The sequence below is a fragment of the Peromyscus maniculatus genome, chromosome 1 (assembly GCF_049852395.1).
Source record: "Peromyscus maniculatus bairdii isolate BWxNUB_F1_BW_parent chromosome 1, HU_Pman_BW_mat_3.1, whole genome shotgun sequence".
NCBI classification, from domain to species: domain Eukaryota; kingdom Metazoa; phylum Chordata; class Mammalia; order Rodentia; family Cricetidae; genus Peromyscus; species Peromyscus maniculatus.
Genome location: NC_134852.1, coordinates 30,589,088 through 30,655,383, shown reverse-complemented (window position 1 = coordinate 30,655,383; position 66,296 = coordinate 30,589,088). Strand labels below are relative to the sequence as shown.

At 46.2% G+C, this 66,296-nt stretch overlaps 2 protein-coding genes and 1 long non-coding RNA gene across 8 annotated transcripts; 1 reads left to right on the top strand and 2 right to left on the bottom strand.

Annotated features, from left to right (window-relative positions):
* Positions 1-12,712: 12,712 nt before the first annotated feature.
* Positions 12,713-30,629, bottom strand: Znf112 (zinc finger protein 112). 3 transcript variants are annotated; one of them, XM_042271807.2, is made up of 5 exons: positions 30,552-30,629; positions 21,311-21,359; positions 17,836-17,962; positions 16,630-16,707; positions 12,713-15,648 (listed from the first exon to the last, which is right to left on the bottom strand). In XM_042271807.2, the coding sequence occupies exons 2-5, from the start codon at positions 21,323-21,325 to the stop codon at positions 13,082-13,084; spliced, it is 2,787 nt and encodes a 928-aa protein (XP_042127741.1). In that variant the 5' UTR covers positions 21,326-21,359; positions 30,552-30,629; the 3' UTR covers positions 12,713-13,081. The 3 variants fall into 3 exon arrangements, with proteins under 3 accessions (XP_042127741.1, XP_076429225.1, XP_076429233.1); XM_076573110.1 differs by having other exon boundaries at positions 20,942-21,359; positions 30,552-30,620; XM_076573118.1 differs by having other exon boundaries at positions 17,836-17,981; positions 30,552-30,606.
* Positions 29,839-39,438, top strand: LOC121827381 (uncharacterized). The gene is made up of 2 exons (XR_006069653.2): positions 29,839-30,351; positions 30,469-39,438. It is a non-coding gene; the product is annotated as an uncharacterized LOC121827381 (long non-coding RNA).
* Positions 33,584-63,344, bottom strand: Znf180 (zinc finger protein 180). Of its 4 annotated transcripts, none has more exons than XM_076573124.1 (5): positions 63,074-63,344; positions 59,591-59,671; positions 40,037-40,111; positions 38,079-38,199; positions 33,584-36,831 (listed from the first exon to the last, which is right to left on the bottom strand). In XM_076573124.1, the coding sequence occupies exons 2-5, from the start codon at positions 59,639-59,641 to the stop codon at positions 35,108-35,110; spliced, it is 1,971 nt and encodes a 656-aa protein (XP_076429239.1). In that variant the 5' UTR covers positions 59,642-59,671; positions 63,074-63,344; the 3' UTR covers positions 33,584-35,107. The 4 variants fall into 4 exon arrangements, with proteins under 4 accessions (XP_076429239.1, XP_076429237.1, XP_076429243.1 ...); XM_076573122.1 differs by having other exon boundaries at positions 38,016-38,199; positions 63,074-63,332; XM_076573128.1 differs by lacking the exons at positions 59,591-59,671; positions 63,074-63,344 and adding an exon at positions 58,863-59,562 and having other exon boundaries at positions 38,016-38,199.
* Positions 63,345-66,296: the final 2,952 nt, after the last annotated feature.

Here is a 66,296-nt window from a genome sequence, read left to right as displayed (position 1 = left end):
GGTGCTGCCACCCCTGGGCAAGTGGCCCGGGCTGTATAAAAAAAAAAAGTCTAGCATCCAGTCCTGATGGCCTTTGATCCCAGCAAGGCAGGGGCAGATCTCTGTGAATTCTGGGCCAGCCTGGTCTACAAGAGTGAGTTCCAGGACAGCTAGAGCGACATAGTGAGAGTCTGTCTCAAACAAACACCACCTAGCAATCAATCCGTGGCTAGCAAGCCTGTAAGCAGTGTTCCCTATCTGCTCCTGCTTGACTTCTTCCCCTGGGATTCCCTCAGTGATCAGCGGTGACTGGCAGGTATAATCCAAATAAACCCTTTCTTCCCCAAGGTGGTTTTGCTCAGTGTTTTATCAGAGAAACAGAAACCAAACAAGGACGGGGTGTTCTCTGCTACTTTGGGGAATGTGTTCAGTAAATTTGATAATTTAAAAGATCTTCGACTCCAGCCATTCCACTTCTCAAATTTTCCTCAGCAGACAGGAGCCGGCGACTCTTACCTGTTTCAGTGGAGAAGCCTAAGGAAGGCTGGCATCAACCAGTCCCCTGTAAACATGTATTGACAATAAACTTGAGGTGTATGAATGGGTATATATAGAACATGGCTTGCTGGAGTCACACAAAGTCAGCGAGGCAACCTCTTCATCCCTGACTGAATTATAATCCAATTGTAAATATGTAAATCCAGATTCGGCTGGCAGTGAGCTGGCCCACACATGCACTGGGGCAGGGTCAGTGGCAACTCTTCATCTGAACCAAATGCTTCCCAGTGAAGACTTACAAAGGGCCTCATCAGTGGTGGCATCTGAAAAAGGGGTGCTGTGATTGAGATTTGGGGATAGAGTGACATCTGTTACTCCCCCAAATACATTCGGGGGTCGGGTGAGACCCCCAGGAGTCTATTTATAACTTGGTGGAGACAGTTTATACCTGGAGCCCACCGTAATGATAGGTTACTTTGTGTTGCTTTAGGAGTTAATAAGAAAATGAAAACTAATTTAAAATTCAAATCAGTGTACGTGGGCTAGATGCCTCCTTGGTAAGAGTACATATTGTTCTTACAGAGGGCCCAGGTTGGGTTCCCTGCACCCACACTGGACAGGTCACAACCTCATGTAACTCTAGCTCCAGGGCATCTAGTGCCCTCTGGCCTCCTGCACACACACACACACACACACACACACACACACACAAACACAGAGAGAGAGAGAGAGAGAGAGAGAGAGAGAGAGAGAGAGAGAGAGAGAGAGAGAGAATCTTAACAAATAAATATTAAAATTAATTGGACGTTGTATGCAAAGCTCTCTCAGGGCTGGAGAGATGGCTCAATGGTTTTAAGAGCAATGGCTGCTCATCCAGCGAACCAGGGTTCAGTTCCCGGCATCTACATGGTAGCTCACACCTGTCAAGGACTCCACTCCCAGAGGATCCAATGCCCTCTTCCGGAGTCCATGGGCCGGATCGATCCAGGGCTTTCTCAGAGGCCCCATTGAAAGGACTATGGGAGTCCACAACTGACTCAGTTTCGCAGTTTGAAACTGAAGTCTATTCTGAGTCAATAGAGTTCAGGCTTGTTTGCTCCAAGGCTGTGAGAAAGTCCTGATTAGCCCACAGAGCCTCCTTGAAGGGCTGTGAGAAAGTCCTGATTAGCCCACAGGAAGGAACTATCTAGTTAGACGCAGGCTGCTGATGCCAGGCAGAGATACATTGAGATAGAAAATGAAACTGCCTGCTCCGTGACGCAAGGCAGGGTAGATGGTGGTTGAATGTCTGCACCGTGCATTGTTCCACCTCTGTCCTTCAAAACTGTGAAATAAACTCGGGGCTGTCTGGCATTGACCGGCAGACTTCTCGACTCTTTTCCTTCTTTTTTTTTTAAGATATAATTTCTTTTAATATTTTATTTATTTATTTATTTATTTATTTATTTATTTATTTATTTATTTATTTATTATGTATACACTCGCCAGAAGAGGGCACCAGATCTCATTATAGATGGTTGTGAGGCACGTGGTTGCTGGGAATTGAACTCAGGTCCTCAGGAAGAGCAGCCAGTGCTCTTAACCTCAGAGTCATCTCTCCAGCCCTCGACTCTTTTCTATCTTCTTCTGGACACCTCTACCCAGCTACCCAGCTGACTGTCAGCAGGCCCGACAAAGGACCAAAGAACCCTACTTCTGTGGGTGGGTCTGGAGCTGAGGCCTGGGCCTCCAAGGAGTCCAGGTTTCAGTTCCTGGGAACTTGCCCCCCCCCCATAGACTGCAGTCATCAGTCCGCAGACCGCTGCACACTTGGTCTGTAGTGCTCTTGGGAGACTGTGTCCCCTTGTGCAGCACTGTTCAACTAGCCTCCTGCTGACCCTGCCCCATCTCCGCCCCCGGAAACAGCATGTACTTCCTTATCCTCTTTTTGTTTGTTTGTTTGTTGTTGTTTGAGACAGGGTTTCTCTAAGTAGCCCTGGCTGTCCTGGAACTCACTCTGTAGACCAGGCTGGCCTTGAACTCACAGAGATGATGGTGGGGTATTTTTTTTTTAAGATAGGATCTCTTTCAAGCTCAGGCTGGACTAGAACGCACCGTGTACCTCGAGAGTTCCGGACCTTGTGTAGATCCTGTACCTTGGGTTCCCGACCGTCCTCCCCCCACCCATTTCCTCAAAGCCCATGCTGTCACACCGAGTTCTGCTGTGTGCTGCGTGAGTATGGAATCTAGGGGAGGTCTTTTACTGTTTTTGTAAGTTCTCAGTCTTTATCCCTCAGACACTTTTTCTTTTTCCTGTTCTCTCTCTTCCCGTTCTTGCTCTGCTTTCTACCATGAGTTTCCAACCATCCAAATATTAGACACCATTTATCCTTCTCTCAGATGCTTGTTTTCTTCACATTGTTTGGGTTTCACTTAAAAAAAAAAAAACAGGATGTCATGTAGCCCAGACTAGCCTCAGACTTGCTCTGTAGTTGATAAAAAGTCTGAACCCCTTAATCCTCTTGGCTCCACCTTTCAAGTACTGGGATTACAGGCATGCACCTCCATGCCCGGATTACTTTGGGTTATTTCTATGGACCTATAGTCAAGTTCCCTGCTACATTTTCAGCTGTGTTAAGCATGATTTTTGTAGTTGTTTGGACAGAGACTCACTCTGAAGCCCAGACTAGTCTCAAATTCATGATCTTTCTGCCTGAACCCCCAAATTGTGTGCACACCATGTCAGACTCAAAAGCATTTATATATATATATTTTACAATACCATTCAGTTCTACATATCAGCCATGGGTTCCCCTATTCTCCCCCATCCCACCCCTTACCCTTACCCCCAACCTACCCTCCATTCCCACCTCCTCCAGGACAAGTCCTCCCCCGAGGACTGCAAACAACCTGGTAGACTCAGTCCAAGGAGGTCCAGTCCCTTCCTCCCAGACTGAGCCAAGTGTCCCTGCATAAGCTCCAGGTTTCAAACAGCCAACTCATGCAATGAGCACAGGACTTGGTCCCACTGCCTAGTTGCCTCCCAAACTGATCAAGCCAATCAACTGTCTCACCTATTCAGAGGGCCTGATCCAGCTGGGGACCCCTCAACCTTTGGTTCATAGTTCATGTGTTTCCATTCATTTGGCTATTTTTTTTTCAATAATTGAGTAAAACTGAAATTTATTATAAGCCACAGTCGTCCTAGGGACCTCCATGCTATGTATATAGCCTCTATGGTTCTATGGGTTGTGGTCTGATTGTTCTTTATTTTATATCTAGAATCCACTTATGAGTGAGTACATACCATGACTGTCTTTCTGGGCTTGGGTTACCTCACTCAGGATGATTTTTTCTAGTTCCATCCATTTGCCTGCAAATTTCATGCTTTCATTGTTTTTCTCTGCTGAGTAGTACTCCATTGTGTATATGTACCACATTTTTTTCATCCATTCTTCCGTTGATGGGCATCTAGGTTGTTTCCAGGTTCTGGCTATTACAAATAGTGCTGCTATGAACATAGCTGAGCATGTATCTTTATGGTATGAATCAGCATTCCTTGGGTATATGCCCAAGAGTGGGATGGCTGGGTCTTGAGGTAGTTCGATTCCTAATTTTCTGAGAAACCGCCATACTGATTTCCACAGTGGTTGTACAAGTTTACATTCCCACCAACAGTGGAGGAGTGTTCCCTTTGCTCCACATCCTCTCCAACATTGACTGTCATTGGTGTTTTTGATTGTAGCCATTCTAACAGGTGTAAGGTGGTATCTCAGAGTTGTTTTGATTTGCATTTCTCTGATGATTAAGGATGTTGAGCATTTCTTTAAATGACTTTCAGCCATTTGTAGTTCTTGTTTTGTGAATTCTCTGTTTAGCTCTTTAGCCCATTTTTTAATTGGACTGTTCAGTACTATGATGTCTAGTTTCTTGAGTTCTTTATATATTGTGGAGATCAATCCTCTGTCAGATATGGGGTTGGTGAAGATCTTTCCCCATTCTGTTGGCTGTCCTTTTGTCTTATTGACTGTGTCTTTTGCCCTGCAAAAGCTTCTCAGTTTCGAGAGGTCCCATTTATTAATTGTTGTGCTCAGGGTCTGTGCTGTTGGTGTTTTATTTAGGAAATGGTCTCCAGTGCCAATGCGTTCAAGAGTGCTTCCTATTTTCTTTTCTATTAAGTTTAGTGTAACTGGATTTATGTTTAGGTCTTTGATCCACTTGGACTTGAGTTTTGTGCATGGTGACAGATATGGATCTATTTGTAATCTTTTACATATTGACATCCAGTTATGCCAGCACCATTTGTTGAAGATACTTTCTTTTTTCCATTGTATAGTTTTGGCTCCTTTGTCAAAAACCAGATGTTCATATGTGCATGGATTAATGTCAGGGTCTTCAATTTGATTCCATTGGTGTGTATGTCGGTTTTTATACCAGTACCAAGCTGTTTTTATTACTATAGCTCTATAGTAGAGTTTGAGGTCAGGGATGGTGATGCCTCCAAGGGTTGCTTTATCGTATAGGATTCTTTTAGCTATCCTGGGTCTTTTCTTTTTCCATATGAAGTTGAGTATTTTTCTTTCCAAGTCTGTGAAGAATTGTGTTGAGATTTTGATGGGGATTGCATTGAATCTGTAGATTGCTTTTGGTAAGATTGCCATTTTTACTATGTTAATCCTACCTATCCATGAGCATGGGAGATCCTTCCATTTTCTGATATCTTCTTCAATTTCTTTCTTTAGAGATTTAAAGTTCTTATCAAAAAGGTCCTTCACTTGTTTAGTTAGTGTTATCCCAAGGTATTTTATATTATTTGTGGCTATTGTAAAGGGTGATGTTTCTCTGAATTCTTTCTCAGCCCTTTTATCATTTGTGTATAGGAGGGCTACTGATTTTTTTGAGTTGATCTTGTATCCTGCCACTTTACTGAAGGAGTTTATCAGCTGTAGGAGTTCCCTGGTAGAGTTTTTGGGGTCACTTATGTATACTGTCATATCATCTGCAAATAGTGAAAGTTTGACTTCTTCCTTGCCAATTTGTATCCCTTTGATCTCCTTTTGTTGTCTTATTGCTCTAGCTAGAACTTCTAGTACTATATTGAATAAATATGGGGAGAGTGGACAGCCTTGTCTTGTTCCTGAATTTAATGGTATTGCTTTGAGTTTCTCTCCATTTAATTTGATGTTTGCTGTTGGCTTGCTATAAATTGCTTTTATTATGTTTAGAAATGTTCCTTGTATTCCTGATCTTTCTAAGACCTTTATCATGAAGGGGTGTTGGATTTTGTCAAAGGCTTTTTCAGCATCTAAGGAGATGATCATATGGTTTTTTTCTTTCAGTTTGTTTATATGGTGTATTACATTGACTGATTTTCATATGTTGAACCATCCTTGCATCCCTGGGATGAATCCTACTTGGTCGTGATGGATGATTGTTTTGATGTATTCTTGGATTCGGTTTGCCAATATTTTGTTGAGTATTTTTGCATCAATGTTCATGAGGGAGATTGGTCTGTAGTTCTCTTTCTTTGTTGCATCTTTGTGTGGTTTGGGTATGAGGGTAATTGTAGCCTCATAAAAAGAGTTTGGTAGTGTTCCTTCTGTTTCTATTGTGTGGAACACTTTTGAAGAGGATTGGTATTAGTTCTTCTTTGAAAGTCTGGTAGAATTCTGCACTGAAACCATCTGGTCCTGGGCTTTTTTTGGTTGGGAGACTTTTGATGACTGTTTCTATTTCTTTAGGGGTTATTGGTCTATTTAAATGGTTTATCTGGTCTTGATTTAATTTTGGTATGTGGTATTTATCCAGGAAATTGCCCATTTCTTCCTGGTTTTCCATTTTTGTGGAGTACAGGTTTTTGAAGTATGATCTGATGATTCTCTGGATTTCCTCATTGTCTGTTGTTATGTCTCCCTTTTCATTTCTGATTTTGTGAATTTGGGTGCTCTCTTTTTGCCTTTTGGTTTATTTGGCTAGGGGTTTGTCTATCTTGTTGATTTTTTCAAAGAACCAACTCTTTGTTTCATTGATTTTTTGTATTGTTCTCTTGTTTTCTATTTTGTTGATTTCAGCCCTCAATTTGATTATTTCCTGGCGTCTATTTCTCCTGGGTGAGTTTTTTTCTTTTTGTTCTAGAGCTTTCAGTTGTGCTGTTAATTCATTGGTATGGGATTGCTACATCTTCTTCATGTGTGCATTTAGAGATATGAATTTTCCTCTTAGCACTGCTTTCATAGTGTCCCATAAGTTTGGGTATGTTGTACTTTCATTTTCATTGAATTCTAGGAAATCTTTAATTTCTTTCTTTATTTCTTCCTTGACCCATTGATGTTTCAGGTGGGCATTATTCAGTTTCCATGAGTTTGTGGGTTTTCTATAATTTTTGTTGTTGTTGAGGTCTAACTTTAAGGCATGGTGGTCTGATAAGATACAGGAGGTTATTCCAATTTTTTTCTATCTGTTGAGATTTGTTTTGTGTCCAAGCATGTGGTCAATTTTTGAGAAGGTTCCATGGGGTGCTGAGAAGAAGGTATATTCTTTTGTGTTAGGATGGAATATTCTGTAGATATCTATTAGGTCCATTTGAGTCATAACATCTGTTAGGTCCTTTATTTCTTTGTTAAGTTTCAGTCTGGTAGATCTATCTTTTTGTGAGAGTGGTGTGTTAAAATCTCCCACTATTAATGTGTGGGATTTGATGTGCGTTTTAAACTTTAGTAGTGTTTCTTTTATGAATGTGGGTGCTTTTGTATTTGGAGCATACATGTTTAGAATCAAGACTTCATCTTGGTGGATTTTTCCTGTGATAAATATGTAACGTCCATCCTGATCTCTTTTGATTGATTTTAGTTTGAAGTCTATTTTATTAGATATTAGGATAGCTACACCAGCTTGTTTCTTAGGTCCATTTGCTTGGAAAGCCTGTTCCCAGCCCTTTACTCGGAGGTAGTGTCTGTCTTTGGAGTTAAGGTGTGTTTCTTGTATGCAGCAAATGGATGGGTCCTGTTTTCTTATCCATTCTGTTAGCCTGTGTCTTTTTATAGGTGAGTTGAGACCATTGATATTGATGGATATTATTGACCAGTGATTGTTAATTCCTGTTATTTTTTGTGGTTGTGTTGTGTTGTCCTTCTGTGGTGTATGTTGGTGTGGGGTTATCTATTGCTTGATTTTTCATGGATGTGTTTAGCTTCTTTGGGTTGAATTTTCCCTTCTAGTGCTTTCTGTAGGGCTGGGTTTGTGGACAGGTATTGATTAAATCTGGTTTTATCCTGGAATATTTTGTTTACTCCGCCTATGGTGATTAAGAGTTTTTCTGGGTATAATAGTCTGGGTTGGCATCCGTGGTCTCTTAATGTCTGCATGAGGTTTGTCCATGATCTTCTAGCTTTCATAGTCTGTATTGAGTAGTCTGGTGTTATTCTGATGGGTTTGCCTTTATATGTTACTTGGTCTTTTTCCTTTGTGGCTCTTAATATTTTTTCTTTGTTCTGTGTGTTTAGTGTTTTGATTATGGCAAGGGGACTTTTTTTTTTTTTGGATCCAGCCTATTCGGTGTTCTGTAAGCTTCTTGTATCTTCATAGGTATTTCTTTCTTTAGGTTAGGAAAGTTTTCTTCTATGATTTTGTTGAATATATTTTCTGTGTCTTTGAGTTGGTATTCTTCTCCTTCTTCTATCCCTATTATTCTTAGGTTTAGTCTTTTCATGGTGTCCCAAATTTCCTGGACGTTTTGTGTTACGACTTTTTTGTCTTTAGTGTTTTCTTTGACTGACAAATCTATTTTCTCTATCGTGTCTTCAGTGTCAGAGATTCTCTGTTCCATCTCTTGCAATTGGTTCGTTATGCTTGTTTCTGTAGTTCCTGTTCGTTTAGTCAGGATTTCTATTTCCAGCATTCCCTGAGCATGTGTTTTCTTTATTGTCTCAAATTCATTTTTCAGATCTTGGAATGTTTCTTTCATCTGTTTAATTGCTTTTTCTTCGCTTGATTTGATTTCTTCCCATTTTTTGTTCGTTTTTTTCTTCCATTTCTTTAAGGGAGTTTTTTTATTTCCTCTTTAATGGAGTTTTTCATTTCCTCTTTAAGGGAAGTTTTTATTTCCTCTTTAAGGGAGTTTTTCATTTCCTCTTTAAGGAAAGTTTTTATTTCCTCATTGAGGGAATGTTTTATTTCTTCTTTAAGGGCCTCTGCTGTGGGATGTTCTGTAGGTCCTGTGGGAGCCCATTCTTGGGTTCTTTGTGGCGTTACCCAGCAGGTCCGTATAGAGGATGATTAGGACCATGGGCCTGAGTGCAGGTGTTTGAGATGGTCTGCACTTGGCTGTGCTGGGGGATGGTCTGTATGTCAAGTTGCTTTGATTGGTTAATAAATAAAACCTGATCGGCCGTGGCTAGGCAGGAAAAAAGGACAGAAAGGCAGAAGGAGACGCTGCAGCCGCCGCAATGACCAGAGAGGCTGCAGCCGCCGCCATGACCAGAGATACTGCAGCCGCTGCCATGACCAGCAGCATGTGAAGACGCCAGTAAGCCACCAGCCACATGGCAAGGTATAGATGTATGGAAATGGATCAATTTAAGATAAAAGCACAGTTAGCAAGATAAGGACAGTTGGCAAGAGGCCTGCCACGGCCATACGGTTTGAAAGCAATATAAGTGTCTGTGTTTACTTGGTTGGGTCTGAGCGGCTGTGGGACTGGCGGGTGACAGAGGTTTGTCCTGACTGTGGGTGAGGCGAAAAAATCGAGCTACAGGCCTCTATCATCTTCTTAAAGTCATTTTTAGGGTTGATTTCTTCCGTTTCTTCTGTCATGGTATGTTTAGGTCTTGCAGGTGTAGAATCACTAGGTTCTGATGTTGCCATATAGGTCTTTATGTTGTTGCCTGTATTTTTGCACTGGTGTCTACTCATCTCTTCCTCTGTGCGGTGCAGGTGGTGTCTGTGTCTGAGAGTGCCTCTCTTGTTCTAATTTTTAGTCTTGGTTTAGTAGGGGTTCTTGGTTAAATTGGTGCTATTGGGCTATTTCTTCAGGGGCAGCTGATTTCAGTAGGTGAATTATATACTTATGATTCTGGTGATCTGGTTTGGTGGCTGGATAGTGCCTTCTGTGTTCCCAGGTCACGTTTTGTTCATTTGCCAACTCCTCAGCTGATCTTGTTTCTTCAGACTTCAAACTGTAGGCATCTGAATCCTCTCCCAGATGGGTTTCAGCTGAGCAGGGTAGTCTCACCAACACCTCCAAGTTGTTGGGTTTCACAGGATCAGCAGCTGGGCCCTGGGTTGTCCTCAGACGGAGTGTTCAGATTCGTTCTGGTTCCGACCCACGGAGACAGCTTCTTCCCCAGGTGTTGACGTTAGGGGCATCCCTGTTCCAAGCTGCGTCTGCTTGTGTCCGTCCCTGGGCCTGTCTACCTCTGCAGTCTGCCGCCGGGCCTGTATGTCCCTGTCAGCTGCCGCTAGGTCTGTCTGCCTCTGCGGGCCGTCACCAGGCCTGTATATCTCTGCCGGCTGCCACTGGGCCTGTATGTCCCTGTCGGCCGTCGCTGCCGGGCCTGTCTACCTCTGCGGACCGCCGCTGGGCCTGAATGTCTCTGCCGGCTGCCGCTGGGCCTGAATGTCCCTGTCGGCCGCTGCCACCGGGCCGGTCTCCCTCCGCGGGCTGCTGCCACAAGCCTACCTGCGTCTGCTTGTCTCCGCTACTGGGCCTGTCTCTCAAAAGCATTTTTAACAAGCTTTCTGTTCTGGAATCTCCCTGGTGCCTGATGTGGAATATTATTTAAGATGTGTTACATTTGTTTATGCTGTAGAATATCTGTTTAATGATGCAAAGATGTGCTGCATTCTTTCATGTTGCATTTGTTTAACTCTGTGAAGCTGTGTTACTTTGCCTATCTAAAACACCTGATTGGTCTAATAAAAAGCTGAAAAGCCAATAGCAAGCCAGGAGAAAGGATAGACGGGCTGCCAGGCAGAGAGAACAAATAGAAGGAGAAGGGGGGAGTGAGAAAAGGAGGAGGACACCGGGGCCAGCCACCCAGCTACACAGCAAGCCACGGAGTAAGAGGTAGAGAAAGACATATAAAATAGATAAAGGTAAAAGCCCAGAGGCAAAAAGTAGATGGGACAATTTAAGAAAAACTGACTAAAAACAAGCCAAACTAAGGCCCAGGCATTTATAAGTAAGAATAAGTCTCCATGTTTTTATTTGGGAGCTGGGTGGTGGGCCCCCAAAGAGTGTTAAAAAAAAAAAAAAACAACCCAAAAACTACAGTTGCTTCTATCAGCTTCCATGGAAACCTCCTATCTGTTCATGGGTGATAACATCTGCCTTTTCCTAGAGCCATGGGCATAACAGTCAAGCCAAGGCTATCCTCACACATCGAGTTTGAGGCAAGCCTGGGCTACATGTGTCCCTGATAATCCCAGAACTCGGTCTTCTCTAACTATCACTGTGATGCTTGGTCTGCTGTCTCCTAGCGAAGGATTGTCTTCCTTGCTCAAGAAGATGCTCCATAGCGTGGGGACGGCAGCAGGGATGCAAGGAGTAGTGGCTTTGCCTGGAGTTGGGTGCTCCTGCTTTGCCACAGTATCACAGTGGCACACTGAATGGACCTGGCCAGGAGATCGGCTGGAATTGGGTTACTCTCTGGCAGTCATTATCTCAAGGGAATCCTGGACCAGCTTATTTAGTGTTTTTTTTGTTTGTTTGTCTGTTTGTTTGTTTTGTTGTTGTTGTTGAGCTTACAGTCGGAGTGGGAGTGCTGGGGGACTTTTTTCAAGCGTCCCCGCTGTTTGCTGCTCTCAGCCATCCCTGTGTATATACACTTATCCCTATGTACCACCAAGGATGCTCTGCCCACAGTTTCCCTTTGCCCAGGATACCCACCATTGCTTGCACTAGGGGCAGTCCAGCTGTCTGAAGGTCCAAAGGTGTCCCGTGCTGCCTCTTCAGTCTGTTTTGACTGAGGATTAGAGAGGTTCAGCCACACACCGCTGAGACAGAGTTCTTACCTTACCATTCTGCCATCTCGTGAGCAACCTGGAGACAAGAGTTTCCATGAAGAAACCAGACGGCAGTGATGCATGCCTTTAATTCCAACACTCACACTCAGGAGGCAGAGGCAGGTAATCTCCGAGTTCAAGGCCAGCCTGGTCTACAGAGTGAGTTCGAGGACAGCCAGGGCTGTTACACAGAGAAACCTTGTCTTGAGAAACAAAAAAATAAAATATAGTAAAAGGTATTCAGGAAGGGATCCATGTGAAAGAACCTAGAAAGCAACCGAAAAGCCGGGGCCTGAGCCGGGTCCAAGGCCACCTTGCTGTGGAGTCATCTTTTTGTACCCCGTGAAGAAGTGTCACTCTGATTGGTTTAGCAAAAAGCTGAACAGCCAAATAGCTAGGCAGGATTTCTGGACACAGGGGACATGAGGAAGAAGGGCAGAGATGCCAGGAGACACGGAGGAAGCAGAAAATCAGGATGGGTGGTGTGTAGATGAGGTAAACAAGCCTCGGGGCAGCACATGGATTAATAGGAACAGGCTGATTTAAGTTATAAGAGCTAGCTAAAAGGTAAGGCTACACTATCAGTGAGCTCTCATAATTAATAATAAGTCTCCGTGTTGTGATTTGGGAGCTGGCTGGCGGGACAGAGAAAGACCGGCCACACCATCTCTCTTACTGTTGCACTGGTACACACTGACAAGTGCTGTTATCAGTCCAAATAGCTCTCAGTTTTCTGTTACTGGACTTCAGGGGATCGTGGTTGATAAAGCCACCATGAGCTTGCCTAACCTCCCCTCGGGAGTGGTGGCTGACAAAGGAAGGCACGAGGGAACGGAGAGATGACTCGGCAGTTAAGAGCACTTGCCGCTCTTCTAGAGGACCAGAGTTCGGTCCCCAGCACCACTGCCCGTAACTCCGGTTCCAGGGGATCCGTGGGCACTGCATTCATGTGCATAAACACATAGCACACACATGCACACAAGCACATGCTACCCAGCCAGCCCTAACAGTGAACCGTAAAGAGGAAGACCCATTATTTAAAGAATTCTGCACCTGTCTGCTCAGCACCGGGTGAGGGGTGCTAACCAAAGGACTGTTTTATCAGACGAGTCTATTGCTTGAGGTCCTACTTCTCAAATGATATGCATGTATTTGCGCTGCCAGAAAGACCCCTCCTAATCCACTTTAAAACAAAATGTTGTATCTTTGTGTATTTTTACTCACAGAGCAAATATCATTGAGTGACTCCTTTGAGTTAGGAAAGATCATGGTTTCATTTATTTATTTTTCTGTATGTGAGTGTTTTGCCTGCACATATGTCTGGGCATCATGGAGGTGTCAGATATCCACCACGTGGTCTTCTTCAGAAGCAGCCAGTACTTGTCACCACCGAGGCACCTCTCCAGTCATGGCCTCGCAGCCTTGGCAGTGGACAGAGTCTCTGTCATCAAGCTTACGTTCTGGTGGACCTGGACACCATACTTCTGTTAATTCCTGCTGACCTGCATGTTAGGAAGTTCTTGATCCTCTGCAACAGCTTGTTGAGGTTTTGGCAAACTCTCGGTAGAGTTCTACACCACGATGTTTCCCAACCACCACTGGCATTCCAAACACTACACTTTCGTTAACAAAACAGAGCGGCAGTTGCCAGGCCTTGGTTTCTGTGTAGGTTCTCAGAAGGATGCCTGCTCCTGCACTCTTCCCTCCTACAGAACTTCTCGCTGCTGTGGACTCTTTGATGGATCAGAAGGCCCGAGCTCCAACGGAAACCCTTCCCACAAGCGTCACACGTGTAGGGCTTCTCTCCCGTGTGGACTCGCTGGTGAGCTTGCAGATTGGACCTCTGGCTGAAGGCTTTCCCACACACCTCACACTTGTATGGCTTCTCCCCAGTGTGGACTCTGTGATGGGCCTGGAGACTGGAACACCCACCGAAGCCCTTACCGCACTGTTCACATCTGTACGGTCTTCCTCCTGTGTGGCTCCTCTGGTGTGCTTGGAGGCGGGAAGGCTCATTAAATGCCTTCGTGCACATCTCACATTTGTATGGTTTCCCCCCAACGTGGACCCTGCGGTGTGCTTCCAGGCGGGAAATCTGGCTGAAGCCCTTCCCACACGCCTCACATTTATATGGCTTCACTCTCGTGTGGATTCTCTGGTGACCCTGGAGATGTGCTCTCTGGCTGAAGCCCTTCCCACACACCCCACATATGTGCGGTCTCTCTCCAGAGTGCACGCTCTGGTGGCTCTGAAGGTACGATTTCTGACTGAAGGCCTTCCCACACAGCTCGCACTGGTAAGGCTTCTCTCCCGTGTGGACTCTCTCATGGGCCAGGAGAGTTGAGGCCTTGCTGAAGCCTTTGCCACATTCTCCACATTTATAGGGTTTTTCTCCTGTGTGAACCCGCTGATGAATTTGAAGATTAAAGCTCCAGCTGAAGCCTTTCCCACACTCCCCACACGTGTATGGTTTCTCTCCGGTGTGAACTCTCTGGTGGCCTTGAAGGTGTGAACTCCGGCTGAAGCCCTTCCCACACTCCCCACACGTGTATGGTTTCTCTCCGGTGTGAACTCTCTGGTGGCCTTGTAGGTAGGAATTCCGACTGAAGCCTTTCCCACACTCCCCACACTTGTATGGTTTCTCTCCGGTGTGAACTCTCTGGTGGCCTTGAAGGTGTGAACTCCGACTGAAGCCCTTCCCACACTCCCCACACTTGTATGGTTTCTCTCCGGTGTGAACTCTCTGGTGGCCCTGTAGGTAGGAATTCCGACTGAAGCCTTTCCCACACTCCCCACACTTGTATGGTTTCTCTCCGGTGTGGATTCTCTGGTGAACGTTAAGGACCGACCTGTGACTGAAGGCCTTCCCGCAGGTGTTGCATTTGTGAGGCTTCCGTTTCTGATGGCCTCTGGGGCTGGGACTCCAGTTACGGCCATTCCCACCCTCTTTATAAAAAGGCTTCTCTCCGATGTGAAGCTGCTGATGGCTGTGAGTACACAAATTCTGAGGGAAGCTGGTGGTGCATGTATGCTTATGTGCTTCTTCCCTGGGGTCCACTGCTGGAAAGTCCTGGAAAGGTGGGGGCGGACTGAAGTGCTTACCACACTCAGAGTTACCAAGAGTCTCTTCCACATGAACTCTGTGCTGAGTGTTGAAATCTGAGCAATGTGTGAAATCTTCTCTGGAGTCCACACCTGGATATAGCTTCTCTTCAGCATGGATTTTCTGGTTAACTTGAAGATATAAACTCTGATTAGAAACATTCCCAGTCTTCTCATGTTTGTTGGGTTCTTCCCTAATATGGGCCCTAAGATTACTATTACAGTGTAAACAGCAATCGAAAGCTTCCTCGGGGGCGCTGCCCTTCTGGGAGGTGTCGCCTGGGTGGGCACATCCACGAGTGTTAAGAGGGGCGCCGTGATGGACGTTCTCGCTGCATTGGCTCAGCCTCGGCTCTGTACACGCTCCTGGAGGGGACCGCAGGGGAGCCCTCTCAGCGGCACCTGCATCTCCTGCCTCCACACTTGGGTGAACGCGAAGAGCTGACCTGTCGGGACAACCCTCTCCACGTGGACTGCATGTACAGGGCTTCCCTCTTGAATGGAGCTGCTGGTGTGGGTGAGAGCTGTGGTCACTGCCGTCGCCACGGCCCCAGGCTCTTCCAGACTCCGTACATGGGCAGGGCTCGGGCCTCAGTTTAATCAAGTCCTGCTTAAGTGACAACGCCTTCGTGGTCTCTTCTCTGTAGCCATGGAAACTACAGCTTGTCCCCTTTCTGTGCACCCCCTCACTGTCACCGTGGTGTGAGAGCCACCCAACGCTGTCACATCTACAGAAATGATTTCTCACGGATGTTTGCTGACCTTTCCATTGGCAATTACATGACCCACTGAGACATGAGTCCCTCCAAGACTGCTGGCAAGGAAACTCTTGATTTTTCATACAAGAGTCACCATCTACAGGAGGCAACACATAGTTTCCATCTTCAGAAATCTGAACCGGGATCCCTGCGCACACGGAGCAGGGAGGATCCCCTTGGTTCCGAGACTCAGTGTTCCTCCCTGGACATCTTCTCAGCGAGTCCTGAACCCCGGGTAACACGCAGGTCTGACAGGAGGAGAGCTCTGTGGGACAAAGGGGGTTGAATTCCACATCTTCTGCACTGTGCACAGCATGTCCACCCTCGCTTCCTATGAGGATGAGAAGAATCCAGACAATGCACAAGTGAGCCCCTTATTGAGAGACACTGGTATTTAACACTTGGCTCACAGCAGGACACTGACATGTCACACTGTTTCTGTGGGTGCTTACAAAACACCCGATACATACACACAGGAGCCACAAAACCGAGGCTCTCTGGGCACCCTAAGATCTGGGTTTTCCAGCAGGCAGTGGTGGTGTACACCTTTAATCCTAGCACTTGGGAGGCAGAGGCAGGAAGATCTCTGTGAGTCTGAGGCCAGCCTGGGCTACAGAGTGAGTTCCAGGACAACCAAGGCTACACAGAGAAACCCTGTCTCAAAGAACAAATGGAAAAAAAAGATTTAGGTTTTCCTAACAAAATCTGGATATCAACTATGGCCCCATCCAAAGGTCTAGAGAACTCTAAGCATGTCACTGTGGCTTCATCACGGGCTGTTGAGTGACCCAGTGGAGAACACATAAGGGATATTCCCAGAGTGGAAAATGTCTTTTGTCTTCTGTGAGCGTGAATGTGTGTGTGTGTGTGTGTGTGTGTGTGTGTATGTGTGTGTTCTGTGTGTGTGTGGTTTCTCTCTCCTTCTGTGTATATATGTGTGTGTGGTCTTTCAATCTTTCTCTGTGTGTGTATGTGTGTTTCCTCTCTCTTTCTCTCTCTCTGTGTGTGTATATGTATGCCCAGCATCAGCATCCCACCTGGCCCAGCAGCAGCATCCCCACCTGGCCCAGCAGCAGCATCCCACCTGGCCCAGCAGCATCCCACCTGACCCAGCAGCATCCCACCTGGCCCAGCAGCAGCATTCCCACCTGACCCAGCAGCATCCCACCTGACCCAGGAGCATCCCACCTGGCCCAGCAGCAGCATCCCACCTGACCCAGCAGCATCCCCACCTGGCCCAGCAGCATGATCCCACCTGGCCCAGCAGCATCCCACCTGACCCAGCAGCATCACTCTCCACCTGAGTACCCACCTCCTTGGGTCTCCTCCATGCAAAGCTTCTCTTCCTTCTCCAGCTGGGCTATCAGATCTGGTTTGAAGGGCTGATGTGCTATGTGAAAAAGCAAAAGTTTGATGATGTCTACATTGTCAAAATTAGATAAAAAAGAGTGGGTATGGAAGTAGGTATCTGCCATACCTGCATCTGGGAGGTAGAGACAGGCAGATCAGAGGTTCAAGGTCACCCTAAGCTATATAGTAAGTTTGAGAACAATCTAACCTGGGCTATATGAGATGCTGACTCAAAAGAAATGGAAGGAAAGAAGGGAGGAAGGGAGGAAGGGAGGAAGGGAGGGAGGAAGGAAGGAAGGAAGGAAGGAAGGAAGGAAGGAAGGAAGGAAGGAAGGAAGGAAGGAAGGAATAAAAAGAACTCTAGAGCTGGAGAGATGGCTCAGTGGTACAAACACTGGCTGCTCTTGCACAGCGCTGGGGTTTGGTGGCTCACCACCACCTCTAACTCCAGTTCCAGGAACTCTGAAGCCCTCTCTGGCCTCTCTGGGCGCCTGCCCTCTACACGGCGTACACACGCACACATGGGCACACGCACACATGATAAATACGTTTTTAAAAATAACTCCTAAAGAATCAGATCAATAGTTACGGCCATGCACCCTGTAAAGCCAAACAAGCTGGAACCGCACAGCAGACGGGTTTTATGGACACCGATGTGGAAGGGCCCGACATACCCGCTCTCCTACTCTGCTTCCTGATGCTGTGATAAATGCCTTGGGGAGGAGAGGGTTTATTTCAGCCCACAGCTTGTAGTCCATCACGACAGAAAGCCAGGGCAGGACTCAAGGCAGGAACCTGGAGGCAGGAGCTGGAGCAGAGGCCATGGAGGGTGCTGCTTGCTCCCTACAGAACCCAGAGTGACCTGGCAGGGCTGGCACCACCCACCGTAGGCTGGGCATAATCATAGCAATAATGAATCAAGAAAATGCCACACAGACTTGCCCACAGGCCAACCTGATGGAAGCATTTTCTCAAGTGAGGTTTCCTCTTCCCAGATGACTCTGGCTGATGTCAAGCTGACAAAATCAAGCAGGACTCCCATACACAGCTCAACAGACAGACGATGGAGCCATGCAAAACCCCCTGTGCTCCTAGACAGCCAAGCCCAGAGACTAACCCCAGGCATCCCTGAGCTCCCAGCAGCTGGAAACCCAGACCCCATCCTCACCCACTGAGAGCAGCGTCCTGAAGTTCTCCAGCATCACGTCACGATACAGCTGCTTCTGGGCGGCGTCCAGCAGCCCCAGCTCCTCCTCGCTGAAGACCACGGCCACGTCCCTGAACGTCACCGTCTCCTGTGACAGCAAACACAGGCTATGCCCACAGAAGAGGTGGAGAAGCTGTGTAGGACTGGAGCCTCTTAGGTCGAGGCTCCTCCTCTGCTGCCTTCTACTCCGCTGGACCCTCCCACCACGAGGGCGGAAAAGAAATCCTCATATTTGTGTGTCTGTCTGTCTGTCTGTCTGTGAGTGTGAGTGTGCACGTGCATATGTCCATACCTGTGCACACGCACGTGGAGGCCAGAAGCTCACATCAGTGTCTTTCTCTCTGTCTCTGCATCTTAAGAAGTTATGACTTTATTATTTTGTGCGCACATGTGGGCGTGTGTCACGGCAAGCACATGGCCCGGCATGTATGTGGAGGGCTTCAGCCTCGCAGAAGCACAGGGCGGGGTACAGTCTCTGGATGTTTCTGCCATACTGTGTACTCCAGGCTAGCTAGGCTGCCAGCTTCCAGGCGGGTCTCCCGTTCCCTCCATAGTAGGATTGCAGAGGGGCGCCACCACATCTGGCTTTTTACACAGACTCCAAGGACTGAACTCGGGTCATCGGGGTTGTGTGGCAAGTGTTTTTATCTGCTCAGCCATCTCCCCAGCCCCTTCCACCTTGCTTCATAAGACAAAATATTCTCACTGAATCTGGAGCTCACCAATTAAGTCAATTTAGTAATAATTATTCTCTTTCCATATATTAACTATTTCTTTTAAAAATGTTATTTTTTATTTATGTGTGTGTTGGGGAGCTCATGCATACCACAGTGCATGTGTGGAGGTCAGAGGACAACTTCAGGGGGTCAGGTCTCTCCTATTATGTGGGTCCCACAGATCACACTCTGGTCCTCAACCTTGGCAGCAAGCTCCCTCACCACTGAGCCCCTCACAGGCCTTGCTCACCTTTCCTATTTGCTCTTCTATAGTATCACCGGGCAGACATGATTGCTTTCACATCCTTTTACATTGTAAACGTTTGGCATGTTGCTTTGTTATTTGGCTGCTACAGAGAAATCTTAGATGTTTATACTGCAGACCTGTTCAAGCCTGTACCTGCTCCACGGAGGTTCCGGGCATCTTGCCCTTGGCTATGGATGGAGAACTCTGCCCTCCTCTGCCCTGCCCTCCTCTGCCCTGCTCTGCCCTCCTCTGCCCTGCCCTGCTCTACCCTCCTCTGCCCTGTCCTCCTCTCCTCTGCCCTGCCCTCCTCTGTCCTGCTCTGCTCTCCTCTGCCCTGCCCTCCTCTGCCCTGCCCTCCTCTGCCCTGCCCTCCTCTGTCCTGCCCTGCTCTCCTCTGCCCTGCCCTCCTCTTCCCTCCTCTGCCCTGTCCTCCTCTGCCCTGATCTCCTCTCCTCTGTTCTCCTCTGCCCCGCTCTGCCCTGCCCTGCCCTCCTCTGCCCTGCTCTCCTCTGCCCTGCCCTCCTCTGCCCTGTCCTCCTCTGCCCTGCTCTCCTCTGCCCTGCCCTCCTCTGCCCTGCCCTCCTCTGCCCTGCTCTGCCCTCCTCTTCCCTCCTCTGCCCTGCTCTCCTCTCCTCTGCTTTCCTCTGCCCTGCTGTGCTCTGTACTCTGCTTTTTTTCCCTCTGATTTTCCACTAAACAAGGCTGACTGTCTTGACCCAGAAGGCAAAGGCCTCGGAACACTCGTCGTCCTGTGTGAACATGGATCCCTCATCCTCACGGAGGAGTGTGAAGGACCCTGCCCCACTCGGTCCTTCAGGCCTGCGAATAAGGTGATGGATGGGGAGCGACTGGCCCCGCAGTGCTGAGGATCTTTACGTTCAATTAACTCAAGGCATAAACGGTAAAAACTCCCCCCACCCCCATGTCAAAGACTGTGATGAAAGAACCTAGGGGCTCAGAGGTTCAGAGCACTGGCTGCTCTTGCAGAGGACCCAGGTTTGGTTCCCAGCAGCCACATGGCAGCCCACAACCATCTGTAACTCATTCCAGGGATCTGATGCCCTCTCTAGCTTCCAGGGACACCAGGCACACACATGTTGCACAGACATACATGCAGGCAAGATGCTCATATACAGAAAATAAAAATATACAAATCTTTTTTTTTTTTTTTTTTTTTTTTTTTTCAAGACAGGGTTTCTCTGTGTAGCTTTGCGCCTTTCCTGGAGCTCACTTGGTAACCCAGGCTGGCCTCGAACTCACAGAGATCCGCCTGCCTCTGCCTCCCGAGTGCTGGGATTAAAGGCGTGCGCCACCAACGCCCGGCGTAAAATATACAAATCTTAAAGTAAGAAGAACAAAGTAAAAAAAAAAATACAGTATCTCAGCTGTCACTTAAGGGATATCGAAGCACTGGTGTGTATGCACGTGGGTGTGTACATGTATGTATGGTATGGAAGTCGGGTTTTTGCCAAATGCCAGGTGAGTGATGTGTCCTGGGCTACATCAAAGCTGTTTTTTGAGTCAAAGTTCTCCATAGGGAAATGGATACAGTAACATCAAGCTGTGGGATGCCTCAGGAATTTGCAGCTTGTGGGTGGGGAATAACTTCATGCAAATGGTGAGATCATGGCTGGGGAACATCAGTATGTTCTGACAGCATCAGAAGTTTTTAAATTCACAGTATATGTCCAGTTCCATGCTATAGCCCAGAAAACGTAGCTTTAAATGGCCATGGAGCCGGGGGGGGGGGGGGGGGGGGGCATTGTAAGCAAGATGATGATGTGCATAATTTTTGAATTTCTGTTCTCTTTTACACATTCGTCTGCTACCTTCCATCCCTGAACCCACATGGTGGAAGCCAGGGACGTGGCTCCCAAAAGCCGCCCTCAAAGTCTGGCAGCACACCCGTGGCATGAGCGCGCACCCCTGCCCCCATGAATAAACAAATGCTTAAACAACTAAACACAGCGAGTTTTGTTACGAGCCTGACACACCCATGGTGCAGTACCTACTGCCACCCTTTACCCTGGTCCAAGAGGGGCACAGTGCACCCACTCTGAGACACCAGGGCGGTTCGAACAGGCTATGGCCCCCATAGACTCACGTGTTTGAATGCTTGGCCTGTAGTGAGTGGCACTATTAGGGGTGTGGCCCTGATGGAGTAGGTGTGGCCTTGTTGGAGGAAGTGCGTCACTGTGGAGGCGCCTTTGAGGTCTCCTATGCTCAAGCTACATCCAGTGTGGCACACAGTCTCCTGTAGCCTTGGATCGAGATGTAGAGCTCTCAGCTCCTTCTCCGGAATTATGTCTGCCTGCAGGCTGCCAGGATGATGGTAACGGACTGACCCTCTGAACCATAGGCCACCTCCAATTAAATGTGTTCCTTTGTAAGAGTTGCCAGGGTCATGGGGTCTCCTTACAGCCATAGAAGCCCTGAGACATTGAGTAAATGGCACAGATGAAAATCAGCTCACCTGCAATCTGGTCATTTCCTCTTCCTTTTTTCTAGGAAATGGTGGAGACCTGGGAAGGCAGGACAGGATGACAGACACCGTGAGAGAGGGGAAATACAACTCTGTCCAGGTGAGATCAAACTACCCCTCGCACCTCCAGACAGAGCCACATGCATGAGCTGCACAGTGAAGCCCGCGGGCCACATTCCAGGTACCCCAAGAACGCCCACGCCAGGCCGTAGGTGGGAACAGCCTTCCCAACTGTCCTTCCTGCGTACCGGACATCTCCCAGAGTGTTCACGCCCACCCCAGGAAATGCGGCGAAGGAGAGGGAAAGGGTATTGGCTCCAACTGGCATCAAGGGACGAGATGCCTGTGTTCAGAGACGGGCGCTGGGCTGGGACGGCTCAGCAGGTGAGGGTGCTTGCTGCCACGCCTGGCGACCTGAGTCTAGTCCCCAGGACCCACGGGGGGAGAACTGGCTCCCACGGGTTGTCCTCTGGCATGTGCTGTGTATGCACCCACATTGAATAAATACCAGTAATTTTTTTAAAAGGTGCGTGGTGCTAGGGTGTGCTCACTGAGTAACCATAGCTAAGTTCATTAACCTTTTAAATTTCAATTCTGTCATCTGTGAAAGCACTGCTAGAGTGCTGGCACTCAGTGTTAAGGGCTGCTGGGATTCTGTGCTCCAGAGCGGACAGCTACCGTAAGGAATCAGCGTCTCTACGTCCCCATGACTGCCCAGAAGTGAATTCTAATCTGCATCACAGAACTGCCCCTTTGCTCTAACCCCAGTGAGAGGTTAGAGTATGGCTCAGTGGTAGTGCCCCTGCCTAGAATCCCCCAGTGAGGGGCTGGGGGTGTGGCTCAGTGGTAGTGCCCCTGCCTAGACTCCCCCAGTGAGGGGCTGGGGTGTGGCTCAGTGGTAGAGCCCCTGCCTAGAATCCCCCAGTGAGGGGCTGGGGGTGTGGCTCAGTGGTAGAGCCCCTGCCTAGAATCCCCCAGTGAGGGGCTGGGGGTGTGGCTCAGTGGTAGAGCCCCTGCCTAGAATCCCCCAGTGAGGGGCTGGGGTATGGCTCAGTGGTAGAGCCCCTGCCTGGAATCCCCCAGTGAGGGGCTGGGGTGTGGCTCAGTGGTAGAGCCCCTGCCTAGAATCCCCCAGTGAGGGGCTGGGGTGTGGCTCAGTGGTAGAGCCCCTGCCTAGAATCCCCCAGTGAGGGGCTGGGGTATGGCTCAGTGGTAGAGCCCCTGCCTGGAATCCCCCAGTGAGGGGCTGGGGTGTGGCTCAGTGGTAGAGCCCCTGCCTAGAATCCCCCAGTGAGGGGCTGGGGTGTGGCTCAGTGGTAGAGCCCCTGCCTAGAATCCCCCAGTGAGGGGCTGGGGTGTGGCTCAGTGGTAGAGCCCCTGCCTAGAATCCCCCCAGTGAGGGGCTGGGGTGTGTGGCTCAGTGTTGTATAGCAGTGTCTTCCAAGACAAAATGTTCCATCCTGTAGGGACCCTCCTTAGATTGAGGATGTTCTATGAGGTTAAAAAAAAAAATTCTATTATGCAGAGAAGCTCAATAAAATTCAGGAAATAAACAACTCAAAAGCTTCAGGAAGTCCCTGAACCTGACCAGATTCAGTAGACCTCTCCCTTCCCAGACATTTATAAGCAGTAAGGAATACTTGGTGAGATCTCAACAAGCTGAGCTGCCTAGAAGAGGCTCACATCAGCTGAAGTCCCAAAAACAGAGACCAGCAGATCTGATAGAAAGAGATCCAGACCAACTGAGGCACCTGAGAAGACCCTCTCCAGCCTGTCGAGCTTCCTACAGACCATGCACTGTGCTCCAGGTTCCCATCTCTGTGAATTGTCCCCCATGCTGGGGTGGGCTTTGGTGATGCATCTGTCTTTGAGTCATTTCTGCTCCCGTAAGTGACCCCAATAAAACTCAGCAGTTCACCAAGTTGACTTTTTAGGTTGTCACTGGTTCTCTATATGGGATGAGGAGACATCTGTCATGTCTCCCCAGGAATAGCATCACACAATTTTCAATGGTAGAGGCACTACAAAGAACCCGCCAGTGGGAACTGGAGATGCAGCTCAGTATTGAATTCTACCCCCAACACAGAAAGATAAATAAACAATTAAGTGGCTGGGGATGGCTCAGTGGATAAGGGGCTTGTTGCACAACCTGAACTCAATCCTTAGCACTCATGTGAAATGCAACTCCATGGCTGTATGCTTGTGGGAGGTGGAGACGGGGGACCACTGGGGTGGCTGGCCACCAGCCTGCCTCGAGGTTCAGTGAGAGACTCTGTCTCAAGAGAATTAAGCAGTGATAGAGCAGAACACCTGATGTCCTCCTCCCCCTCCGGCTGCTGCCTCTGTACTTGCATGAGCGTTGGGCAAAACACATAGGCACGCACTACACACATACACACACACACAAATAAATATTATAATGTGAAAAGAGAAACAAGGGCACATACCAAAGTGTTAGAGATTTGCGGCTGTGCATAATAAACATCAAACATGAGTTAGCTATTGATAAGACCATTCTTGTTGCCACTGAAGTTAACAGTCCACACACTAGCCTCCATCCATCTCTGAACAGTGTCTTTATTTAGGTTAGTAATCACGAATCCATACACATCACCCTTTAGACATTCTAAAAAGTCTTTAACATCTTTTGGATGGCATGGACATCCCACCAAAACTGCCTGGGGACAGGGAGAGAGGGTGCTGAAACTGTTTCTTTCATATTCATTTTCAAAGAAGTTGAACATATTCTCATTGAGTCAAATGTCCCCGTGGCGGCATCCCTGCTGAGCTCCTGGCCTGGCTCCAGAGAGCAGCACCTAGTCCTAATCCTTCCTTTGTTCAACCACACCTTTTGTTTCTCTTACCTTTTGTTTCTCTTATTGCCCTATGTGAATCTTAAGAGTCAAGGATCAGAGAGTCCCCCAAGGATCAAAGGCCTATGCAAAACTTGGTCCAGGAAACCTGGAAAACCCAGGTACCTGAGAAATCAAGTAATTTGCACCTGGCATTTGGTCTCTGGGAGCTCCCTTTGGGTTGCTCTGAAGGTACAGAAATTAACTGGCTAAACAGTAAATAGAGAGAAATAAAATGCCCTAGATGAAGGGATAGCTCCAGTCCTTTGAGGCTGGACCCCCCTGCAGCCATGAAAGGCTATATTCATTTTTAAGATGCCTCTGAGTCTTCTTTCCACAGATCCGCGTGAACCACACAGTCGTGTGGTGACACACAGCAACAGACCGTGTTGAAGGGCACACCCATGACAAACGGCCACTACTAATTCCTTTATGCCCATCCCTGCACAAGGCAAGAGTCATGATGGGAACTCTACATGGTTCCTATTCCCTACAGTGTGTGGACTGGATAGGAGACGGACCAGAGGCCAGCATCAGAGACACCAGCAAACTCAGCCCAGCGCAAATGATCAACCTGAAGAGAATGTATGTGAGTTTCTTGGTGGAATGTTCTAGAAATGTGAATGAGGTCCAGGGGTTAGTAGTACTTTTCTGGCCTTTATATCTGTATTGGTTTTCAGTATACTTGTTGCATTGTTCACTGAGAAGAGTGCTGCAATCTCTTGGGTCTGTTGTCTTTCATTCATGCGATGTTTTGTGATTGTGCATTTGGGGTTGTCGTATCTGTCATGTCTAGCTGGCAAACTGACCCATGGTGCACTGTGGCAGGGGCCACAGCTGGCAACAGTCTGGAAGCCTCCTGTGTCTGCTGTTAATGAAACCACTCCGTGCTCCGCCTGTGTGTTGGTTCCTTCTTCGTTTGTCTACTGTGACCAGACACCTGACTTGGGAGCAGAGAAGCTGTATCTGAGCTCTGTGTCATGCAGTGTTGTTGAAAAGGCATGGTGGGGCATGCATGTGGAGATGCCTCAGGTTAGAGTGAACAGGTTGCAGTGTTCTCCTGTAGAATGACATTTGTACACTGTAAATATGTATTTCTCTCATTCTTAATAAAAAGCTGACTGGCCGATAGGTAGGCAGGATTTTGGGGGAAGAGAGAATGCTGGGAAGAAGGGTGGAGTTGGAGGAGTCGCCAGCTGCTGTGGAATAGTCCTTCTGTACACTGTGAATGTATATTACTCTCATTGGTTAATAAAAAGCTGACAGGCCGGTAGCTGGGCAGGAAGTTAGGTGGGAAAGCCAAACTGAGAATGATTGGGAAAAGGAGGGCACAGGGAAAGGAGTCAGCAGATGTAGAGGGAGAAGATGAACATGCCATGCTAATAAAGGTACTGCCACATGGCAGAGCATAAATAAAGAATATGGCTTAACTTAAAACATAAGAGCTAGTTAGTAATAAACCTGAGCTATTGGCCAAGCATTTATAATTTATAGTAAACCTCCAAGTGATCATTTGGGAGCAGGCAGTTGAGACAGGAAAACTTTCAACTATGGTTTGCCAGATACAGAGAGGAAACAGGAGGTACAAAATGAAAGAGAGGTAATGCCATGTGGCAGAATGCAGATTAATATAAATGGGTTAATTTAAGTTGTAAGAGCTAGTTAGTAATAAGCCTGAGCTATCAGCTGAACATTTACATTTAATATTAAGTTGTGTGGTTATTTGGGAGCAGCTGCCAAGACACAGAGAAACTCCACCTACAGTGTTCAGGCCCATCCACCTTGACCAATTTCCACCCGATAAATCCCCATAGCTCAAAGGTTCCACAACCTCCCAAAATAGTGCCAACAGCCAGCAACCAAGTGTTAAAACACACGAGCCAGTGGGGGACACTACTGATTCAAACCATAAATGTGTCTTTCTCTTTAATCTTTTCAAATTTTTCCTGGTTTTTGTTTTTTTTTTTCTTTCTTTCTTTCTTTGTTTGTTTGTTTTTGAGACAGGGTTTCTCTGTGTAGCCCCAGCTGCCCTGGAACTCACTCTGTAGACCAGGCTGGCCTCAAACTCAAGAGATCTACCTGCTGTTGTAGAATATTAATTTAATTGGGCAAGGATGTGTTACTTTTGTTTATGCTGAATTTGTTTAATTATGTAAAGCTGTGTTGCATTTGTTTCACCTTGCCTGTCTAAGGCACCTGATTGGTCTAATGAAGAGCTGAATGGCCAATAGCTAGGCAGGAGAGGGACAGGCAGGGCTGGGAGGCAGAGAGAATAAATAGGAGGAGGAATCTAGGCTTGGAAGGAACAAGAGAAGGAGAAGAGAATGAGGGAGAAAAGGAGGGACACGCAGGGCAAGAAGCCAGGCAGAGGCCAGCCATGGAGAAGCAGTGACAGTAGGACACACAGAGGTAAGAAAGGTAAAAAGCCCCAAGGCAAAGGTAGATAAAGAGAAACAGGTTAATTTAAGTTAAAGGAGCTAGCCAGGCTGAGCATTCATAACTAATAATAGGTCTCTGTCCATGTCATGACTTGGGAGCTGATTGGTGGCCCAAAAAGAAAAAGCCTAATACAGCCTGTCTAATCTTTTTACTTTTAACTTTTAACTGTTTTGAGTTTTGTTTGTTTGGGTTTTTTTTTTGTTTGTTTTATTTTGGCTTTAGTTTTTTTGTTGTAGGTTTTTTGTTTGTTTGGTTGGTTTGGTTTTGGTTTTTGGAGACAGGATTTCTCTGTGTAGCCCTGGCTGTCCTGGAACTCACTCTGTAGACAAGGCTGGCCTTGAACTCTGAGATCCTCCTGCTTCTGTCTCCAAAGTGTTGGGATTAAAAGCCTGTGCTTTTAATCACCACCACCTGGCTAAATTTTTAACTTAACTCTGTCCTTGTATCTAAAATGAAGTTCTTTCAGACAGCTTATACTAGACTCTTGCTTTATGTATACACACACACACACACACACACACACACACACACACACACACACACACGGTTTGGAATTCACAGAGATCTGATGGTATGTTCTAAGTCCTGGGATAAAAGGCGTGTGCCACCATGACTAGCCCCCAATCTGTAATCTTTGTAAACGATGTATTTGATTTATTAGTGTGATGGTTGGCTTTCATTATCAATTTGACACAACCTAAAATCACATGGAAACATAATCTCAATAAATGATCATCTACCTTAGTATGTGGGTGTATCTTATTTTTTTCTTAATTTTGTTTATGTATTTTTTTTAGGTATGAGTGCTCTGTCTGCACATATGCCTGCATGCCAGAAGAGGGCATCAGAAACCATTATAGATGGTTGAGAGCCCCCATGTGGGTGCTGGGAGTTGAACTCAGGACCTCTGGAAGAACAGCCAGTGCTCTTAACCTCTGAGCCATCTCTCCAGCCCACATGTGGGCATATCTTAACTGACTGGTGTGGTAAGACCCAGCCCACTGTGGGAGGCACTATTCCCTAGGCAAGGGGTTCTGAACTGGAGAAGAGCAGAGAAACTGAGCTGAGCACAAGCAAACAAGCCAGTAAGCACGCGTGCATACACTTCTTCTGCTCTTAACTCTGGGTGTGAAGCCAGCTGCTTCACGTTCCTGCTCTGACTTCTCCACACCGACGGACCCTGACTGGAACTGTAAGCTGAAATAAACTCTTCCCTTTCCATGCTGCTTTTCGTCAGAGTATTTTATCATAGCAACAGATGAAAAAGCAGAGTAAGTGGCATCCTGTGGCTACTGATGTGGCTGGATGTGGCTGGGCTCACCATTGCATTCTTCTTGTGATTTGTCCTCGCTGTCTTTATCCCTCTGACTCCATGTCTGCTTTCACATTTGTGGTTGTTTGTTATTGATTGATTTTTACCATTTCGTTCATTTTACCTCTGGCTCTAGCACCAGAATTTCTGTTTGCCTTTAGTGGTTGACCTTGAGTTGCAACAAACACAGCTAACTGTTCACAGTGTGTATTTCAGTTTGTTAAAATTAAATTTTACTTGCTTATTATGTGGCCATGTGCACACCACAGCATGTGTATGGAGGTCAGAAGGCAACTTGCAGGGGTTGGTTCTCTCCTTCCACCATGAGGGTCCTGGGTATTGAACTCAGGTTGGCAGGGTTGGCAGCAGGTGCCTTTCCCACAGGTGCCCTTTTCCAGCCATCTCAATGGTCCCACAGCATGTTTAATACTACCATTTTAAAACTGCTTGTGAAATGCAGAACCTTTTTGGGGGGTTGTATGTGCTCCACTACAGACACGAAGAATCTCTAGCTAAGAAAGGTACATTTTATGCCTTTTCTCTCTCACAGCACTAGGGGTTGCACCTAGGGCCCTGCACATGTAATTTTTTAAATTACTATTATTTTTTACTATAAGTGTTGAGGACTTCAATGTTGCACTTCATATTTTTATTTTTATTTACTACTACGTGTACGCCTGCTTGTCTATTTGCCCACAGCACGCAGTGTCCCCAGAGGTCAGTGAGTCCCCGGAAACTGAAGTTACAGTTGTGAACCACCTGTGGGTTATGGGACCTGAACCTGGGGTCCTCTGTAAGAACAGCAAGCCCTGTTTGTCACTGAGCCATCTCTCCAGCTCCAATTCCACTTAGTATTTATTTATTTGTGGGTGGGCAGGTATATGCATGTTATAGCAATTCTCTTCTTTTATCATGAGGGTCCCGGGGATCAAACTCGGACATCAGGCTTGGTGGCACCTGCCTTTACCTGCTGAGCCATCTCACCGTGCCTAGTTCACAAGACTGTAGAAATGACTGTACATCAAATTAAGAAAAATATGTAGATTGTATGGAAATAAAATTATCTATGTACATAGGATGTAATGAAAATATTTTTTTTTTTCTGTATAATGGCTGTCCTGGATCTCCCTCTGTAGCCCAGGCTGGCCTCGGACTCACAGAGATCCGCCTGCTTCTGCCTCCCGAGTGCTGGGATTAAAGGCATGGGCCACCACTGCCCAGCTATATCTTTCTTTTTTTGGTAGATTAAGTGAATTTTTATCTAAGTTTTAAAAAACAGACTTTATTTTTTCCTTAAATAGATGCAATAAAAATGAATAAATGAGAATGATGGTTCCACACCATCATTCTCTGTGAAGCTGAATTTGTTAATTTGTATAAAACCCTTACAATATTTAACATTAAATGCTTATATAACATCCTTATTGCTTATGTCCAAGTATTTCCTCACCCCTTCTAGAATTTACTCAAAAAATACTTGGGCAGCTTCATAACCAGATCTGTCCATGAGTACAAACACCATCGCCCCTGAGAAGAGAGGGTACCGAGAAGGAAGGATGCTAAATTCTACCCATGTGTATTAGTCACTTCTCTGTTGCTGTGATAAAACACCATGACTAAAGGCAGCTTGCAGAAGAAGGCGTTTATTTTGGCTTTCGGTTCCAGAGGGCTCCATAATGGTAGGGGGAGCAACAGGAGCAGGGAGCTGAGAGCTCCCGGCTTGAACCCAGAGCACACAGCAGAGACAGCAAACCAAACCGCAGCAAGATAAGACCTTACGTCCTCAGAGCCAGACCCTCCCCACCCACAACCGTCCCCGTGACCTATGTCCTCCAGCAAGGCTGCAAACAGCACACACCACCCCCAACTGTGGACCAAATATCCAAGAGGCCAGAGGCCATGGGGTCATTTCTCATTCAAGCTACTACTACACCACGTTCTCGGCTGCCCCTTCCCGCTGCGGCCTTTTTCAAACATTGGATCAGGAAGGCAAGATGCGGAGAGAAACCGGACCTCATCAACCCCGGCCCCCATAAGTCACAGTGGACACTTTAGGCAACAGCTGGGAGCGATCGTCTCAACAAAAAACCAAACTGAGTCATGAAGGATTTGGGTAAAGGGGTCAGGCTGGGGCCAGCGACCCTACAGCGGGGGCTCTGAGACCATCTGTGGGTCGCTGGAGCTTCCAGGGACCAGGGTGCTTCTCCGACATTTGGAAAGCACTAACAGCAAAACGGCCCATCTGCTGCCGCGCCAGCTGTTCTGAGCCTTGCAGGAAACTCAAAACCACTCTTGGATGGGTACCAAAGTGTTGAGGAAGAAACGGAGGCAGGGATGGAGATCGTGAACGCCACGGCTGGGGGATGGCATCGCTGACAGCGGCTAGGGAGACGGCGGGGGCGCCCACGCCCAGGAGACCCTCCATCCAGGTGAGTGACAGCCCCTGGCCTGGCCTGAGTCGGTGTGCGCAAGCGCGGCACCCTCGGGCAGCCGCGTTCAAAGCAAACTCTGCGTCCCGCCCTTCTGAGGCCGCTTTCCTTCCCCAGGATGCACGCCTGGTGGCCATCCCCCAGGGCAACCTGAAAAGTCTCGGGCAGACGCGGGAGGGGACAGCGGAGGGAGGGCTCACCTTTCTGAGAGGAACACGGGCCGGGGCCTCGCACACCTGAGGCAGAAGTGACTCCCGCACAGGCCGCCTGGACTACACTTCCCAGAATTCCCGAGGGGAGCAGGGACAACACAGAGACTCGTGCAGAGGAAGTTATCCTTGAACACCGGGGATCCCCGGACTACATTTCCCAAAATTCCCGACCGGTAGGGCGGACCTCTAAGCCTCCTACGGCGGGAGTTATCCTAGTATCCCGGGGTTGGGAGTGTTGTGGACTACATATCCCAGAATTCTCAGAGTGCTCTCGTCACTTCTCTGGAGCAGAAGTACAGCCATCAAGAAAGTAAGCTAAATATCACAATGTCGAGGTCCGGAACAACGTCTTTAGCGTCCCTGAAGACAAAAATTTTCTAACCACGAAGCTTACCCACCTTTCTGTGGGGGGCTGTGTGTTAAACAATGCCTTTCTAGAGAGCGTCAGGGACTGTGTGGGACTTCTGGGCTACAGGAAAGTCTTTCCAGCCACTGGGCTTCCTTCCCTTCGAGATCATTTGCATGGTCACCTGAGTTTGGGGATTCTTAGTCTGAAACAATTCTACCGACCGCTTCTCACCTTCAGCTCTCCAACCTTCACCCTCTTTGTAATCTTGGAAAAGGAAAACTTTCCAAAACGTGACACTCAAGTAAACTCAAGCAAAGCAAACCCAACAGAGCTGCCACCCACCCAGTCTAAGAGGTTCTCCTATAGAAAGAGCATGGAGGGACTTGGAATACAGAGAGGAGAATGTTCTGCCCAGATTAGGACCCCCAAAGAGACCACCAGAGACCAAAGATATCCAGAATGCAATAGCAAGGTTTACTTCTCAGTGCAATATGAGCTAGCAAGGAACCCTCGTCTGCAGTGCCCAGCGAGGCAGGGAGGAGAGTTCCTCTTCCTTGGGGAGGTTAGCTTTTGAAGGCAAAAACCACAAAATCCTTCAGAGAGGAGGGGGTTAGTATGGGTCCACCCTTGATTGGTCCAGTTTTCCTGAGCTTGGACTTTATCTTATTTTTTGCTCTGTCAGGAGTTTTACAGCCCATCTCCAAAATTTGGTCATCTTATCTCGGGTGAGGGGGTCGTCTCGTGGTTAGTAACCAGACAGTCTGATTTTGTACTTTTAAAACTTCTGACTTCACCCTGTCTGGGAATGGGGAACTGACTCGGTTCTGGCTATTTAAAAATGTCCCTTTCCTCAGCTCTCTGGGCCTTAGGGGGAACTGGGGTGGGGGTCTCTCAGATAAGAAAACCAAGTTATACAAAAGAAATGAATCAATAATTTTAAGTACATGCACAGGTGTGTGTGTGTGTGTGTGTGTGTGTGTGTGTGTGTGTGTGTGTGTACTCACCATGTGAGTGAGTGTAGTGCCCAAGGAAGCCAAAAGAGGGTGTCAGTTCCCCCGAAACGACTTACAGACAAGGCAAGCTTAGATCATTCTGTCAGAGGACTCTCTAGACCAGTGGTTCTCAGCCTTCATGCTTCACCCCTTTAATATTGCTCCTCATGTTGTGGTTACCTCCAACTATAAAACTGTTTTCATTGCTACTTCATAACTGTAATTTTGCTGTTATGAATTGTAATGCAAACATCTTTTTTCCCCATGACCTTAGGTGACCTCTAAGGGGTCGAGCCCCACAGGTTGAGAACCACTACTCATCCCCTGGGGAGTCGTCCCCTGGGGAGGAAATTGTACTCACAGTAACCTTTAGCAGCCAGAACTTTGGGTTTCTTTTTCCTATTTCAGGGAATTCACACATCTAAATAACAGTGCATGTTTTCACTAGGCATGCTAGGTCTTGCAAGAACTATGCTCATATAAATTAATAGAAAGCCAGACAGGCTACAGATCAGAACACTGATGATTTCAAAGTTTCAAAATTATTTGTTCCAAAGGAACTCTACTCTGGGCCTTCAGCTCAATTCTCCACCTCGTTTTAGGAACTACTTTTCTGAGCTGGGCAGCGGAGGTGCACGCCTTTAATCCCAGCACTTAGAAGGCAGAGGCAGGTGGATCTCTGAGTTTGAGGACAGCTTGGTCTACAGAGTGAGTTCCAGGACAGCTAGGGCTATAAGAAAAACTTTTTCTCAATAATAGTAATAATAATACTTTTCTGAGATCAAGGCTTCAGACACACAGTAATTTACAGGGATAAAATTCATCATTTAGGGATAAAGATCAGAACAGACACACAGAAAAAAAAAAAATCAAGGGACAGTAAGATGGCTCATTTGGGTAAAGGCACTTACCACCAAGTCCAATGACCTGAGGTTGATGAGTTGTGCTGAGAGGTGGTGGCGCACGCCTTTGATCCCAGCACTCCGGAGGCAGAGGTAGGCGGATCTCTGTGAGTTCGAGGCCAGCCTGGGCTAGTTTTCCAGGATAGCCTGGGCTAAACAGAGAAAACCTGTCTTGAAAACAAAAAATAAAAAATTAAGTTGCTGTGTAACTCCATGTGCATGTCATGTATCCCTCCACAATAAACAAACGGGATGGGGGGAGAACCACCTCAAACAGGAACTACAAAGCTTGCCTGAAAAATGCATTCCTGGGTTTTAAAATGTTTATTCACGTGTATGAGTGCTTTGCTCACATGTGCGTCTGTGCACCACATGTGGGCCTAGTACCCAGGGAGGTCAGAAAAGGGCGCTGCATCTCTGGAACTGCAGTTATGGATGGTTGTGAGGTTACAACGTGGGTGCTGAGAACTGAATCCAGCAAGAACAGTGGCTCATCTCCCCAGCCTCATTCCCTCACTCTGCAAACTCCACCACAGGATTCCAGGGGAGAGTAACACTGCCAGAGTGCTCCTTAACACTGCTCAGAAATGGAAGTGGATGAGCCCACTTCCTCTCAAACAGGGCGCTTGATAGTGGAAGTCATCCTTGCCAATGAAACACTTTCACTTTGAGCATCCCAAAGAGGGTGACTGGTGCAGGCTGAGATGAACGGAAATCTGCAAGCCCCACAGTGCATAGTTAGCCATTCTTTAAAAGCTCAAACAAGAGGGAGATCTGTTTCTTTGTTGCTTCTCATCAATTTTTATTCCTGTACCATTGGTTATAGTACAACATGCATCTCCAAAAGATGACAACATGAACAACAGTATCAAATAAATAGAACCATGATCCCTTTCCAACTTCAAGCTACACAAACATTTACCAAGGCTCTTCCAGAGATTCTCTATACTCTTGGCAAGTATTTCATTTCATATCAGTTTTGCCTTCACAGTAGAAAATCTTCACTGGTTACAGAAGTGTATAATCAAATTACAAAATAACCATCAGGGAAATTATGCAGATTGACATGGTCAAATATTGTTTCCCAATATTACATTATAAAAACAATAACCCTATGAGTCATCACCACACATTCACTACAGTCAGCATTTCACTTAGACTTTTTGGGAAAGGCCTTTGGTTTTAGATTTAGTTTATCTGAAATTCAGATCTGAGTGCTTTCTTCATGGAAAAGCAGCAACATTTATTGTTTGCAGGAGCACACACACACAAAGATCGTTTGTTTTTTCTTTTTCTTTGAGACAATCTTGCTATGTAACGCAGGCTACATTGAACTTACAATCATCTTGATTCAGCCTCACTAGTGATGGGTTTTGGGTGTGAATTTCCAAAAATCTGCAGCTCGAGGTCAGCATACATAGCAATGGTGTGGGGGCTTTGAGCGCGATGGAGCCTATTTCTTGGCTCAGATGAGCTTAGCTCAGAGGACTAGGGCCCTGGAAACTCAATGGCCACCTGTCACTCTGAGACAGTGGCTCCTGTTATCTCTGGATTGAAAGGAGTAACTAGTGAGGTTTGCAGAAGAGCAAAGAAAGCTTCGTTGAGATGGAAAAGCAGCTCCTGAAACATGACGGGAGGGTATGCCAGAGTGAGTTTACCCTTGGGCTATGACTGGAGCCTGACTGCTCAAGCCTGTGTGAGTGATGGATTGAAAAGCTCGTCTGCCTGCAGTGAACAGGCATGGGGATTCTGGGTGGGGAGATGAGGTGCGAGAACATGGCTCAGTGAGCCAGCAGCACGAAGGGGAAGACACAGGAAGTTGGGAGTGCTTCCTGATGGCCTGCGGCGCACAGCTTCTGAAGTCTGGGTGTTCTAGCACACCTTCTGAGCTACACTCACAGAGTGCCAGCTTTACAACAGAGAAGCCACGTCTCGAGGCCCAACCCAGAACTCTCAAACAAGAGGGCATCTGAACTAAGCTCATTTACTCTAATTCCAACTCCTCTGGGGCTAGCTTCTGCCTTCTCAAGTGCTTTGGGGAGCCGCTTCTACCAGTCAGCAGGCAGGCTTCTGAGACGAGCTGACGGATGACGCCTGCACAGAGCCACGCAAGAGAGCTCCTCTGCGGGCGCCTCACAGCTTTTCTTCTCCGGGGGCCACGTATCCTCACCTGTCAAACTAAAAGCCTACTCCTCTCTGCCAGCAGCACAGGGGTACTGAAAGGGTCTGTGTGCATCCTTCCCCCCGGTGTAACAGAGGCTGGACTGACAGGAGTGAACTTGAGCTCAGACTCTGAACTAGTCAGGACTTACAGGACTCCTCACTGTGTGTAGCCTGATGCCTACTGCGCTTAGAACTGCTAATAAACGCTTTCCCACACTGGCTGCATTTGTAAGGTTTCTCCCCAGTATGAGTTCGCTGGTGGACAATGAGCCGGGCACTGAGGCTGAACGTCTTCCCACACTGGTTGCACTCATAGGGCTTCTCTCCAGTGTGAGTTCTCTGATGCTGCGTGAAGCAGGAGCTCTGCCTGAAGGTCTTCCCACACTGGCTGCACTCGTAGGGCTTCTCTCCAGTGTGTGTCCTCTGATGGACGACCAGAACGTAGCTCTGACTGAAGGACTTCCCACACTGCTTACACTGATACGGCTTCTCTCCGGTGTGCGTTCTTTGATGCATGACAAGATGGGAACTGCGATTGAACGACTTCCCACACTCGCCGCACTCATACGGTTTCTCTCCTGTGTGTGTCCTCTGATGGGACACCAGCTGAGAGCTCCAGCTGAAGGACTTCCCACAGTAATTACACTCAAAAGGTTTCTCTCCCGTGTGAGTCCGCTGATGTGCAACAAGCTTATAGCTCTGACTAAAGGACTTCCCACAGTGACTGCATTCATATGGTTTCTCTCCAGAGTGAATTTTCTGATGTGCGATAAGTTTATAACTCTGGATGAATGACTTCCCACACTGAGTGCATTCGTATGGCTTCTCTCCGGTATGAGTCCTTTGATGTGCAATAAGTTTGTAGCTTTGCCTGAATGACTTCCCACACTGGTTGCATTCATAAGGCCGCTCGCCGGTATGAGTTCTTTGATGCACCACAAGAACATACCTCTGGGTAAAGGATTTCCCACACAGATTGCATCTGTATGGTTTCTCTCCGGTATGAATTCTCTGATGAGAAACGACATGTGAACTCCGGGTAAAGAACTTTCCACACAGGTTGCATTTGTAAGGCTTCTCCCCTGTATGAGTTCTTTGGTGTGCAATGAGATGTGAACTCCAACTGAAGGACTTGCCACAATACTTACATTCAAAACGTTTCTCTTCAGAATAGTTTCTCATGTTCTGAGGAAGAGATGGACCTGGGGCAGTTTTACTACATTTATACTGGCCCTCTTTAACAAGAATCCTCGGTTGTTCACTTAGGGATATGTTATGGTTCAAAACTTGCCCGTGCCCTTTAAAGCCAAAGGTTTTACCTTCTATACGAACTTTATCATGTACATTGAGGGGTGTACCACGGCCAAAAGATTGAACACGGCCATTCAATTCATAGGATTTATCTCCTTTTGGGGTCCTTGTAAACTGAGTGAGATGAATGCTCTGAGGGACATTTCCGCATTTGTCATCTTTGGAGAGATCTATAGTATCACTCATCTTCTGATGATTGTTTGCAACAGCATCGCCATGTAACTTTTTAACATGTGATGCCTGTTTATGAAAATGGTTTCTGTGAGGTATCATGGGGGATGAAAGCCGGCTAGAACTCAGGCAACTCCTGTCAAGATCGTCAGGCCTGTAGACCATGCCAGGAGTGTCAGCTCTCCCCTGGGTAAAGGCCTCTTCCTCTTGCTTTTCCTGTTGTTTCTTCAACTGTTCCTTAGGAGCAGGAACTTCTTCACAAGAAGAGAGCCAAGGATCCTCTCTTGCCAAGCCCCCCATCTTCACTCCATGGGATGTTTCTTCATCAGAGACAGTCTGCTTTGGGGTGGTTTCTTCTTCTCCATGCACAGCTGGCAAGGCTGCAAGATAGTAAAAACAAGACATCACCGCTGTAACCAAGTGCCCAGCAGTAACAAGTCTACAGCAGGAAGACTTTGGCACGTGGTTCAGAAGGTTCAATCCAAAATTAATTACTCCGCCTTAGCCTCAGGGGCTTGTGCAGAACATGATGTCAACAGGAGTGTACAGAGGATCCAATTCATAGAAGCTAGAAATCATAGATGGAGACCGGAGTACAGGTATAATCTGCAAAGGCATATGAAGGAAATGACGACTTTCTCCAAACCAGACCCCACTTTCTGGTTTCTAGAACCTTCTGATAGTGCCACCTGCTATAGACACAAACACACACACACACACACACACACACACACACACACACACACACACACACACACACATACACACACAATTATTGTTGTTGTTCTCTTTTGTTTATTCGAGACAGAGTTTCTCTGTGTAGTCTTGGATGTCCTGGAACTCACTCTGTAGACCAGGCTGGCCTCAAACTCACAGAGATCCACTTGCCTCTGCTTCTGAGAGCTGGAATTAAAGGCATGCACCACCACCACCATGCTAATAAATTATATTTTATATAAATTTCTGTTCCCAGGGTGGAGCACAGTCACCTGTATTAGAAGTTATTCAAGGCTGAAGAACTGACTACAAGAGCCTATGAATGATCAGTGTTTTCCAACTCAGGTTTCCAAATGACCGATGGTCTGCCAGTGCCCCCAGATCTCCAAGTACCCATAGCACCCTCCCCCAACACGTCAAGGTCTCCAAATGTCCCCAGGCCTTCCAATGCAACCAGGTTTTCAAAGTTTTCCCATGTTCCTCAGGCCCTGGGGATCCCCAGCCTCTCCAGTCACCAGCAATCCCCTAACACTCCCAGGAAGCAGCAGCAGGGGTGCCCCGAGGATAACAGGAAAGGCACTGTGAGCTAGAGAACACCCCAAGAGTTTCTTAGGGCTGCAGAAACAACCAATGTGCAGGAGCACCAGGTCCAGGTCTAGTGTGAGAATTCCAGAATAAATTATCCCTGCAGCATCTCCAGGAACATCAGGAAAGGCTTCTGGGGTACTCGGCCAGGGAGTCAGTGCTGCAGGTTGACCTCTGAGCTTCACCTGCACACTATGGTGTGTTCATGAGCACATAAAAGAAAGAAATGTAAAAACATCAATCTGGCTACTGAGCCTCTCACCTTCTTCATGGGAAAGGAAAGCATCAGTAGACACCTCTTCTTTGGATCTGGCTAAGTACTCACCCCACAGGTCCCCGTGGCCCTCCAGGATCACACTTCTCTCTGGGGTTCTCTGGGCATTGGGCCAGGTGCTCTGTTCCTCCTCAGTGAGGTCCACGGTCACAATCTTAAAGTCTGTGCTTTCCTGGAACAGCACACACACACTCCTGCTTAGCTGGGCATGGTTTTGTTTGTTTCTAGTGTTCATGGATGGAGGCTTTAACCACAGGGTGGTTATCCTTAGATTATCTGGAGCCAAAGCATCCCACCCAAGTCAGAAACACCTCAGAGAGGAACACTGAAAAAGTATACAAATTCTCTTCACCTTTTTATCTATCTATCTATCTATCTATCTATCTATCTATCTATCTATCTATCTATCTATCTATCTATCTATCTATCATCTATCTCTTTCAGTGTAGGAACTGTACCCAGACCCTCACACAGGATAGGCAAGCACTCTACCACTAAGCCATGTTCCCAGCCTTGACAGAAGTTATGTAAGGGCTGTTGGAGAGGTGGCTCAATGGTCAAGAGCACCTGTTGCTATTGCAGAAGACCAGGGTTCAATTCCCAGCACCCACATGGTGGCTCACAAACATCTGTAACTTAATTCCAGAGGATCTAACATCCTCTTCTGACCTCCACGGGTAAGAGGCACACATGTGGTACACATACATGTACACAAAACACTCACATACATAAAATAATCTAAGTTATTTATGTACTTTTATTATTTTATGTGAATGCATGTCTTGCCTGCTGGTGTTTATTGCACCATGTGTGTTCGGTGCCTGCAGAGGCAGGAGAGGGCATCGGGCGCCCTGGGATTAGTGTTACTCACTCTTTTGAGCAGCCATGTAGGTGCTGGGAATTGAACCTGGGTTCTCCAGAAGAGAAGCCAATGCTCTTAATCACTGGGCCATCTCTCCAGCCCCTAGATTTTTATCATTTGGTGCCATCCTGTGTCTGTATGTGACAGAGGAACGGGAGCCTTCATGTGCCGCAGAAGTATGCTGTGCTCAGAGGAGCGGTCTCAGGCTCTGGCTCATGCCCTCCATCCTGAGACAGAGTTTTATTTCCGCCATGCGCAGACCCCAGGGTAGGTGACTTGGCAGCTTTCTGGCAAATCTTCTGACTGGTTGGTTACTAGGGCTGGTGAGATGGATCAGAGAGGAAAGGCACGTACCACCAGGTCTGACAACCTTGGGGCCCACAGGAGGAATGAAAGACTCTACCTCTACAAACACGCTGTGGCCAGAGTTTTTGTGCTTACATGTCTCTCTCTCTCTCTCTCTCTCTCTCTCTCTCTCTCTCTCTCTCTCTCTCTCTCACACACACACACACACACACACACACACACACACACACACACACACACACACGAGTTTGCACAAGTACATAAATACATACACATACACCCATGCAGAAATACAGTAGTAAAACCGTGGGCCTTGTGCACGCTAACAAACACCACCACCGAGCTCCATGCCAGGCCTCAAATCTAATCCTCCAAATCTCAACTCCTCAACCTGCAGAATCCTTGCAGTTCTGCACTTTGCACCTTTCACATAACCAACTTTCCTGGAAAAGCTGCTCACTCTTATATGTGTGGAGGGGTACACACTTGTGTGAACCCTGGGTTGACCATTTTCTCATTTTATTTTTTTGAGACAGGGTCTCTCCCTGAACCTGGTGCCCACCCATTTCTCTAGACTGGCTGGCCAGCGAGTCCCATGGATCCTCCTGCCTCCACCTCCCCAGTGCCTGGATTACAAGCATTCAATGCTCAGCTTTTCAGAAATACGGGTTGGCACTGGGCCCCATGAATGTATGACAGAACCTCACCCACTTCTCACCAGCCTGGCCACTCTGGTTCCATTCCCTCTCTCTAATCCTGTCCCAGCGGCCTGTGACTTGCTTCTCCCACTCACTACCACACCCACCTCTCCAGGAAAAGGAATGGGTCCTGCCCAACTCACCTGGGACACGATGTCCAGTGACCCAGCATCTTCTCCCTCGACCTCGATGATCATCTCTTGGGGGAGAACAAAGTTCTGAGAAAACAAGCAGATGAGACAAAGGAATCCATCAGAAAACAAAGCAGAAACTGGAAACCCCACGGCGGGTCAGCAGGGTCTGACCCGCACCCAACTGACAGTCTCTGCTCTCTCCACAAAAGCTCCAGGGAGCGGGTGCAGAGAGAAGGGACGCCTCAAGGAATGAGGCCCCACATGGCACAAGACTATTATGAGTGCTTCAAGATGGCCCTGCTTGTCAGCTGAAGGAACCACATGGAGCCAAACAACTCACCTGTCCTGTCCTGTCCTGTCGGACCCTGGGCCCTGCCTAACTCCTGTATCATTCAGAAGGAAGCAAGCAATGCAGAGAGACTCTAGCAGGACCCAAGCCAGAGCATTCAGAGCGACTAACAAACAACCTTCACAGTGGAGCCAGGCATGTAACACGTGACTGTCAGCAGAGCCCTCGGGAGGCAGGAGGATCAAGAAGCTCAGGGGCCCACTCAGCAACACAGCTGGTCACAGGCCAAGCTGGTCTGTGAGACCATGCCTCTACCAAAGAGCTCCAAAGGCAGAGAAGAGGGCCCTGTTATGGTGATATTTTATTTGTACTGAAATGTGATTTGTATGTGAATAAATAAAGTTGCCCGGGGGTCAGAGCTATTAGAGCCATAGCGAAAGCTGGGCGGTGGTGGTGCACGCATTTAATCCCAGCACTTGGCAGGCAGAGCTAGGTCTCTGTGTGTTCAAGGATACAGCCAGCATTGGAGACACACGCCTTTAATCTCAATACCAACCATAGAAGACCTGGAGGTCTGTACAGACAGGCAGTGAGTAAGAGGTCATGTGGTTGGGTTTACAACCAATGAGAAGGCAGAACAGAAACTCTATAAAAAAAGACAGACACAGGAAGTAGGTCTCTTTCGGAGAGGTACAGCGACAGTGAAGGGTAAGGTTTTTAGCTCTTAGCTGTTGCTCTGACCTCTTGGCTTTCATCTCTGTATTGGCTCTGTTTCTTATTTAATAAGATGGTTAGTTACATCTACACCCTGTGGTGAAGAAGGCTGGAGTTTGCATTCCAGGACCCACCTCACAACCCAGGCTGTCCCACAAATGTTTACACCCTGCTGAGCTGGGCAGACAGGAGAACTGATAGACCCTTTGTCTCAGACTAGCCAACAAAATGCAAGCCACAGCATAGTCGGCACTTTCTCTGGGCTGCCAGCCAGCTAGCTCCCAATAAAGACACAGACTTGATTTTGAATGCTTGACCTTGGCTTAGGCTTGTCACACTAGCTTCTTTAACTTAATTTAACCTGTTTCTATTCACCTTCTATATTTTGACTCAGGGCTTTTTCCCTTTCTTTCATTCTGTACGTCCTACTTTCCTGCTTCCTCGTGTCTGGCTGGCCCCTGGTGTCTCCCTAGTGTCTCTTTCTTCCCCCAAGCCTAAATTCCTCCTCCTCCTTACTCTCCCTGACCAGAAGTCCCACCTATACCTCCTCCCTCGCTATTGGCCTTTCAGCTTTTTATTAGACCAATCAGGTGCCTTAGGCAGGCAAGATAAAGTAGCAACACATCTTTACATAATTAAACAAATGTAACACATCTTTACATGGCTGAACAAATATTCCACAACACCACAGGTTCGGGGAAAAGAATGAGACAAAGAACGGCAAAGGACGTCTGATGCAGAGGCACACCTGTGCTCATGAACTCAGACCGATACACACACCAATAAATAATCGGTTATAAAAGCAACAACAACAAAGAAACCATTGATAAGAACATACACTGTCTCAGTTAGCGCTTCTATTGCTGTGAAGAGACACCGTGACCACAGCAACTCTTATAAAGGAATTTATATTTAATTGTGATGGCTGGCTTACAGTTCAGAGGTTTAGTCCATTATCGTCATGGTGGGAAGCAAGGTGTCATGCAGTGAGACATGGTGCTAGAGAAGGAGCTGAGAGTTCTTACATCTTCACTCACAGGCAACAGGGACCATTTTCTATCAAACCACCACACACACAGTTGGGCTGGAGAATGGCTCAGCAGTCAGAGCACCGGCTGAGATCCTAGGCAGCTTCTCAGGCATCTCCTCGCCGTCTGCTTGTGATTTCGCCCTAACTGCAGGGGCCCTGGGAGGTGCTAGAGCACATAAGCTGGGGAAGTTTAACTGAAGGGTCTCCTCTACACAGCTATGGAAAGCCATCATCTGGGCCAGGTGCAGATGTCCCCATGAGGCTGCTGGGCACCCTCTCCGAGGCTCCAGGCTGAGCTCTGGTGGAAATTTTCTGAAACTAGACTCCAACTCAGCTACTCTTTCCTGGTTTCTGCTCACTTCTGTTGACTCTCAACTGGGCAGTTGAACAACATCCAGCTTCGATAACACCCTCAGGCAATCTCCTCACATGAGGGTATTTTTAACCACAGAGGACCTCAGCATAGGATAGCTCACCAAGTCACATGGCAGCCCAAGGGAGTGTGGGTCTATTTCACTCGTGCAGGAGCCAGTGCTTGCCCTGAGGACACAAGCCCCTCCCTTTCCACGGTGCACCACTGAAGCGCCACCTCCACCAGATGGCACACACCTGTCGCTTCCCCTTCATTATTTTCCTGTCTTTATCAGACCTTTGCAAACTCATGTTTTTTGTCCTGACCGCCCAGTCCCAAATACCCAGCAGCCGCCTCCCAAACTACCACACAGAGGCTTTCATTACAAATGCTCGGTTGATAGCTCAGGCTTGTCACTAGCTAACTCTTACACTTAAATTAACTCATTTCTATTAATCAATGTATTGTCACATGGCTCATGGCTTTACCTGTCCTCTAGCACATCTGGCTTCCTGGGTGGCTGGCTGGCGCCTCCCTGACTCTGCCCTCCTTCCCATCATTCTCTGTTTGGCTTTCCCACCTAACTTCCTGCCCAGCTACATGCCTGTCAGCTTTTGATTAGCCAATGAGAGTAATACATGTTCACAGTGTATAAAAGGATTGTTCCACAGCATTTCCCCCTTTTGGTCTAATTAAAAAGGAAGGTTTTATAGTAAAACTACATACAACAAAAGTTATCAAGCATGCCAGGAAGCGGTGGTGGCACACGCCTTTAATCACAGCACTCAGAAGGCAGGGGCAGGTGGATCTCTGAGTTCGAGGCCAGCCTGGTCTACAGCACAAGATCCAGGAGAGGCACCCAAGCTACACAGAGAAAGACTATCTCGAAAACACCCCCCCCAAAAAAAAGTTATAAAGCAAGAATTATAGTAACAATATCCAATCCATTTATGGTCATCTAGAGTACTAATTCTAGAAAAAGGCTTCATCTAGCTTCCTGTACATGATTTCAAGCCTGGGTCTCTATCAGGTAACTAGGAATTAAATTTTTGTACTATGGATATATATAACAAATTATGGTCCTTTAACCTCTTTGACATTTCTTGCACATGACATTGAAAATGTTTAAAATTCCTGCAGTGAACCATGATTATGTCTAACAGCAACCTTTGAAGTCTCCAAAAGGAGGATGGGGCTCCACAATGAGGACTGCACCTGGACTGTGGTGATGCCACTAAGCTGAAAACCACCACCTTACGACTACAAATTGCTTGGGACAATTTCAAGGTGGCTAGCTGAGATGGTCCAGCCTCACAGGCTACTCCAGCCACAACTTGAGACAAGCCTGCATTTTCCCATTACACAGTCTGGGCAACAAAGGATACAGCTAGCTCTCCCAGGACTTGACAATAATCCTAATGTTTTTCAAGGTCCCCTAAAGATGCCATCACCCCCAGACAAAAGGAAGTAATTTTAAGAAAACCATGCCCACATTCCCAAGAGGTCTGGTGTGCGGTTTTTGGTTGTTCAGTGGGTTATGGATATTTATCATTTGGGGGGTTGGTTACAAGTTGTAATTGGTAATGGCCAGGAAAAAAGCTGAGCAAAGGAGATTAGATTCAAGGATCTTGTTCTAAAAAGAAAAAGTGGGGGATAGAGAAATAGGCTAAAAGGTTAGATTATTGAAAATACTTTTAAAAAGCAACTACTAATCTTTAATATTTTACAATGATAAGGTTTTTTGCACATTGATACAAACTGAGGTCATTTTTACTATACTGTATTATGCTTCTAATCTTGTTTAAGACATTTTTGTATATTGATACAAATTTAAGGTTATTTTTGTTAGAACACACTGTACATACGTTTCTACTCTTGCTCAAGATATTGTACCTATACAGCTCATTCATTTAACAATGTAATGTAAATTTCTAGTCCTTGGAGTTATTATTACAAACTACTTAGGTAAAAAAGAAATGCAGGTTAGTTAGTCACCTATAGCAATCAAACTTTTAGTCATGTTAGGTATGTTTTTGGGGTCAAACAGATATATTTTAGACAGACAGGTGATCTTCAAACATTTCAGAGAACTACAAAATATGGCATTTAAGATGTTTTAATAACATAAGGTTTTGTGTGTGTAATTTTTTTTATGACAATGAGACATGTCTGCTCCTGGCAGCACCAATCTACTTTAAAGATGATGGGCATCGGAGAAACTCCACAGGGACTTTGTTACAAAAGTTAGCCACTGGGCAAGAAAGTGCCATTGAATTGACTGCTGACAGTATGATGTCCAAATTGGACAAGCAGGCTGGGTGGTGGTGGTATGTCTTTAATCCCAGCACTGGGGAGGCAGAGCCAGGTGGATCTCTGAGTTTGAGGCCAACCTGGTCTACAGAGTGAGTTCCAGGACAGGCTCCAAAGCTACTCAGAGAAACACTGTCTCAAAACAACAACAACAAATGGAACAAGCAGGACACAAAAGGACTGCTGATCCTTGCCAAGACAAGGTGGGACAGTCCTTCAAAATTCCTGCTTTACAGAAAAGTCTGTCAGATATTCTAGGCAGGCTGAAGATGAAGATGGATGCCCCATTGTTACAGAGGAACCTGACTGTACCTACTAGGTAGCCAGCTGTTTCTGTCATTTTTAGAAGTTGTTAGCTCTGTATTTCCTGTTTACTCAGGTAATATTATATCCTTCTCAGGTCTCTGATGGAGTTGAAGACTAGATAGTTATAGTTTTCTTTGTTAACAAATTCAGAAAAGAAACTCACAAAAGAACTGTCAAGTGTATAAAGTTGAGAGACATAAAAAGATAGTTTTGGGTTGGTAATGCAAGTTAGGATAGAAAGTGAATTAGGTACAATACTTTGGACTCACCAAGATAGGATAGATAATGGAGTATTTTCTCTGAATTTGTCAAATGCTAATGGACTAGACATTGTTATGCAACAATTGCCTGTATATATTTGTATATATTGTATTTATTGTATATAGTTTTTCTGTTAGTTATTTTATTTAGACAAAAAGAGGGAAATGTGTGATATTTTGTTTGTGCTCTGACAAATAAGGCTTGCTTGGAGTCAGAGGGTGGAGCTATCCAGTAGTTAACATAGAGGTCTGGAGCTCTGCACAGAGAGGAAACAGAAAGTGATATGGAGGGGCAGAGAGAAGATCTCGGCCTGTTACACGAATTCTAAATGATCTTTTAATAAAAAACCGGAGCCAGATATTGGGGTAAACGCTGAAAGATCAGTTCTGTGGGATATCGTTCTGTATGCTGTGAATATGTGTTGCTCTGATGGGTTGATAAATAAAACGCTAATTGGCTAGTAGCCAGGCAGGAAGTATATGCAGGGCAAGCAGATGAGGAGAATTCTGGGAAGATAAAGGCTGAGTCAGGAGTCACCAACCAGACATAAAGGAAGCAAGATGTCAAGGCAGAACCGAGAAAAGGTACCAAGCCACATGGTTAAACATAGATAAGAATTATGGGTTAATTTAAGTGTAAGAGCTAGTCAGTAATAAGTCTGAACTAATGGCCAAGCAGTTATAATTAATATAAGCTTCTGAATAATTATTTTATAAGTGGGCCATGGGACTTCAGGGGCCTGGCGGGACTGGAGAAACCTTCTGACTACAGATCAGAGACAAAGGAATAAGCCATAATTACTTCTCACCTCGCCAACTCCACAGATCCTCTGACTGAATACCTCTGAGTCCTCAGAGGAAAGGGTCTCTAGTTCCAGTCTCCTCATACCTTATATGCCCTTCTCTGCCCAGCCATATCACTTCCTATCTCAACCTTCCTAGTGCTGGGATTAATGGCGTGTGTGCTTCCCAAATACTGGGGTTAAAGGAGTGTGTCACCACTGCCTGGCTTTGTTTCTCTCCTACACTGGATCAATCTCATGTAGCCCAGTGTGGCCCTGAACTCAGAGATCCAGATGGATCTCTGCCTCCTGAGTGCTAGGATTAAAAGTATGTGCCACCACTGCCTGGCCTCTATGTTTAATCTAGTGGCTGGCTCTGTCCTCTGATCCTCAGGCATGCTTTATTTGATACACAATATATCACTACATCGACCCTTTTGGACAGAAGAATGGAAGAGGTAGGAAGTCACTGGTGGCTGCTCCCCTGCTTCTCTGATCTTTCAAGTTTTTATCTTAATATATGACTCCTGATTTTTATTGATAAAGATTAACTAAATTAATGCTTCAGACCTTTTCTATACCAGTAACATAACTGCCTTCATGTTACATCCAACACTGAACTCCATCATGGATTCTACATTATAAAAAATGTGGCTGAGGGCCAACAGATAGCTCAATGGATAAGGGCACATGCTGCCAGGCTTGAGAGAACTGATTCTACCAAGTTGTCCTGGCCTCCACATGTGCACAGTGAACAATCATGTATGTATGTGCGTATGCGCACATGCACGCGTGCACACACGCACACGCACACACGCACGCACGCACGCATGCACACGCACACACACACACAAATATATATGTGCTTTTCTTAAGCCAGAGACATAGAATACATTCCTAGCAAAAACAGATGATTTACCTCCTTGCAAACAACATGTGAGAGGCTTTGTCTTTCCATAACCAGTCCGTTGTTGCTGGAAAATACCCTCAACTAAGTGTTAGCGCGGAAGGTCTGAAAATTAACATAAGAGGTTGATCGTAACCCTGAAACCCTGAGGAACATCCCAAATACGGATGTATATTATGAGTTCTGAGTCAGCGGCTGTGTTATCCTGTAACAGTGCTCACGAGCATCTCGCACAATCAACAAAGGGAGAGAGATGGTAGATCAGAGCCAACACCACGCCATTGTGTGGCTTTGAAATCTTCAGCAAGTCAATGCTAAACCTTGACGTTTTCATTTCTGACTCTCCCACAGGATATTATTTAATTTTATATTATATGCATGATTCCCCGGTTTGAATTATGTGTCTAAGTGCTGATTCTTATAAAGATGACAGCACCAGTCAGCCCTGAAAACATAAATACAAGTATCATTATACAAATTAAGGTTATTCTTACAAATACATATGTATATACATATATATACATATAGACATGTAAGAACAATTAATGAAAAAAGAGGACATAAATTTGCAAGACTAAGGAGAGGCATATGGAAGGGTTTGGAGGGTGGAGAGGGAAGGGAGAAATGAGGTAATGATGGTATAATCTCAAAATGGAAAGAAATAAAAAGGAGGCATATTCTCCCTTTCCCCTTCATATCACCTGTGTTCTAAACTCCACCTTCCTCAAATGGGAATGAAGAGAGGTAAGTTCAAGTGGAGATGAATGGAAGAGTAGAAAAGAGAAGCAGGGGAGGGAATAATTACCACAAAAATACTTGAGAAAAGCTATATGTAGACCTGAATTTTACAAGTTTCCTAAATATGCATGCATTATATATTTAAATTCACATATATATGAATAAATAAATATATTCATTTATTCATTTAATCATTGTTACCCTACACAGGTACACAAGGACTAATGCTCTTCCTGGAAGTCATTGGTTCCCCAAAAAAGAAACCTCCCTCTAGTTGTTGGAAAAGGTTGTCCTGGAGACCTCCAAAATGATACAAGGTATTGCCATTGCTTTCCTTTCATTTTGATTTGATCTTGTTTCTGTTTCTCGAGACAGGGTTTCTCTGTGTAGCCCTGGCTGTCCTGGAGCTTGCTTTGTAGTCCAAGCTGGGCTTGAACTCACGAGATCTACCTGCCTCTGCCCATCTCTGTGAGTTCCAGGCCAGCTTGGTCTACAGAGCAAGATCCAGGACAGGCACCAAAATCTACACAGAGAAACCCTGTCTCAAAAAAAAAAAAAAAAAAAAAAAAAAAAGCCCCATTGCTGAAGATATCACATACTTTGTTCCATGGGGCATGGAAAAAAAAAAAATCAAGTTATTGACTAGTAAGTTTTCCCCTGTTGGCTAGCTTCCTTAGTACTATACATTTTTATGTAGGCTAATGTAGCAGAAAAATCATTAACAGTTTACCCAGCTGTGAACCCAGTAAGCTACAATAATGACTAACACGAACTAGGTAATGGTGGTGGCCGACTTTAATCCCAGCACTCAGGAGGCAGAGGCAGGTGATCTCTGAGTCCAGGCCAGCCTGGTCTAGAGAGTTCAGGACAGCCAGGGCTACACAGAGAAACCCTATCTTGAAAAACTAAAAAAATAAATAGATAGATAGATAGATAGATAGATAGATAGATAGATAGATAGATAGATAGATAGATAGATAAAATAATAATGACTACCATAGTAAAATAAGCCCACAGGTAAACAATGGCATGAGTATTATGGGGTTAACCAAATGCTTTCTTCGTGGAGTTAAAGCCCACTCCCAAGGAGGAAATGCATGCCTAGTTCTGCAAACGTGGCTAAAGGCCTGTGGTTGAGGAGCCCACATACTGTAGAGGTGAGCCTTTTACTATAACTGCTGAATAGGCATCATAACAAACTGCCTTAAATCCCAATCTCTAACCACTGATTAGTGCAGCTCTCAGCTTGTGTTTGTTTTGCACAGTGTCGAGGGTTGGTAGAGAAACTCACAACTGATGCATGTGAAGAGAATAAGTCTGCAAAGCTCAGCACTCCACCCCAGTCTCAGGGGCCACTGGTGAAGAGGAGTGAAAAGACTGGACACGCCACAGGTCAGTGAGGACTGGAGCAAACACTGTCTTCTGGACAAGACAGAGTCGCTGCACTCACGCATCACAGCAGTTCTTGCTGCGTGCGTGTGTGCGTGAGACCCACACCGCACCAAGCCAGCCGACATTCCAGCATGGCGGGCGGGCGGGGACTGGCTCGTGAGCCTTTTCCTACCTGAGAAACCATTGACAGTAAGTACCTTCTACGGGAGGGATGTAGCTTCACCACGTCCCAGTGGACGGCTCCTCCCTCAAGGTATTGGTCAGCACAACTGGGCTGGGTGGATTATTTAAAAAACAAAGAGGACACAGCGTTGGGATGGAGAGGGGCTGTGACAGTGGATCTGGGAGGAGTTAAGGGGAGCACTGGGAGGTGACCATGATCAAAACGGTACTGTGTGTATTCGTGTGTATCAAGATCTCAATAAAAACATACCAAAAATAGAAGCATATTGGACTTCAACATATTTGTAGGAAACAGACTCAAAAGAGGGCAAAGAACTTGGAGGTGACATAGGCATGGAAAAAAAGAAAGCTGAAATAGTCCAGGGTTACAGAAAGTCCTTCAGCTATGAATCTAGGTGATGAATTCATCACTAAGAACCTTCCATAGTTAAGATTTTTATACTTAAATCTGCATGAATTTTTTTTCTTGCCATAATATATAGAAGTCACTTAAAATTGTCACTAAGTTGTTTTAACAATAAATAAGTAGCTTGAGAATTAGAGACTAATTTCCCCTAAACTGACTGGTTGACCTTAGTGATTAACCAGAATATAGTCTGATTCAAAAGTTCTGTTTATCACAGTAACATGTGCTAGTCTGAATGGAATTGGCCCCATAAGCCCAAAGCGAGTGGCAGTATTAGGAGGTGTGGCCTTGCTGGAGGAAGTGTGTCACTGTGGAGGCAGGCTTTGAGGTCTCATATATGCTCAAGCCATGCTAAATGAGATAGTCCACTTCTTGTTGCCTTCTGATCAAGATGCCACTGCCATGCTCCCTCCCATGATGAAAAGTGACTGAACCTCTGAACTCTAAGGCACCACCTCAATTCGATGTTTTCCTTTGTAAGGGTTGCCATGGCCATGGTGTCTCTTCACAGCTATAGAAAGCCTAACACGTGTTAATCAACAAGATTGTTATACTGAGAATAACTCACACGATAAGGTCTTAAGACACTGTTTCAAGGCACTGCAGAATGAGTTACCTAAAGGATTCAATATGGGTTTTGTATCGTTTTAAATGAGGTATTTAAATTGGTAGGATATTTAATTTTAAAAGAAATATGGGACCTTTGTATTCTCCTCAGTATTAGGTGCTGTGGGATGTCTTTCTCTCTGCTATGAATGTTTTATTAACATTGGTTAATAAAGAAGCTGTTTTGGCCTATAGCAAGGCAGGATATAGCCAGGCTGGAAATCCAAGTAGAGATACAGGGAGAAAAAGGTGGATTCGGTGACACCAGCAAGCTGCCCAAGAAGCAAGATGTGAAAGTACCGGTAAGCCACCAGCCACGTGGCAATACACAGATTTACAGAAACGGGTTAATTTAAAATGTAAGAACTAGCTAGTAGTAAACCTGAGCCATAGGCTGCTCTTGGAGAGGACCTGAGTGTAGGCTCCATTTACCAACAAGAGGCAGCTCAGAGCCTCCTGTAACTCTAGGGATTTGATGCCCTCTTCTGGTTCTGCGCTCACCTACACGCTTGTGGAATATATTCACACACAGACACATACAAATGAAATCTTTAAAAATAAACAAACATGGCCCGGCGGTGGTGGCGCACGCCTTTAATCCCAGCACTCCGGAGGCAGAGACAGGCGGATCTCTGTGAGTTCGAGGCCAGCCTGGTCTCCAAAGCAAGTTCCAGGAAAGGCGCAAAGCTACACAGAGAAACCCCGTCTCGAAAAACCAAAAAAAAAAAAAAAAAAACACCACATGGGCTGGAGAGATGGTTCAGCAGTTAAGAGCACTTGCTGCTCTTCCAGAGGACCTGAGTTCAATTCCCAGCACTTGCATGGTGGCTCACAATCATCTGTAACTCCAGTTCCAGAAGATCCAGTGATGTCTTCTGGCCTCCCTGGGCACCAGGCAAGCATGTAGTGCATGGATATACATGCAGGCAAATACCCATATACATAAAATTTTAAAATAGGTAAATAAAAATAATCTTTAAACTTTAAAAGGGTAGGGAACTTGCAGTGCGTTGACCCACCAACCCCACAGTTCCCCAGAGTTTTCTTGAGTGGGAACAGCAGGAAATATTAGATAGAAGGATTTAGATTGTGGAGATAAACAGATAGAAAATAAAGGATAGCCTCGAAAGGGCCTGGAACCTATTCCAATGAGCCCTGACTGTCTCTGCCCCAGAGTATTTATAGAAATGCCCAAGGGGTGGAACAAAAGACCTCCCCCCAGTACAGCCAAGTGCAGACCATCTCAGACACCTGCACTCAGGCCTGTGGTCCTATTCATCCTCTCTATGAGGACTTGCTGGGTAAAGCCACGAAGAACCTGAAAATGGGCTCCCACAGGTCCCTCTTTCTTAGTATATAAAAAATAACTTGTTATTAATAGCTTACAGCAATCTCCATAGCTGTTACACCTCCCAGTATGGAAATAGAGGATGATAACAATGGCATTTCTTTTTTGGATTAGGTCCAAGGTGACTACAGCAGCCTTTAGCTGCATCAAGATCTTTCTAAACCAAAAGCTCTTAATGTAATTGCAAAATTAAAGAATCCCTTAGCTTCATCATTACCATTAACAGGTTAACATAAATATTGCTATACATAGTCACAATTCTCTCAATCTTACATCTCAAAGCCAACTCTTAACAGAACCATTTGAATTAACGTGCTAACAGAACATAGGAAAAACTTCTAATGTATTCACAAACTTAAATATTTCCTTAACTCCACAAAACCAGGGTGCATTAATATCAATAGGTTAAACATAATTTCTGCAAACATACTTAATTCACTCATAACTCCTCCTTTTCTTTACAACTTTTTAAACAATCTCAAACCTAGTTAGAAGAAAACCCAAATTTCACAATTCCTGTAAACCCATATTGAGATGCAGTATTCTCAATCTAACCATTAACACTTTGAAAACTTTTAGCCAAACATCCAAAACATTTCTTAATAAAACTCTTTACACTTTAAGCATAGTCTCTTAGTATACCCCATTTGCAGTTCTTACTAACAAAACATGACATTAATCCACCCAAACAAGAAAATATTTTTTAAATTAGACTAAGGAATACTAGTTTTTCTTTTCTTTATAATTGTTTAAGCAAAAATCTCCAGCCTAGTTAGAAAACCCAAACTTTTCTGTTTAAACAGTTCCATTTGTAACAAAACCAGTTCCATAAGTAATTTCATTGTTACACAGTTATAAAACAGTTCCATTTTTAACACAGAACAATTCATGAATCACCAGCATATATTATGGTGGTATTTTATTTGTACTGAAATGTGATTTTCATTGTATGTTAATAAATAAAGTTGCCCAGGGGTCAGAGCTACTAGAGCCATAGAAAGAGCGTGGTGGCGGCGGCGGCGGCACACGCCTTTAATCCCAGCACTTGGTAGAAGAGCTAGGTAGATAGATCTCTGTGTGTTCAGGGATACAGCCAGCATTGGAGACATACGCCTTTAAGATCTGGAGGGCTGTACTTACAGGCAGTGACAAGGCAGTCATGTGTTTGGGTTTTCAACCAATGAGAAGGCAGAACAGAAATACTATTTAAAGACAGACACACAGGAAATAGCTCTCTTTCGGGGAGGTAGGAGCACCGCAGGAGGTAAGATTTTAGCTCTGAGCTCTGACCTCTCGGCTTTCTCTTTTACATTGGTTCTGTGTTTTTTATTTTAATAAGACGATTGGTTACATCTACAATATATGCATATACAAAACTGCATCTTGATTCTAGGTAGAAACAATAAATTTCTTCATTTAAACAGTTCCATTTTAAACACAATTCCAGAAAACATTTCCTAAGTCATCACCATAAGTGAATTCAAAATTGTCCCATTGCAATGAAATCTCTATTGTTCATTTCATTTCTTAAGTCCTAAAATTCAAATAATAAATTCTGGTACTAGCCTTCCAAATATGAAATCCATAACAAAAACCGTTTTGTAGTTTTATCTCTTTAAGTTCAAAAAGTTCAAAAAAGTAAATTCTGGTATTAGACTTTCATTTCTAAATATGAAGAAGCATTTTACAACCAAAACTTTTTTTTTCTTTCTTTCTTTTTTTTTTTTTTTAAGATTTTATTTATTTATTATGTATACAGCGTGTATGACAGCAGGCCAGAAGAGGGCACCAGATCTCATTACAGATGGCTGTGAGCCACCATGTGGTTGCTGGAAATTGAACTCAGGACCTCTGGAAGAGCAGTCAGTGCCCCTAACCTCTGAGCCCTGTCTCCAGCCCCCAACCAAAACTTTTTGCAGTTAACAATTTTAGTTCAAACAAGTGTCTCTGCAACTTTTGTTCTCAAGTCAGAGACCTTTTTAGTTGTAGTAATATTTTAAACTGCACTGTTTTTGCTGTTAGCTCAGGTTTTTCTGTGTTGCGTTGATTTTCCACAGATCTCAGCTGTGGATGCCTTGTGCTGGTTCTGGCATCCGCCATTCTTAGCTTCTTAGTGGCTTCTGGAGCTTCTGAAAATCACTCAGACAGCCTGCTTTGCAGGCTACCATGACACTATCTTCTGTGTGTCAGGGGTTTTTTTTCACCATATACATTAAGAATAGACTAACACTTAACATTTACACTTTCACAAACTCACATATAACATACCTTGCAAAGCATTTAGACCCACATTCAACGTTTAAACTTTTTTAGAAACTCACATAAAACATATTAACGTCTACTTATTATTTATACTACTTAAGGAAACTATAGAACTACCTTAGCAAATATATTTCTTATTTACTTCTTATATTCAGTCTATATTCTTATTTAAACTTACATTTACAACTAGCTTATTACTACAAGCTTATTACTTCATGTCTTAGGACTACCTTAGATTCACAACTAGCATCTTTTACTTATACTTCTTGCAAGCTTATATTCTTACTTATTTTAACTCAGATCTTTACTTCTTATCATATATCTAACTTAGCAAACACCTAAAGATTTCTTAACACTTAGAGATTTAACATTTTCTAACAAGAGAATAATTTTCTACTTTTTACCCTTAATTATCACTATCTATTAGAAAGATTCTCTTAACTAAACAGGAAGTATGCAAATTTCTAAAGTTCAGAGCTTACAGACAGCTTTGATATTCTAAAAGTTCTTGATAGATTGAAACGAGTGTAATTCTTTAATAGCTCTCTCAAGTCTGGGATTTAGTGAGTGTTGCTAAACAGTACTTTATGCATTTCAGATCTTTTACAAAAACTCTATTAAGAGCTATCTCCATTTACAACAAATCCAAAAAGAAAGAAAAAAGAATAACCTTGTACGGAATATTCTGTTTCTGAATTGCTTAGCTAGTCATTCCATAACAAGTCAATTTTCCATCAGAAGATAGTTGTCTAAATTGGAGTGAGGTTCCAGACCTGGAGCTTTCAACAGGTCTGAAAACACTGCTGAAACTTAGGTACAATCGTCTCAAACTTCTCAGCAGTCTGGAAGACTCTTTATACTCTTACTATCCCCAGACTGCAAGATGGAACCTTAATATCACGAAAATTGATTTAGTTGCTTTTTACACTCATCATCAAACTCTGATACAATTTTCCCCTTCTTAATTTTTAAAGCTGTATTTGCCATGAGTTCTTTAACAATGTTGATGTTTCTGACAGATTTTTATTAGCCAATATTACCAAAAACTGTTACTATTCAAAGGAGTCAATAACATAGATGTTCTTTCATGAAACATATTCATTAGCTTACTCTGAGGAAAAGCATTTTCATGTTTTAGTATTTCCACTTCATTAGCTTTAATTCCTGATGTTATCATTATTAGCAGCTGTGATATTTAGCATTGATTTCTTATAAGGAACTTTCAGGTGAACCAACTCTATTTTGTAAGAAAGCTAGATTTTCTGAAGTCGGGCGGTGGTGGCGCACTCCTTTAATCCCAGCACTCGGGAGGCAGAGGCAGGAGGATCTCTGTGAGTTCGAGGCCAGCCCAGGCTACAAAGTGAGTCCCAGGAAAGGCGAAAAGCTACACAGAGAAACCCTGTCTCGAAAAACCAAAAAAAAAAAAAAAAAAAAAAGAAAAAAAGAAAGAAAGCTAGATTTTCTGGTTTGTTTCCCATCTATAAAGCAGTCCTTTCTTTTTGAATGCCTATTTCCTTGTCTCCTTACTAGATTTGCAAAGGAATCCCTCATTGCATGCTGTTTGTTCAAGAAGTAAAGAACGTTTTTTATTTAATTCCCATAAATTTCTTCATATCTAAGACAATGTTCAATGTATAAACTGCTTTCTCTTGCTTCTTAAAGTGTTTTTAAGTGGCTTGTTTGCTCTTATAGGTAGCTTTTTGTCTGATTTGAGTTTTCAAGAGGTAAGATTAATCTTTCTAGCAATGCTTTGAAAAGAAACTACATTGGGGGTGGGGAAGTTTTTGGACAGTATCACCATCTTTAGCTGAAAAACTACATTTCCAGAATGCATTTCTTTTCGTCAGCTCATTGTTACACGCTAGCTTTCAGACTTCATTTCCCATAGTTCTTTTCAGGTCCGGGAGTCAACTTCTGGTTCTCTCTTACCAGACTCACTTAAGAAATTCTTGCCCAGGAGGTTTTGCAACGGGAGATTTGAACAAGCATTTTACGTTTGGAAGATCTCTGCTCTCTCTGTGCTGGCCTCAACAGGTGTCTCTCCATTTGACACTGGCTCCAGATCAGAACTGCACCTGCCTTGTTATCACGCACTGAGGTGGGCAATTTCTGACAGCAACTTCTCTCGGGGCTTGTGTTTTTCCTTAGCCAGTCAGTGAAAAACAACAGAGCTTTTCCATAGCTCCTTCAGAGAGACTTTTCTCCAACTGATAGATCTTTATTTCATTTTGCTTGTTCCTTTCCCCCCCAGATGCAGATCTTCAGATATCTCAGGCTGCTCTGTACCTCTGCTAGTGCCTTTGGAGGTAGGAGCTTTGGGGGGGGGGGGGGACTCTGCCTCAAACTCTAGTAGCTTTCTCAGGTCATGCATTTTCTGGGGAGGAATCTGTCCCTTCTCCGTTTCTTCAGAGTCTTTCTTCCTGACAGTTCCCAGTTTGGTCTCAGTTTATCCCCTCTGGCCCAGAAACAGTTTCTGAAACTAAAGTGGCAGGTTTTCCTGTTACTGAAGGTAGGGGCTTTTTGTCCGTTCATTTTCAGGGTCTGAGAGGTTTGTGTTCATAAATCAAGCTTATCAAGGGAGGTTCTTGCCATATCTAAGCTCGCATCAGGGCTGGTGTTTTTCCTCATCAGGCCTTCACCTGACCCAGTCCCCCAGTGGGTTGTGTTTGTTTGTCCCTGTGCTCAAGGACAGAGTTTATGCCAGAGGCAATCACCCCTTAGGGCTACACTACCTCATCTCACCGGGAGTCAGTTGAAACAAAGCTTTTCTCATCAGGATGCTTTTTCTGATAGAAAAGAAAGCTTTACTCCTGGATGGTTCTCCATTTTGCCCTGGCTGGGCTCTTTCCCCAGACAGCATTCTGACTCAGCAGCACAAACACTTCAGACACAGTTCAGCTTTACTGTTTTCCCAAAAAGATCTTTTCTCTGATAGGAAAGCTTTTCTCAGATTTCATTATGCAGCTGTGGACCTATCAACTCGGAACTTGTAGGAAAGCGGGTAACTGTGCCGTTCCCGCTAGCTTTAGCTTTGTTTGTAAGCAGTTTTCCCCTGGGTCCTGCACCTTCCTGCCTCAGCTGTGCGCTCCAGGAAGCTTACAACTGCAGGAACATTAGTATCCCCGAAATGCACTCCAACTAGAAGATGCTGGCTAGTTCCTTCTCAATTGCTGGCTAGAAGCAAAGATACAATGCTAACAGAGTTTGCATTGCTTCAGGGGATCTTTGCATTAGGGCAATTAGGAGCAGCTTTTCATTCTGAACTGCTCACTCACACAAAAAAACCCTTGATGCCTCAGCCAGGCTGTAACTGAAAAACTTGGCTTTTTTGTTCTTCCCAGTAAACAGTTTCCTGCCCTACTGGGCTCTTTATGGCTCTTCACCCACACTCTCCCAAGCATTTCCCTCAGGGGACTCGGACCCACTGTCTTTTACTAGTTTGAAGAGACAGAGCTTAGAAGAGGTTTTAGGAACTCCTTCCCTGCCTCCTGCATTGCAAGGAGGACTTTTCAAGTTTGAAAGAGAACTTGGAGAGGTTTTGCTGTCTTAAGAAGGTTGTTGTTTTCCCTTAGTATGGGAATGATTCCCATACTAATATTTTCAGGTGATTCTAATTTTTGTCCCTTTGAGAGAGAAAGTTAAAGGCTTTAGTTCCTAAGGTTTTTAAGAGAGCTTTTAGTTTGAGAGAGAAAGATTAAGGCTTTTTAGAGAGATTTTTTTCCTCAAAAATTTTTCAAAAAAAGCTTTTTAATTTAAGAGAAAGATTTTTTTTCCCAAGAGAGAAAGACCAACTTTTCCCAAAACTTCTAAACTTCAAACTTTTTTGGCTTCTTACACCTGCATTTTTGCCTCTGGGAGAAATTATTTTCTCCTGCTGCTTGGACTTAGCATTTCAGCTGTCCCTAGGCAACTTTTTTTTTCTGCCCAATAAGCTCAAAGAAGAGCTTTTTTACTACCCATAAAGCTCAAAGAAAGATTTTTTTCTTCCCAATTTGTGTTCATAGCCCCCAAAGTTAGAAAATTTAAGAGTTTTTTTGTCTAGTTGCCTTACTTATCTTAAATTTTTTCTACACGATCTTACACTTCTAAGTGTTTTCTACAGTATATTACTATACTTTATCTTATACTTATTTTTCACAGATAGAAATTGAGAAAGCAATAGAAGATAGAAAATTTTTGATAGAAGGATGTCAGATTTTTGCGCTGCAGCATTGGACATCCTTCCAGTCCATTTTTTCCTTTTCTCTCGAGGATAAAAATCCCTGCCTCTTATTAATATTCATATTTCATATTCCATTACAACACTGGGCATGCCCCTTTTTTCCACTGGCAGGGCCTAACTCGTACTTTAGCCAAAAACTCTGTAATAACACGATTATTTTCCTTTGTCTTTAGTCGCTATTTTTTTTCTTTTTTTCTCTTTTTTTTCTTTAGTCCCTGTTCATGGTGCCATTCTGTGGGGCGTTTACCCACCAACCCCACAGTTCCCCAGTTTTCTTGAGTGGGAACAGCAGGAAATATTCGATAGAAGGATTTAGATTGTAGAGACAAACAGGAAATAAAGGGTAGCGTCAAGAGGGCCTGGAACCTATTCCAATAGGCCCTGACTGTCTCTGCCCCCAAGGTATTTATAGAAATGCCAAAGGGTGGAGCAAAAGACCTCCCCACAGCCCAACCAAGTGCAGACCATCTCAGACACCTGCACTCAGGCCCATGGTCCTAATCATCCTCTCTATGAGGACCTGCTGGGTAAAGCCATGAGGAACCTGAAAACCGGCTCCCACAGGAACTAGCGAGAGCTCAATAGTTAAAAGTCCAGGTCCAGGGGTTGGGAATTTATCTCAGTGGTAGAGCACTTGCCTAAAGGCCCTGGATTTGGTCCTCAGCTCTGGGGAAAAAAAAAGTCCAGGTCCCAGAATTCATGTAACAAACCAGGTGTCCCACACATACCTGTAACCCCAGCTGAGAGGGGCAGAGAGTCACTAGACTTACTGGCTTCCAGCCTATCTGGGGAAATGTTAGCCTTTGACAGACTTTTCCTGGGGAGATGAAACATATACATGTCTATTCATGCCAGAAAGGGAACCCGTGCATACCAAAATAACAAATGTACCAACAACGGCCTTGCTGAAGCGGGAAGTTTGTTCTGGAGTTCCTAACAGGAGCATGGGTGAGGGGTCATTGATAGAAACAGCTGCATCCCAGGAGCTCTCTGCACAGCTGGCAGGCAGCTGGACAGGCCCAAAGGCTTTCCTCTGCAGCATGCCTCTAGGAGTCCACTCTGCAACAGGTGGCGTGTGCTTCCACTCATGCCGGGCTCTCACGAGCTTTATCAGCCCTATGACACTTTATTTACTGAACCTCCCCCTCCCTCGCAGAGGGAACGCTTCAATCTGGAAGAAACTACTCTACAGCATCCCTAGGTTTGGAGAAAGGCCACCTCTCAAAAGAACAGGTAAAGAGTAACAGAGAACACCTGGTGCCTTCCGGCCTCTGCACATGCACCTGCAGACACACGTGTATGTGCGCGCAGACACATGCGGGTTAATCTTTTAAAAAGCCTGCTGCCCACGAGGGACAAAATCCCTTAAAACACTACAAAGAGAACTCCAAGGTTCAGGCTGTGGGGCCAGGCAGGAATGAAGTAAGGCTACTTGGGGAAGGACGGCTGCACTCACCTCCACACAGGCCTGCCGAGACTCGAGGGACTCATCATCTTGCTGATCCATGGTCTCCTCCAGGTGTAGCCAGGTGCCCAGCTGCACAAACAAAAGAAGCTCTGAGCACAGCCCACACTGCCGCCCTCCAGCCCAGCCTACCCACCTAGATCAGCTTCTAGAAGTTAAGGCTCCAACTGGGCATTAACCAAGGACCCCTCAGTTCCTCCTCTAGGCCAAATCTTCATAGCTCCAATTGTTCCTCTGTTCCCACTGCCCTGTAAGCCCACCCCATGCTCACACATGGCCTTCTGCCCACTACCAAAATGTGCGGCTCCAGTCAGGACCTTCACTGGGTCCTGGGAGCCCCACAAATACCCAGCACACAAAGAACTCCTTTGTATTATGTACTTGACTGCCCTGAGCATGCAACCACAAACAAACCGGGACCTCTTCCTAGGACCAGCAACCAGAGCCACTGACCAAATGGATGGAGCTCGGGACGCAGCCCAGCCTTCCTGATTTCACCATGGCCCTTTCATCAGCCAGGCCAGATCTTTCACCGAATCCCAGAGCTTCCACCTTCCTATCCAAAGGTGGGGACAGGACCCTAGCTCCTCCCTCCACTATCCAACTTGAATCTGGCTCAGATTCTTACCAAACCCTTAGGCCCTGAATTTGTAGCTTGAACCTGATTCCTCCATCGATGTGGAGGGCTCTGTGGCCTAAAGCTGCCATAGTCTATGCAGGATTGGGGAGTAGGGGGGGGGGAGCTCTGCAGATACAGCACAGGTACAGGCCCAGAACCTGTATCTCTGTAGCTCAGCTGTCACTGTGCCAATCTGATGTCACAGACTCTGAAACCAGGGCAGCACCTGGCCAGTCCCAGCTAGGCACCCAACTCCACCACAGACCCTTGCTGGTTTATGCCATGCTGAGGACGGGTCCCAGGGTTCTGTGCATGCTGGCAGTCTACCCACTAAGCCACATCCCCAGCCCGTCTTTCTTTCTCACTACCCTGCCCCTGACTCTCACACTGGAGTACAGCCCCATCTACTTCCATCCACCCACCTCTGTAGGCCCCAGCTTGAGTCTCAACCTGTACAAATTCCTACTGTAACACTTTCCTGGGCACCTGAATCCCAGGGCGACCCTGTCTTTCTCCTGTCTTGGGCATCAACTGGTTGTGATTACAGCAAAATCCATCAAGACCCCAGCACTGTGTATCTAAAATCCATTGCTAGCAGGGCACAGTGGCACAAGCCTTCAACCCCAGCAGATTCCCACCCAGGATTTGTATTCAGGACCCAGGCTCCTTGCCAATCTGAGGTTCTTTTTTTGCTTTGTTTTTGGCTTTGATTCCTTGGTCTTTTGAGACTGGGTCTCATGGAGTCTAGACTGGCCTCAAACTCACCATCCTCCTGCCTCTACTTCTCAAGTGCTGAGTTTATAGGCATGCGTCACCAGACCTGGTTTATGAAGTGCTAGAGTTGGAACCCGGGGCTCTGTCCATGTTAGGCAAGCACCTAACCCCCCGAGTTTACACCCCCAGCTTCGGTCAGGTTCTTAAAGGAATCTGAATCCCCTTATGCCTGGAAGTCACAGCTGCCACAAAGGCCCTGCAGTCACCAGCCCTGCAAGCCTGTAGAGCTGCAGTTATAATACAATATGGCTGGTATCTGAGCACATACCTCCAGAGCTGTGCACCTCAGCGTTTGGCTCCCTGGAGTTCTCGAGCCTGTGCTGGAGCTGCTCCCATGGGGCCTGCGCCCCACCCCCACCCCCCACTCCATCCCCCCACCCCCACCCCCGTCTTCCACCCCACCCTCCTATAAACCTAGGTGTTCTATTGCTTGAAGGCAGAATCGCCCAAAGCAAAGGTCCCAGCTATTCCAACTCTGCAAAGACGCTTACTGCATCCACCTCCTCCCAGACAGCTGTCTATCAGAAGGCAGCTAATGTGGGAAGTCCTTCGGGATGCAGAATCCTTACTTACCTCCTAGCTGGAGCCTCTACCCAACTTGGACATTTTAGAACCCTGCATTATTCTACATGGGTTCTGGGGTTCACTTCAAGATCCTCTAACTCTGGTATGCACATGGGACATTCTGCCTAGAACCCTCTTCTAGGCCCCGGGACCCTCAATCAGGTACTTGGCTGTCTAAAAGATTGATTAGCTCAAGCAACACTGCCTTTCTTAGGGCAAGACCAGGAACTCCAGCCTGCTCTCCTGTGTACCCATTTTCTCCAAATAGAAATGCTCCCTCTTAGTGAAGGTGGGAGGCTCTAAGACTCAGAAAATAAACAAAACTTAAGAAATCCCAGAAGCTGAAACTTTAAGTTCTGCACGCACGCACACTCCTCAAGGTTACAGAGGCAATGGCAATAGCTGAGGAAGAAGTACTCTGCCCAGATGAGCTGCCTTCAAGTCTTGCAGGCAGAGATGCAGCTACTTTCCTGAGTCACCATCCATGGGCTTTTCAGTGAGGCAGCTGAGTCATTCATGCTCCTGTAGGTAACCCCTCACACATACTTCTGTAAGGAACGACAATAAAACCACTGGCTCACCAGGCTAACCTGGGGTTTGACCGTTTCTTTGGTTGGTCGTCATCATGCCTGACCTGGGAACAGAAGCTTCGTATCTCCAACAGGACATGCAAGAATAGTCTCTGCCCCCGGCCCCTGAACCACCTTCCCAGAATGCTGGCTGGTGCTCCCGAGACAAACACTTGCTCAAGAGTACAGAAACAATGATACAGTCTCGCTCTCTAGGGACCCGAGGAGGGGGCTTCTCGGTACTTTAGAACGAAGATCAGGAATCGATCCAGTCACACCCACCTCTGCCCAGTGTCTGTCCTACTCTCAAAGCCAACCCTGCATTCAGATCTAAGGCCACCAAACTCTCAGTTATTCCGGGCTATAGGTGACACACGCTATAATGGACTCAGTAGACTAAATGGGCCCATCCTCCCCACATCAAGGTCATCCCCTCCAGGAATACAAGACCCTCTGCTCCCCGAGACAGACAGGAATCAAGGGGCAGCCTGACGACAAGCAGGGACAACTCCCTCCTTCCTTGGAAACCAGTAAGGGACCCCTATTGTGCCACGTAGACCTGAACTCTCTCTACCTCAGAGGCCCCGCCGTGTTGTCTTTCCGGGGCGAGAACACCTCTTTTAAAGATCTTCTGTCCAAAACGCAATTAGCGTTCGTGTGCCCCTGGAGTCTTGCAAGCACCTCCCCCATAGCTATGCCTGTGCCCTGTCTTCCATCCTCCAGGACATCTTCGGTCCCGAACAAGTCCCACCACCCGCCCAATCACCCGCGCATGCGCGCACTGCACGGTCACAGCTGCTGTGTCTCCAGAGACCTCCGCGACCCACAGGGGCCCGGACTGAGGCGCAGGGAGCCCCATTCACTGACACCGCCGCGTCCAGCTTCCCGCCCAGACCTTGCGCATGCGCATCCCAAGCACGAGGAGCGGTCCCCTTAGCTCCTACCAACCTGGGCGTCCGCGAGCCCGCAGCGTGGGCCGGCCCGGGCCTGAGCCGCACAGGACTCGGCGTCAGGACAAAACTGGGCTCACGGCGTCCTGTCCCGACCCTGGAGCACATCCGACATGACTCGAGTGGCGCTAGTTTGGCCTCCACCTCGAGTCAGCATCCACCGGGTCGCTCCGTGCAGACTGAGCCCGGCCACGAAGCGGGGCCACAGCCGGCGCCCACACACATACTCACAAATGGCTGCACTGCCGGCTAAACCCGGAAGTGGGGGGAAGCCGCTCAGTTGAACTACAATTCCCACAAATCTCAGTGACGAGCGCGCAGCCGCGGGCAGGACTCAGCGCCAAGAGGCGGGACCTCGAACGCGACGGACTGGAGTGCGGCTGCGCAGTTCGTCTCAGCGTTTGAGAAGCGCAACAGGCGGTCCAGGGCAGGGTAGGGATGCGGGGGACGTGGCCATTTGGGGGGAGTCCTGCTCTAAGCCGGCATAGAAGCTGGCTTGTACACTGTCAAGTCCGAGAGACAGGCGACGTCCCCATTTTACAGTTTAAGAAGCTCTAACTGAGCCGGCGGGATGGCTCAACGGCTAAGGCGATTGCTGCCAAACGTGGTAACCCGAGTTGGATTCCCGAACCCCCTGGAAAGAATTGGTTTCCCTAAATTGTCCTCTGACCACCACACAAGTACCTCCACAAATGCACACACACGGGCGCGCGCAGACAGACGGACTGACAAACGTATTTTCCCCTCTCTTTATAACTCTGGCTGGCCTGGAACTCACAGAGAACCACCTGCCTCTGCTTTGCAAACGCTGGAAATTAAAGGCATGCTCCACCACACCCGTCTTATAAATGCGATCTTGATAAATTCTGGCACTTTTGTATTTGGTAGTTGTCAGTGTTAGGTCTCAAAAACCTGGGACAAATGGCTGAGGTGCCTATTAACATATCCAAGTGGTTGTTGGCCGTCTCTCCCAGCATCACCCTGTACTTGTGGCTCCTCCCAGCATTTCTCACCCCAAACCCCTACCCTACATCTCTCCCCCACAGGGGCTGGCCTTCTGCTTCACTTCCCCCGGCTTCTCTTTCCTGTATAAACTCAGCCATTTTGGCTGTGAGGTCTCTTGGTTCCCAGGCACTCTCTTGGTCTCTTGGTCCTCGGCTCCTCCCTTTGCTCCCTCTCTCTTTTCTTCCTCTCTTGCTCTCTCATCCCTCTCTCTCCACTCATGGCTCAGTTCAGTCTGATGCCTCAGGCTGTTCTCTCCCTCATAGCTCAAACATACCCAAGAGCGGTCATGTCCTCATTTTTTTCATTCAACTGGCACTGAAACCCGGGATTGGCGTGAATGAGTTCCCTTCCAAAGGACCCTGCCTCTCCAAACCAACCTGCTGATTTGCCTCTCCTAAGGTATGTACGTATCATCTGTTTCTTCTGGCTTCTGCCACCCACAAAATTTGATTCCAAATTCTAGAGTCTGATTCTCAGCTGCTTTCTTGCCGTGCATCTCATCTACTCTGTAACTGTCTCTCTGGCTCCTGGAGCCCGCTAAGCCCCCTGGGGCCCCACATGGCACATCCCTCTGCTAAAGATGCTTGTCTCCTTCTATTGGAATCCTCTCTTTTCCCAAAGCCTCTCCCACTCCGCCTTCAGCAGCTCTTTCCTCTCCTCCTCTACTGGATAAGGATCACCCCAGCACTGCCTGCTCTGTCTACTATTACTACAAAAGCCACACCAATGTACCAGAAAGTTCCTCTCGCCTTACTGGACCCCCATCAAGTGGAAAGAGATGCCTCTCCTCTGTGATTTGGGACATTTCTCTCTGGCAGGTCTCTCTTTCTGCTTGGAGACCCTGGTGGTAATACAGCGATGGTTGGTCGGCGGAAAAGTCAATGGCCACGGCAGAACCCAATGTTAGTTTTTAGAGCTTTATTGGAGGGAAAGGGGGAGAGAGAGAGAGAGCCAGGTCTAGGGGAGGGAGCAGAGAGGGAACAGAGAGAGGAAACACAGGAAGAGAGGGTAGAGAGGAATCACAGAAAAAGAGAGGTGGGGGTCTGCATCCAGCTTTTTTAAGGCAGGGATTTGCGTGACCATGTGGCAGTACGCAGTCACCCACGCCCACCGATGATGTAAGACTCAAGCTGCACATGTACAGAATCCTAACAGCCCCCTGGTATTGAACACTTATCTCTCTCAGCCTTTTGTTCAAGGCCCCTTTCTAGAACTTCCTCTCGACCATCCCTAGGAACTACCTGCCCTGTCTCTTCCTCAAGCCCTCCTATATTGGAATCTCCCTCGGTTGACCCTGTTTCCTCTCAGTTCCCTCGTAAAAGTCCCACAGATTCTCTATGCCTTCCTGGGTTTCTTTCTGTCGCTCAACTCCCTCTTAAAGCTATAGGAACTCTCTCTAGTAGAGTTAGTTAGCACTCGGGAGGCAGAGGCAGACAAATCTCTGACTTTGAGGCCAGCCTGGTCTACAGAGTGAGTTCCAAGGACAGCCAGAGCTAACCAGAGAAACACTGTCTCATTGGGTATGGTTTAAAAAAATCTATAAAATCTGTAACAAAATTTAGTTTAAAACATCTAGCAAAACGATTATAGTTAAAAATCTATATACATGAGTAATCTAAATTTGCCACAATATACTATTTATGTGATTCAGCTCTTGTTTAGGATATACTGTATATGTAACTTGGATTCGATTTTTTTTGGAAGAAAACGTTTATTTTGGTTCCCAGCTCCAGAGGGATGAAAGTCCACAATGGCAGAATGGCGGGTCAGCAGGCAGTCAAACAGACAGCCAGAGCGGGCAGCTGAAAGACCACATTTCAATCCACCCCCACCAAAAGCAGAGTGACCTGGAAGCAAGGCAAGGCAATAAACTCTCTAAGTCCACTCCCCTCCCACTAACAAACTTCCTCCATCCAAAGTTCCAGAACCTCCCCCAAACAGCGCTATCCCATGGGGACAAAGTGTTCAGATACACAAGCCTGTGGGGGATAGTACTCATCAAATCACTATGACTTTTTATCTTGTAGCCATATTAAGCTCCCATGCAGAGTTGAAGCACATTTTGAAGACAGCTTGGGCTTTTTGTAGACACTTTCCGAGTGTCTCACTTATCTATGTGTATGGCTGTCTTTGCAAACTGAGGTCTGTGGTACCATGTTGAGTAGAAGGGGACACGTACCGCCTCCCTTGCTCCTCAGCTTCAAAGCACTCATGTT

Bases quoted from the DNA above. Each gene is read 5' to 3' on its own strand.
- Znf180 (XM_076573122.1), bottom strand. From the start codon at position 59,641: ATGGATCAGCAAGATGATGAGTCCCTCGAGTCTCGGCAGGCCTGTGTG. The intron at 38,200-40,036 runs GTGAGTTGGGCA...GTGCTGTTCCAG, and splicing joins CACTGGACATCGTGTCCCAG to GAAAGCACAGACTTTAAGAT. The intron at 36,832-38,015 runs GTGAGAGGCTCA...ACTATCTTGCAG, and splicing joins TTTCCTTTCCCATGAAGAAG to CCTTGCCAGCTGTGCATGGA.
- Znf112 (XM_076573110.1), bottom strand. From the start codon at position 21,262: ATGGCTGTAAGGAGACCCCATGACCCTGGCAACTCTTACAAAGGAACA. The intron at 17,963-20,941 runs GTGAGTCTATGG...TTGCTGTCACAG, and splicing joins CAGGCCAAGCATTCAAACAC to GAGACGGTGACGTTCAGGGA. The intron at 16,708-17,835 runs GTGAGGATGGGG...TTTTTCACATAG, and splicing joins CAGGACGCTGCTCTCAGTGG to CACATCAGCCCTTCAAACCA.